The following is a 72089-nucleotide window of genomic DNA, read 5'->3' as shown; positions in this document are numbered from 1 at the left end:
GGGGTGGGGGTGTTGCATGTGTGTGTCCCTGTTTTTGCCTCCCCCTCCCCTGTGTCGTAGGTGCAGTACTCACCGCGGTCTTCAACGCCGGCGTTGGTGCTCTTGGTACAGGAGCAGGAAGACTATCGCAGGTAGGATTGGGAGTTCCGGGTCCATGGTGTCGTCGTTCCTCGTGGAGTGTGTAGAGGTGAGCGTTTTCCCTTCGAAATTCCTGTTTCCGCTGTGTTTTTATCTGCGGTGATTCCGCCCCAGAAAAGGTGCCGGATTGGCCTGTCATAATAGTGTGGGCGGTACATTGTCCTCTGCCTGTCTGTTGCCGGTGACCGCTGTGCTGTTTGTTTGTACTGCCGTGGCGGTCGGAGTGTTAAAGTGGCTGTCTTTGTTGGCGGTTCCCTCAACAGTCGTAAATCCAATTTTTTTACCGCCGGCCTGTTGGCGGTTTTACCGTCGCTTTAACACCGTCCGCCAGGGTTGTAATGACCATCACAATGATGTAGAACAAGTCTCAGTAATATCACACCAAGTCATAAAATGTGCCTTATACATAAATATGGTTTGTAGCCTGCCTCCACTAATTAGAACAATACTTAATGTTCCAGATACATATCTAGTCCTGTGTGGGTCTGAGCTTGAGGGCTTGTTGCCAATTGTACAGTCCAATAAAAGAGATGACACGTTTTGTTTCCAATAGGTTTTCTTCAACTTCTCAAGCCTTTAGGTGAGCACAAACTTCTGCCAAGCCGCCAACATTCCTCTACGTCTCATAGAACCCATGAAATTTCAGCATGTGCTTGCATAGAAATCTCCATACACAGGACTCTACACTCAAGGTGAAGAGCATAGAGCTCCAGCTAGCAGTGCTTTAAAAGGTTATGGTAATCTTTCCTAGGGTCATGAATTTGATTACCTAGGAGACTTACTGTTGTTTTTAATACCACTGAGGGGGTGCTGCACACCTGGCAACCCTCAACAACATTAAAAAACATGATTTACAGTGGCCCTGCCTATTTTAGGGGCACCACAAACATGAAAATATATTTTGTTAAAATGCCCTGGATCATTAAGGGGGACTCCTTGATAAAAGCAGCAAATAATAAATGAGTGGCTCCTGCCACTCATTCATTATTGTTTTTTAGTTTTGTGAAATATTTTGTGTGTCCTGATGCCCAACCAGGACATCCAGATCTTTTTTATTGTTTATATTTGTCAGGAGGGTATGCAGGAGGTGGGTATGCAGCACTCCTCCCTGAGCCTTTACAGGCCCCAGAGACGCCATCCCCCTGAGGCTGTTTGCTTTTTTAAGGGGAGGGGCATCTGGCACACCACCCCAAGCAATTAATTTGTTAAGGACCTTTTTTAAGGGGAGAAGTCAAGTGGGCCACCTCCCTGAACTTTTACACCCCATCTCCCAAGGCCAAATGTGGTTTCCCCGGTGCCCACCTAGGGCACCCACATAAAGCAATGTGAGGGAATGTGAGAGGAGTCCTGTGTGCAATTGGTGCTGGCAGTTTTGATAGTGGGGGTGTTGGCTGAGAAATCAACACACACAGGGCCTCATGGCGGGAACCGCAATATGGCCGCTCTGCGGTCGAAAGACCGCGGAGGCCATTCAGGCTTTCCCGCTGGGTTGGCGGGCGACAGCCAGAAGGCCGCCCGCCAGCCCAGCGGGAAACCCCCTTCCCACGAGGAAGCCGGCTCCGAATGGAGCCGGCGGAGTGGGAAGGTGCGACGGGTGCAGTTGCACCCGTCGCGAATTACAGTGTCTGCTAAGCAGACACTGAAATTCTTTGTGGGGCCCCCAGGGGCCCCACGACACCCCATACCGCCATCCTGCCAGGAACAGGATGGCGGTATGGGGTGTTGGAATCCCCATGGCGGCGCCATGGAGGATTCATGAGGGCAGCGGAAAACCGGCGGGAGACCGCCGGTTTTCCTGTTCTGACTGCGGCCAAACCGCTGCGGTCAGAATGCCCTGCGGGGCACCGCCAGCCTGTTGGCGGTGCTCCCGCATCACACTCCTACAAGTGTGATAATGCAGACTTTTAACATACAATAAAAGTAACTTGTTTTGGGTGGCATTTATTAGTCATTTGTTTGGTAGATTAAATTATTAAAGAACTCGTGCTGATCACAAAATTGCACAAACAGTGCCACCATGTGGTGGTCCATCATAAGTGCTGGTGTAGGGCACTGGATCAAGTTAAGCACTGAGGCTCAGGTTGGGAAAATGTAATTGCTGCTTAAAGAGTATTTGTAGTAAACAAGAAAGGAAGCTAATCTTCATGAGGAGTGTACTAAGAAAACTCAGGGTCAGAGCAAGAACATATGAGGAGTTGCACATCTAAGCCAGCGGTGCAGCACATACACTCAGCAGCATTCAGCGTTCCACCTCTTGTATTTTGAAACATCGGATCAGAAAATCCAGAAAAACAGAAACAGAAGAATTAGCCCCAAACTCTGCATTGGCTTGGTTTCAAGTAGCAAGTCTTATGTCCTGTACTGGGGGGGAAGCAAAAGAGGATGAGCAAGTAGCAGCATCAATGACCATTCAGAGGTTGTTCATGGAGTATATGGATGTCCCAAAAGAGGTCTATGTAGATCAAAACCCATTGGAATATTGGTATAGGAAGATACACCACTGGCCAGAGCTCAATAGGCTGGCAATAAAGTATATGGCTTGTCCGGAAACCAGTGTGTCTGCTGTGCGTGTGTTCAGTGCAGCTGGCACAGTTGACACAGTGAGAAGGGCCAGTTTCTCTCAACAAAATGTCAAGAGTTTGACTATGATCAAAATTAAACAACATTTCAGACAACACATTTATCCTGTTTCTGAAACTGCACAAGAGGAAGAGGATGACTGGTCAGAATCAAGTGTGTTAGCTGACCAACTTCTGGGGGAGCCACTTGAGTTTGAGGATGAACTTTACTTTCCTGACTGAGTATGCCATAATAGTACTTTTTGATTATCTATTGTCAAACTTTTTTCATTGCCAAAAAAAGATATAGATAGTGGAACATTATGTTTGTGTCTTTTAGGAAGCTGGCCTGGTGTGTAGTGGGTGCCTATGGTACTTATACTTTATACCAGGTCCAGTTATCCCTTATTAGTGTAGTTTAGGCAGTGTCTAGAAGCCAGGCTCTCTAGAGGTACCTGTGGATGAGCAGCCAGGGCTTATCTAGGAAACATGCAAAGCTCATGCAATACCACTGCAGTCACACAGTACTCACACACTTGAAAGAAAATACTCAATGTTACAAAAATAAAGGTACTTTATTTTGGTGACACAAATACCAAACATACCAATTTAAGGGCGAGGGTATAACTACTGGGGTCCTGGTTAGCAGGATCCCAGTATGCACAGTCAAACACACTGACAAACAGCCCAAAAGTGGGGGTAACCAAGTTAAAAAAGAGGCTACTTTCAAACACAACCCCCCCCCCCCAAACTAAGGACAATAAAGTTAACCTTGGCCATTTGAGACTTTATGGTCTGAGTGATGATAAGTGGAGAGTAGCTCTGCAGTAGAGTAGTTATTCCCTTTATCATCCACTATGTGGTTCCTTCTCTGTGGAGAGGTGAACCACCCTGTTTGGTTAATTTTACCTGAAGTAAAGTGAAACTGTGGACCCTGTGGTTCCCTATTTTTAAGATGTGGAACAAGTTTTAAAATGGGGCAGGATAACTGTCCCTGTGACCCTATGTTAGGAGAGGGTTGCTGTCCTAAGGGTTGTAATGCTAGACAGGGATGCTGTCTGAGCTGGGCTAGAGCAGGACAACAGGTTTGCCCCAAAGTCTCTAAAGGAGGACAGGGCTGCTGTCTTTCTCGGGATAGAGCAGGACAGGGTTGCCGTCCCTTGGGCTCTACAATAGGACAGGTTTGCTATCCTATGGTGTTAGAGGTAGTGCAATGGTGCTGCACTAAAGTTTCTCTGGGAGGGATGGATGGTTCTTCAAGTTTTCTAAGACAGGGCAGGGTTGCTGTTTTGTCTTAGGTTTCTCACAGAGAGGTACTTTTACCTCTGGGAGTTCAGCTGTGGTAGCTTTTGACTCCCTTGATACATACCCCACCCTAGGGGTGGTATTCCCCCTCAGAGGAATAATATCCTTAGTGGTAGGGTGGGCAGGGGACACTTTGACATCCTGCATGCCTGTGTTTTGAGGAGTGTCCTGGGCCATTATTTCAGGCTCCAGGGCTCCTTCCCCTTTTTGCTTTTTTATCTCTCTTGAGATTAAGGAAAACAATTCTTTGGGAATACCTGGCAAGGGTGTATGGGTTAGAAACTCTACTTCAGCCCAACCTGAGGCCTCTAGGTAATTTCTCAAGAGACAGTTTACAGGTAAGCTAGGTGAAACTACCACCTGCTTAGGGCCAGTAACTCCACCCCAACTAAGTTGTACTATAGCTAATGGGAGGGATTGAGTGGAGTTGTTCACATCAGTGACTTGGTACTTCTGACCAAGTAGGTGATTTACAGGTGACACTAAGTGAGTATGGTGATACTGGCACCTGTGTCCCTGTAGGCCTGGGCCTCAACACCATGTATTTGTATTTGCTGCTTGTACTTATCCATATTAAGGGACACGCAGCTAAGGTGGCAAGGCCATTGCCACCTGGTAAGACAGAAACTGTCTTGGGGGTTTCTACACCTACCCCAGTTTCTATCATGGACCCAAATGTGAACCCAACTACACCTTTGTTTTGACTATTTCCAGTAATACCATCAATATAACTACTACTACTACTACTACTAGGGACACTAGGAGTGGATGTGGAGTTAGTAGTGGTAGCAGGCTAAGGGGCTTTAGCAGGACAGGATGTGTCCCCTGCCCCATGTCCTTTATTTCTGCCAACATAGCACCAATGCTTTTTACTGTATGCAGAAGAAGAAGAAAAGGTTTTATTCCCACCCCCAGAGGAGTTTTGTGGACCTGATGAGGAGTCTTTACTTTTGTATTTGTCCTACCCTTGTCCTGAGGCTTACCACATTCTTTCTTCTTATCCTTGTCACCCCTTGTCATCTATATAAACTTTTATGCTCACCCTTGTTCTGACCCATTTGTCAGCCTTCTTTCCCAATTCTTGGGGAGAGGTCAGCTCTGAGTCTATCAACTACTGGTGCAACAAGTCCGACGCACAGTTATTCAAAATATGCTCTCCCAGTAACAGATTATACAAGCCCTCATTGCCAGACACTTTGCTGCCATTTAACCAGCCTTCCAAAGCTTTAACAGAACAGTCCACAAAGTCAACCCAATTCTGTGAGGCCTCATTTCTGGTCTACCTGAACTTAATTCTGTATTGTTCAGTGGTGAGACTAAAACCCTCTAAGAGTGCTGTTTTTAGAATATTGTAGTTTTCTGTCCCTTCTTCTCTGACAGTGAGAAGTCTATCTCTCCCCTTGTCAGAGAAGGACAACCAGAGAATAGCAGGCCACTGCCTTTGAGGGACCCTCTAAACATTACAGCCCTTTCAGGTGCAGAAAACCACTTGTAGATGTCACCCCCCACCTTGTATGAGGGAACAATTTTATGCAAGTTTCTGGAATCTATGGAGTCCTTCCGGACTCTATAATCCCTGAAACTGTTGCTGCTTCCACCATGGGGTGCTAACCCCAACCCCTGCCTCTCCCTCTCCACTGCCAAGGCCTCCCTATCTAGGGATTGCTGTTGCTGCTGCAGTCTCAGCCTGGCCTCCTCCAGTCTCAGTTTCCTGAGCTCTCTATCTATAGAGTCATCCCCTACAGTTGTGCAGTGTGACCCCTCAAACACTGAAGTGACATGAGAATGGGAAGAAGTGTTTCTTTCCCCAGTCTTAGTGACCCTAGCTACCTGTCCTCTGGGTCTAAAGGGAGCCCTACCTGAGTGACTTCCCCTCACACTACTAGCTACACTAGTTGGTCTGCTAGGAACAAGATCTTTTGAAAAACCCTCCCCCGAAACCTAGAAGACTATCCTCTACCTTAATAGGGTTAGAGTCTCCTTCCTCCTCCTCCTCTCGGCTACCAGCATGTTCTTGGTCATCCTGAAGGAGGTGGCTCAAAAGTAAACTCTTGTTAGGATTCTTCCCCATATCTAGTTTCCTCTCAGTACATACCCCCTTCAATCCCTTGAAGGTCATGCCCTCATAAGAAGGGTCCATGACCTCAGAGCTAGGTCCAGCTGCAGACATGGTGTGTGTGCGTTAGGGTGGTGAAGGGTGTACCTAACCTACCTAACCTCTAGTCTCTCAGAAAGACCTTTATAGACTAAGGGGGTTATTACAACTTTGGAGGAGGTGTTAATCCGTCCCAAAAGTGACGGTAAAGTGACGGATATACCACCTGCCGTATTACGAGTTCCATAGGATATAATGGACTCGTAATACGGCTGGTGGTATATCCGTCACTTTACCGTCACTTTTGGGACGGATTAACACCTCCTCCAAAGTTGTAATAACCCCCTAAATTCCAAAACTAGGTACTATGTATTGTCTTTAGGTATGGAGTATTTTTTCCTGCGGAAAGCATCAGGTGACAGAGTGATAAGGCAATTGCAAGTACTTATCCCACTGCTGCCACCAATGTAGGAGGCTGGCCTGGTGTGGTTGGTACCTATGGTACTTGAACCTTATACCAGGCCCAGTTATCCCTTATTAGTGTAGTGTAGGCAGTGTATAGAAACAAGGCTCTCTAGAAGTAGCTTTGGATGAGCAGCCAAGGCTTATCTAGAATACATGCAAAACTCATGCAATACTACTGTAGACACACAGTACTCACACACATGAGAGAAAATACTCAGTGCTACAAAAATAAAGGTACTTTATTTTGATGACACAAATACCAAAAGTACCACAGAGACGATACTCCCTTAGGAGGTAAGTAATACAGAAATTATGTAGACTACTATGCAGAAATAGGCATAAAAACAGTTAGAAAACAGTGCAATTAGTGAAAATCACAATAGTTAAGAATGGGCCTGGGGGAGCACAAACCATTCACTAAGAAAGTGGAATGCAAAAGTCGGTCCCCCACGTAGGCAAGTGTAGTGTGTAGAAGGGAGCTAGGAGTACTAGAAAATCCGAAAGTAAGTACCAGAACCCACCCCAATGACCAGGAAAGCAGGAGTAAATAACAGTAACTTTCCCAGAACACACACAGACACAAGAAGAAGAATTATGCAAACCAGAAAAGACTGCAAGACACCAACTTTGGATTCCTGGACAAGAAGACCTGTGGAAGAAGGGGACCAAGTCCAAGAAACACAGAAGAATCCAGGAAGAGCAGGAGCCCCTGCAAACCCGGATGAAGGTGCAAAAGGAGTAATGCACCCAAGAAGATAAAGTTGGGTTCCTGGAGGGTGCAAGTGATGTCCCATGCCGGATGGAGGATTGCAGTTGGGTTTGCATCATCCGGGTCTACAAACAAGCCTTGGCACGCGCAAAGCTAGCGGTTAGCGGAAAATGGCGCTGCCCGGGACCAGGAAGGACAGTAGTATTGCATCGCAGGATAGAGTGCTGAGAGTCAGAGCTACAAGATGCATGAAGGACTTGGAGGAAGGATGCCAACAAGCCTTGCAAGCTGCAAACGAAGTGGTGCACAGGAGTACTGTCTTGCGTGGGGAGGCAAGGTCTTATCTCCACCAAAGTTGGACAGCTGAAAGAGAGGGCCATCGGGACCACTTCATTCTACCACCTGTGATGCAGGATCCAAACATCTCAGCAGGAAAGAGGATCCACGCAGCCAGTGGTTATTGCAGTTGGTGCCTGCAGAAGCAGTGGAGATTCCTTCTTCCTTCTGATGCAGTGTGAAGATGAGCTGTCCTCAGAGGAAGCACGACTGGGAAACTTTTGCATTGGCATGCAGAAGCCAGAGATGCAATGTTGCAGGAGGCGTCTTGCTTCTTTGTTGCAGCTTGTAGGATCCTGAAGAGTCCAGGTGCAGTTTCTTCAGTGAGACCTCAAAGTAGAGAGTGCAGAGGACTTCTGCTGGAGTCTTGCAATCCGAATCTCAGGAACCACCCAGAGGAGAAACCCTAAATAACCTTGAAAGTGGGATTGTTCACCTAACCAGGTAAGCACCTATCAGGGGAGGGCTCTGATGTCACCTTCTGGATCTGGCCACTCAGATGCTCCCAGAGTTCCCTGCCAACCATGAATCCAGGATGGCAAAAAACATGGACCATCTGGAGGAGCTCTGAGCACCAGCCCTTGGGTGGTGAAGGGCAGGGGAGTGGTCACTCCCCTTTTCTTTGTCCAGTTTAGTGCCAGAGCATCGACTGGGGGTCCCTAAACTGGTGTAGACTGGATTATGCAAGGAGGGCATCAAATGTGCCCTTCAAAGCATTTCCAATGGCTTGGGGAGGCTATTCCTCCCCAGCCTGTAACACCTATTTCCAAAGGGAGATTGTGTAACACTGCGCTCCCAGATGAAATCCTTTGTTCTGCCCTCCTGGGCTCAAGCTTTTCACGGAGGGCAGAAACCTGTCTGTGAGGTGGCAGTAGCTGGGGCTGCCTGGAAAACATCAGAAGACTGATTTGGTAATACTGGTGGTCCTTTAAGGAGTCCCCGAAATGCAGGGAATCATACAACCAATGCTTGCAAAAGCCAAGGGGTATGATTCCAACATGTTTGATACCAAACATGCCCATGTTCGGAGTTACCATTATGTAGCTGGACTTAGGTAGTGAACCATGTCCAGTACACACGTAAAATGGCATCCCTGCACTCACCAAGTCTGGGAATATGGTCCTGGAGTTTGTGGGGTTACCTCTGCTATTGCAGAGGTGCACTCCATAAAGGCACTTTGCACCCTGCCCTCAGGGCTGGAAGGTCTATTATAGGGGTGACTTATAAGTGACCTGTGTTAGAAATGGGGTCTTTGGTTGACAGTCAGGTTACCCCCTGTTCAAGCAAGGACCCTCACTCTAGTCAGGGTAAAATAGATTCACCCTCAGCTAACCCCTGCTTACCCCCTTGGTAGCTTGGCAGAGCAGTAGGCTTAACTTCAGAGTGCTAGGTGTAAAGTATTTGTACCAACACACGCAGTAACTTCATGAAAACACTACAAAATGACACAACACCGGTTTAGAAAAATAAGAAATATTTATCCAAACAAAACAAGACCAAAACGAAAAAAATCCGACATACACAAGTCAAGTTATGAATTTTTAAAGATTAAACTCAAAAATAGCGCTTAGAAACAAAAATGCTTCGATGAGATGTTAACACGGCGTCGTGACGGAGTCGTTCCCAACAAGCTGACACCAGCGGCGCCGGACACGGAGTCGTGTAGACCCCCAAGTACAGTACCTTTGATGAAGAGTGAAAACAAGCCGATGCGCGAAGTCGGGAATCGCGGCGTCTGTGCGAAACGTTGAATCTGTGCACTTCGAGCGGCGTCGGTCACGATGTGGTGCGGCGACTTCCACGGAGTCACGGACTTCAGCGGGGCTGCTGCGGCGTCAGGCCTGCGAAGAGCGTCGTGTTCCAGCGAAGGTCATGGCGTCAGGTGCAGGTGGCGTTACCGGATTCAGCAGCGGCGTCGGTCCGAAGTCGTCCGAAGTCGATTTTCTTGGGTTTCCACCAGCTTTCCTTTCAAGGGCCCAGGGACTGGATAGGGCACCACTTGTCAGAGCAGGAGTCTCTCCAGAGACTCCAGGTGCTGGCAGAGAGAAGTCTTTGCTGTCCCTGAGACTTCAAACAACAGGAGGCAAGTTCTACATCAAGCCCTTGGAGATTTCTTCACAAGATGGAAGGCACACAAAGTCCAGTCTTTGCCCTCTTACTCTGGCAGAAGCAGCACTGCAGGAAAGCTCCACAAAGCACAGTCACAGGCAGGGCAGCACTTCTTCCTCAGCTATCAGCTCTTCTCCAGGCAGAGGTTCCTCTTGGTTCCAGAAGTGTTTCTCAAGTCTGTAGATGTGGGTGCCCTTCTTATACCCATTTTAGTCTTTGAAGTCACCTTTCTTCAAAGGGGACTCACACCTACTTGTGAAATCCTGCCTTGCCCAGGCAAGGCCTCAGACACACACCAGGGGGTTGGAGTCTGCATTGTCAGAGGCAGGCACAGTCCTTTCAGATGAGAGTGACCACTCCACCCCTCCCTCCTAGCAGAGATGGCTAATCAGGAAATGCAGGTTCCACCCCAGCTCCCTTTGTGTCACTGTCTAATGTGGGGTGAAAAACAACCCAACTGTCAAACTGACCCAGACAGGGAATCCACAAACAAGGCAGAGTCACCGAATGTTTAAGCAAGTAATGCTCACTTTCTAAAAGTGGCATTTTCAAACGCACAATCTTAAAATCAACTTTACTAAAAGATGTATTTTTAAATTGTGAGTTCAGGGACCCCAAACTCCACATATCCATCTACTCTCTAGGGGAATCTACGCTTTAATCATATTTAAAGGTAGCCCCCATATTATCCTATGAGAGAGACAGACCTTGCAACAGTGAAAAACGAAGTTGGCAGTATTTCAACGTCAGGACATGTAAACCACATTACTATATGTCCTACCTTATCCATACACTGCACCCTGCCCTTGGGGCTACCTAGGGCCTACCTTAGGGGTGCCTTACATGTAAGAAAAAGGAAGGTTTAGGCCTGGCAAGTGGGTACACTTGCCAAGTCGAATTTACAGTGTAAAAATACACACACAGACACTGCAGTGGCAGGTCTGAGACATGATTACAGGGTTACTTGTGTGGGTGGCACAAGCAGTGCTGCAGGCACACTAGTAACATTTGATTTACAGGCCCTGGGCACCTCTAGTGTACTTTACTAGGGACTTAACAGTAAAACAAATATGCCAATCATGGAGAACCAATTACGTACACATTTTAAACAGGAGCACTTGCACTTTAGCACTGGTTAGCAGTGGTAAAGTGCCCAGAGTAACCAAAACAGTAAAATCAGAGTCCAGCACACATCAACAACCTGGGGTACAGAGGCAAAAAGTTAAGGGAGACCACGCCCAGGATGAAAAGTCTAACACGTGTCCCCCCAGCTAAAAGTGGGGAGCAACTACCCAACCTCATGGGAGTTCTCATCACTAAGGCGGAAGAACCTGGACAGACCATCAGCATTGGCGTGCTCTGTACCAGGACGATGTTCCACCGTAAAGTCCATCCCCTGTAGGGAAATGGACCACCTCAACAGTTTTGGATTCTCACCCCTCATCTGCATTAACCATCTGAGGGGCCTGTGGTCGGTCTGAACTCGGAAGTGAGTCCCAAACAAATAGGGTCTTAGCTTCTTCAGTGCCCAGACCACAGCAAACGCTTTGCGTTCTATGGCACTCCACCTACGTTCCCTGGGTAGTAACCTCCTTCTAATGAAGGCTACGGGTTGATCTAGGCCCTCTTCATTAAGCTGTGAGAGTACTGCTCCAATACCATGCTCTGAGGTGTCTGTTTGCACAACAAACTCCTTGGAGTAGTCAGGTGCCTTCAGCACAGGTGCTGTGCACATGGCAGCCTTCAGGGCATCAAAAGCGCTCTGGCAAGCCTCTGTCCAGATCACTTTCTTGGGTTGCTTCTTAGAAGTCAACTCAGTTAAGGGGGTAACAATGGTACCATATCCCTTAACAAACCTCCTGTAATATCCTGTGAGACCTAAAAAGGCTCTCACTTCAGTCTGGGTCTTGGGAGGCTCCCAAGCCAGAATCGTGTCAATCTTAGGCTGTAGGGGTGCCACCTGGCCACACCCCACCTGGTGTCCTAAGTACACCACAGAACCCTGCCCTATTTGGCACTTGCTCACCTTAATAGTGAGGCCTGCCTTCTGCACGGCCTCTAACATTCTCCAGAGGTGTTGCAGGTGTTCCTCCCATGTGGAACTAAACACAGCAATGTCATCCAGGTAGGCGGAACTGAGCTCATACTGTCCTGCCAACACCTGGTTGACCAACCTCTGAAAGGTGGCAGGGGCATTCTTCGTCCCAAAGGGCATCACGTTGAAGTGGAAGTGCCCATCTGGGGTAGAGAATGCTGACCTCTCCTTTGCCCCCTCAGTTAAGGCAATCTGCCAGTACCCAGATGTTAAATCAAACGTACTAAGGGACTTGGCAGCTCCTAACCGATCAATGAGCTCATCAGCTCGGGGGATGGGGTGTGAGACAGTCTTGCTGACCGCATTGAGACCCCAGTAGTCCACACAGAACCTAAGTTCTGGAGTGGCACCAGGCGCAGCAGCCTTTGGGACCAATACCACTGGGCTGGCTCAAGGACTGCTGGAGTGCTCAATAACCCCTAGGGTTAACATTTTGGAGACTTCCTCCTTAATGCAAGCCCTGACCCTGTCAGTCACTCTGTAAACCTTATGTTTAACAGGTGTACTGTCCCCAGTGTCCACATCATGCGTGCACAGGTGTGTAACTCCTGGGTTCAGGGAAAACAGCGAGGCGAACTGTTCCAACACGTGGCGACAGTCCCTCTGCTGTTCCTCAGTCAGGGAGGGGGAGAGGATCACTCACTCCACAGACCCATCTTTCTCTCCTGCAGACAGGAGGTCAGGAAGAGGCTCACTCTCTTCCTCCACCCCGTCATCTGTCGCTAGGAGCATGGATAGCTCAGTTCGCTCAAAGTGTGGTTTGAGGCGGTTGACATGTAGGACCCGCAAAGGGTTCCTGGGGGATTGCAAGTCTACCAGATAGGTGACCTCGCTCTTTCTTTCCACCACCTCAAAAGGCCCAGTCCACTTATCTTGGAGAGCCCTAGGGTCCACTGGTGCCATGACCCACACTTTTTGTCCAGGCTGAAACTCAACCAGAGTGGCATTCTGGTCGTACCACCGTTTCATATCCTCCTGGCTTGCTTCCAGGTTCTCCTGAGCGAGACTCCTGAAGCGGGCAGTCTGGTTTCTTAGTGCCAGCATGTAGCTAAATACATCCTGGGGTGGTTTACTAGGAGCTTTCTCCAAAGCCTCCTTCACCAGACTGAGCGGTCCCCTCACAGGGTGGCCATAGATGAGCTCAAAGGGGCTAAAGCCAAGTCCCTTTTGAGGCACCTCCCTGTAAGCGAACAGAAGGCATGGCAAGAGGACGTCCCACTCACGCCTCAAGGGCTCTGACAGGCCCTGAATCATGCCTTTCAAAGTGCGGTTGAATCTCTCAACCAGACCATTACTTTGGGGTGGTAAGGTGTGGTGAACTTGTACGTTACCCCACACACCTTCCACAGAGACTTCATATAAGTGGATATGAAGTTTGTACCTCTATCAGATACCACTTCCTTGGGGAACCCCATGCGGGTAAAAACTCCCATCAAGGCACGACCCACCACGGGGGCAGTGACCGTCCTTAGAGGCATGGCTTCTGGGTACCGTGTGGCATGGTCCACCAAGACCAGGATAAACCTGTTGCCCATGGCTGTCTTGGGATCCAGAGGCCCCACAATGTCAATTCCCACCCTTTCAAAGGGAGTACTGACTACAGGTAAAGGTTGGAGGGGAGCTTTGCATTTCCCCCCACTCTTGCCACTTGCCTGACAAGTCTGACAAGACCTACAATAAGCAGCTGACTGCTTGTGCATCAAGGGCCAGTAAAAGTGGGAGACAAGCCTCTTATAGGTCTTGTCCTGCCCTAGATGTCCTGCCAAAGGCACATCAAGAGCCAAACCCAGTAGGAAGGCCCTCAAGCACTGGGGTACCACCAGCATACGAGCTGACCCAGGCTCAGGAACCTTAGGCTCACTATACAGGAGGCCATTCTCCTAATCTATTAGGTGAGTACCTGGCGCCTCGCCAGCCGCCTGGGCTGCAGCTTGCTGCCTCAGCCGCTCAAGAGTAGGGGACTCCTTCTGCGCTGTGCAGAATGCTTCCCTGGTGGGTCCCCCTTCCTGCTGCCACTGTGACAGCTCAGGGACCTCCCCCAGTTCAGCCACCTGCTCCCCTGTAGGTTCCGGGGCGTCACCCTCAGGCTCTGCCTCCTCCCGGACCGTGGGAACCTCGGGGGCCGGTTTCCCGCGCCCCCTGCCCTTCCTCTTCTTGGCGGTCCCCTGGGCCACTGTTTCAGGCTCCAGGGGCTCTTGACTACCCTGATTGGCTGCCATAGACCGGGTGGATACGCATACCCACCCACGCAGACCCAACATCTCCAAGTGAGACCTGTGTTCCACCTCCTTCCAAGGGGAATCCTCCAGGTCGTTACCTAGCAAACAATCAACAGGCATGGTTGGACTCACAGCTACTTTCCAGGAACCTGAGACCCCCCCCCATTCAAAGGGAACCTGCGCCACTCTGCAGAGGCGCTCAGAGTTGTCTACCGCAACTACTTGGTGAAGTACCTGGGGATCAATCTGCTCTTCAGACACCAGGTGACTCCTCACTGTAGTCACACTGGCTCCTGTGTCTCTCAGAGCCTCCACCCTCTGTCCATTGATGGTCACCCATTGCCTGTACTTCTTAGTGTTATCAGGCACTAGGTTTCTCTGGACCATCTCACTGTCCCCTAGTGAGACAAGGGTCATTTCTGCTGGTTCCCACCCACCTGAAACCAACTCCTCCCCAAGCGCTACACTGGCCAAACCCTGGGACGGTGCACCAGTGGGTCCCGGTGTACTTTTGGGGCATTTGGGGTCCCCCCTCACATGACCCACCTGGATACATGCATAGCACTTACGTGGGGGACCACCTGCCACTGGCTTACCTTTGGACAACCATGGCTTCTTTTCACTGGGGGGTTGGGAATCCTTACCCTGGGAATCAGTTTGGTGCCCTTTAGAGATCTTCCCCTGTTTGACCTTACCCCCACTTCTTCTGAGAGGGACCCTGCCCACCCTTGGCGTGGTCTCCCCCATACCTCTTTTGGACCCTGGTGCTCTCCCAGCGGTCCGCTTCCTGCGCAAGCTTCCTGGGGTCAGTCAGCTTGCTGTCAATGAGGTGCTGGCGCAGCTCTGGAAAACATAAACTGTACAAGTGCTCCCAAGCAATTAAATTGTAAAGCCCCTCATACATGTTTACCTTACTGCCCTTCACCCAACCATCCAGTGACCTACAAAAAGAATCAACACATTCCAACCATGTTTGGGATTCCTTTCTCTTGTAGGATCTAAACTTCTCCTTGTACTGCTCAGGGGTGAGACCATACCCGCTGAGTAAGGCCTCCTTCATGACAGGGTAGGTGAGACTCTGAGCATCCCCTAAGGCCGTCAGTGTGTCCCTAGCCTCTGCCTCAAAATGCTTCCACAGGGCTGCCCCCCAATGAGCTTCGGGGACCAGGTTTATGTGGAGAGCTGACTCATAACCCTTGAACCACAAGTAGATATCATCCTCCCTCTTATAATCCCTCACAAGGTCTTTTGGGATGTGTACCCTTCTCTCAGGCTGCACTGTAGGATTGCTGCCACCATCCCTACTGGACTGGCTCCTCTGATCTAACTCCTTTAAGTTAAGCTCATGTGCCAGCTGCATTTTCCTTTCCTCAAGGACTGCTCTTCTCTCATCTCTTTCTTTCTCCAGATTGAGCTTCTGCAGCTCCAATTGGTATGCCCTCTCTGCCTGTCTCTCCTGCAACTCCTCAGGTGTCAGACCCTTGGATGAGACACTGCTACCCGCCCTGGAGACCTTCTTCCTGGACATAACAGGCCCACCCACAATACCATTGTGTACTGAACACTCTTCCTCATCCTCCTCATCTCCCTCATCCTCTGTGTGCCCTTCAGTGCTCTTGGCTGTCACCCAGGCCCTCAGCGCCTTTTGCAGCTCCTCCTTCCTGGATGAGCTCTTAATGGGACAGTCAAAACTTTTACAGAACTGCTTCAACTGAGCTTTGGTATAACTCTCAAATTTCTCAAGGTCAAAGTCAGCTCCAACTGATGCATCTCCAAGTAGAGACATGATGAAAGGTAAAAAGAGTGCAAAGTTCCAAATGCAGAAACAAGATCCCAAATGAAGTTCAAAGTCAATCAAGGATCAGCGAAAAAAAACAAAGTGGATGTAGGGAAAAATCCACAAAAAGAGAAAAAGCAAAAATCTCAAGACAAGCAGTATGAGGTCACGTAGTGGTCTGAACTCAAACAGTAGTGTACACTTAATCACTGTATGTCAAGTACAAATACAAGTCCAAATCCCAACCGCTGATCACCAATGTTAGAAATGGGGTCTTTGGTTGACAGTCAGGTTACCCCCTGTTCAAGCAAGGACCCTCACTCTAGTCAGGGTAAAAGAGAATTACCCTCAGCTAACCCCTGCTTACCCCCTTGGTAGCTTGGCAGAGCAGTAGGCTTAACTTCAGAGTGCTAGGTGTAAAGTATTTGTACCAACACACACAGTAACTTCATGAAAACACTACAAAATGACACAACTCCAGTTTAGAAAAATAGGAAATATGTATCTAAACAAAACAAGACCAAGACGACAAAAATCCGACATACACAAGTCGAGTTATGAATTTTTAAAGATTAAACTCAAAAATAGCGCTTAGAAACAAAAATGCTTCGATGAGATGTTAACACGGCGTCGTGATGGAGTCGTTCGCAACAAGCTGACACCAGCGGCGCCGGACACGGAGTCGTGTAGACCCCCAAGTACAGTACCTTTGGTGAAGAGTGAAAACAAGCCGATGCGCGAAGTCAAGAATCGCGGCGTCTGTGCGAAACGTTGAATCCGTGCAGTTCGAGCGGCGTTGGTCACGACGTGGTACGGCGACTTCCACGGAGTCGCGGACTTCAGCGGGGCTGCAGGGCATCGGGCCTGCGAAGAGCGTCGTGTTCCAGCGAAGGTCACGGCGTCAGGTGCAGGCGGCGTTACCGGATTCAGCAGCGGCGTCGGTCCGAAGTCGTCCGAAGTCGATTTCCTTGGATTTCCACCAGCTTTACTTTCAAGGGCCCAGGGACTGGATAGGGCACCACGTGTCAGAGCAGGAGTCTCTCCAGAGACTCCAGGTGCTGGCAGAGAGAAGTCTTTGCTGTCCCTGAGACTTCAAACAACAGGAGGCAAGTTCTACATCAAGCCCTTGGAGATTTCGTCACAAGATGGAAGGTACACAAAGTCCAGTCTTTGCCCTCTTACTCTGGCAGAAGCAGCACTGCAGGAAAGCTCCACAAAGCACAGTCACAGGCAGGGCAGCACTTCTTCTTCAGCTATCAGCTCTTCTCCAGGCAGAGGTTCCTCTTGGTTACAGAAGTGTTTCTCAAGTCTGTAGATTTGGGTGCCCTTCTTATACCCATTTTAGTCTTTGAAGTCACCTTTCTTCAAAGGGGACTCACACCTACTTGTGAAATCCTGCCTTGCCCAGGCAAGGCCTCAGACACACTCCAGGGGGTTTGGAGTCTGCATTGTCAGAGGCAGGCACAGTCCTTTCAGATGAGAGTGACCACTCCACCCCTCCCTCCTAGCAGAGATGGCTAATCAGGAAATGCAGGTTACACCCCAGCTCCCTTTGTGTCACTGTCTAGTGTGGGGTGAAAAACAACCCAACTGTCAAACTGACCCAGACAGGGAATCCACAAACAAGGCAGAGTCACAGAATGGTTTAAGCAAGAAAATGCTCACTTTCTAAAAGTGGCATTTTCGAACGCACAATCTTAAAATCAACTTTACTAAAAGATGTATTTTTAAATTGTGAGTTCAGGGACCCCAAACTCCACATGTACATCTACTCTCTAGGGGAATCTACACTTTAATCATATTTAAAGGTAGCCCCCATATTATCCTATGAGAGAGACAGGCCTTGCAACAGTGAAAAACGAAGTTGGCAGTATTTCACTGTCAGGACATATAAACCACATTACTATATGTCCTACCTTATCCATACACTGCACCCTGCCCTTGGGGCTACCTAGGGCCTACCTTAGGGGTGCCTTACATGTAAGAAAAGGGAATGTTTAGGCCTGGCAAGTGGGTACACTTGCCAAGTCGAATTTACAGTGTAAAAATACACACACAGACACTGCAGTGGCAGGTCTGAGACATGATTACAGGGTTACTTGTGTGGGTGGCACAAGCAGTGCTGCAGGCCCACTAGTAACATTTGATTTACAGGCCCTGGGCACCTCTAGTGCACTTTACTAGGGACTTAACAGTAAAACAAATATGCCAATCATGGAGAACCAATTACGTACACATTTTAAACAGGAGCACTTGCACTTTAGCACTGGTTAGCAGTGGTAAAGTGCCCAGAGTAACAAAAACAGTAAAATCAGAGTCCAGCACACATCAACAACCTGGGGAACAGAGGCAAAAAGTTAAGGGAGACCACGCCAAGGATAAAAAGTCTAACAACCTGGTATAGTGAAAATAGCAGTTAAAGGGTCCTTGCACCTTTTCACGCAGGCTGCAGGGGCAATCCTGCAGAAGCCTTTGCATAGGCTCCCTATGGGTGGCAAAATATATGCTGCAGCCATTAGGGATCTCCTGGTACCGCAATGCCCTGGGTACTTAGGTACCATATATTAGGGACTTATAAGGGGGCACCAGTATGCCAATTGCAGGTGAAATACCATGTTAACAGAAACCTACAACTAAACTTAAGGGAGAGAGAATAACTAGTGGGGCCCTGGTTAACAGGATCCCAGTATACACAGTCAAACACACTGACTAACAGGCCAAAAGTGAGGGTAACCAATCTAGAAAAGAGGCTACTTTCCTACATGTCTGATTTATCCTGTCCAACCTTTTTAGTCAAATGTATGGCCAGTTTGGAGTTTGACCTGTGTGTGCAGTGAAGAAGCCTCCCAATTCCCTTCAGGACATTGGAGACAATGCCTGCCTCCCTCCCTCCCATGCCTATCATTTTTTTTTGCATCACTTAGCAGGGCTGCCCCAGAAGAGTGACAATTTACAAGATTGCCAAGCTCCAATGTGTTGCTTGCATTTAAGAGGAGACACAATTGTATACCTACCACTGTGCTTGAATTGGAAGAGGTAACTATTGCACCAATGAGCGATGATATATTATTGAGTGATTGCATGATGTGTTTCATAGACATTTTGTGGCCTCCAGTACCATAGTGTCAATCAGGCTTACCTCAACAAATGCTTGTGTGGAAAATGTAGCATATTGCAATGTTCTACTCCTGCTTGCTAACTGAAAAAAGTCCCAAATGGAGTAATTTCTTAGTGTGCCAGTGCCAATGCCTGAAGAAGAACTGGAGGCAGGTGGAAGTGTTGTCGATTGCCTCTCAGCAATGAGGTAGGGGTTGGTGCAGGTCTCAGCAAGGGCTTTACAATTATGGGAGATGGTGCTGGAAGTGGCACCTGTGCCACATCCCTTAGAGCAGGTTGCATAGGAGGGGTAATGTAGGTCTACTCCGTGCCAGCTTCCATAACAATGACTGACTCATCATCATTGTCCTCCTCATCCTGTTCCATAATTCTAAGGCTTTCAGCAACTTTTCTTTACCTTTGCCACTCCTGGTGTCTCTCACCCTCTGCCAGGGTTCAATGCATGTCCAGGTCTGCATCATCAGGAGTGGTGCTTGGAAAATATGGTGGAGTATCCTTTCTTTTTGTTGCTGGAGATCTGGGAGCCAATGAATTTTAAAGAAGAGGTTCTTGTTAAGCAGGAAACTGAACTTCCTGTTCTGTTTCAAATTCAGGAAGATGTACTATGACTGCTGCTGCTGTCCACTTTGCTCTATTTCCTGAAATGATTGGGTGCTACTTTGAGAAAGAGACAAATCCAATTCAACATCGCTGCTCATTAGCGTCATGTTTGCAGTGGCTGCCTCGCTGACAGACTTAGGGTGTCATTATGAACACCGCAGTGTTTACCGCCATGTTCATGCTGGCGGTCATTTCACTGACCGCCAGCCCCCTTGACACCCCGCCGGCTGCATAAACAACATTCTGCTGGGCCGGGACATGCCGCTGTGCAGCGGGTGCAGCAGTACCTGTCGTGCAGACCACTGCCCGTAAATTGGGCAGTAACATGCGCAACGGGCACTACACGGGAGCCCCTGCACTTCCCATGCCAAGTGCATGGACATTGCAGGGGCCCTCAGGGGGGCCCCAGAGTACCCCTTCCGCCTGCCTTTGCCTGGCAGCGGAACCCGCCAGGGAAAGGCTGGAGGAAAAGGGGTCATTATCCGAGCAGCGCTGCCCTGTCGGATGATGATTTCCTCCACCGTCAGACTGCCTGTCGGCGGTAGCCTGGTGGTGGAGGTGGCCCTCCCTCTGCTCATTATATGGCGGTTCAGACCGCCGTGCTGGTGGCGGTCTTTGCCGTCGCCGCCAGCACGGTGGTCTGAACCGCCAGGGTTCATAATGAGCCCCTTAGTCTTGGGCTTAGGTTGGGGTGTTGTCATTGATGTGGTAGTGCTGCTCCCAGGTTCCTACCTGAAGGTTGGTACAGCAGACACACGTCTTCGGTAAAAGGATGTAGTTGTCACACCAGTAGCGTAATGCTGCTTCTCCTCACTTGCCACTTACTTGGCAGCACCTTTCTTTGGGGCCATCTTAAAGCTGTCAGTAGCACTGAGCTGCACAAGCAGAAGAGATTGATGGACTGACATCACGTGTTATGTGGTCACAGGTTTTGCACAGGCTTTCTGTTTAGCAGCACTGTGGAAGATGTCTCTTTTTTTGTGCACCTAAAAGCAAACAAGCACTAAAAACATTTAGTGAAATGTGGCATTGTTGCACTTTGCATTAGTACAGACAAAGACAATATGGTTTAGTGTGTTTGGTTACTTGAGTTATTATCCGAAATAATTAACAACAATATATTCAACCATTCTAAAGTCAACCTACGCCACCATAACATAAAATTTCATTACCAATTAGGATAACACAGCATACAGATATAGCTCTATGCTTTATGTGCATCTAATCTAAAGGAGACACCAGTCAGGGAGGTGCATGGGTAAATGGAATAATCCTTAAAAATGAAGGATAGTGTCTTCCTATGGCAGGCAAGTTTGTCCAGGGGGAAATTGAATAATCATTAAAAAATGAATGATGCTGGTGTGTGTTCAGTGCATCTACTATGGCAAGCAGGAGGTCCAGCGGGAAATGGAATAAAAAACCTAAAAAAATGATTGTTGTGCAGGTGTGCACCTATAGTAGTCAGGGAGTGGATGGATCATGGATGGAGGCAAAATGCAAAAAAAGAAAACAAAATCACAGAAGAAATAAAAAGTACAAAAATACAAATTAAATAAACAATTAAAAAATAAAATCAAAAATTTAAATAAAACATAAGCTATAAATAAAAAATAAAAATTTAAATTTAAAATAACTAAATAAAACAACAAAAATGAATTGCTGATGTTTGATCTATGAAAGTATGATAAACCTGTTGGGAGGGAAGGAGGTGCAGGTGAAAGATGCAGAAATTGCATGTAACATAGAATACTGTTCATCATAATCATATTCGTAATCAACACACACTACAATGATCCTCATGCATATTATTAAACTGATATCACATGCAAATCTTTGGCAAAAGCAGCAGCACACTGGTTGGCTGCACAAAATGGCTGCCAGCCAAGTGGTCAAACAGAAAGCAAGGAGGTATGGAGAACAAAGAACATGTGCAAGCATATGGCAAACACACACTGTCTGACAGCACAAAATGGCCACCAGCCACCTGGTCAAAGAACAACAGTGAGCAAGGAGGCATGGAGAACAAATAACACATGGAAGCCTATGGCAAAAGCACACTGGTTGAGTACACAACATGACCTCCAGCCACATGGTCAAACCAACAACAGCAAGCAAGGATGCATGGACAGCAAAGAACATATGCAAGCCTATGGCACAATCAGTAGCACACTGGCTGCCTGCAAAAAATAGCCACCAGCCACATGGTCAAACAACAGCAAGCAAGGAGGCATGGGGAACAAAGAACACATTCAGGCCTATGGACACAGACCTCACAAAATGGCCCCTGGCAACATGGCATGGAGAACAGAGACAAATGGAGGCCTATGGCAAACACATTCACACACACACTGGTCAGACAAAGGAGGCATGGCAACACTGAAGAAAACGTTACCATTAATTCAGCAATGCCAAACATAAAAATTAACTAAGGCTGGAGGGTGTGAGAACTCTCCCCAGGCCTGGGTGTGGTGAGCAGTAAGTAGAGTGGAGATCACATGGCTTGATGCTTTCTCTGCCCTTTCTCCTTAATATGAATGCTGCCTGACGATTCTGCACTCAGGATTTTCTGTCCTTGGCAAATGACTGGTAAACACCTGCTGGATCTGTGTGGAAGGGGAGAAGTATGCTTTGCATGTAGTGGGCCAATGGTCGCAGGTGGACTCAACTTGAAGAGACGCTGCCTGACACTATTTAATCTGTTCGGGGGAAACAGCTTGGGTCCCCTGGGGAGCAAGGAGATGCCATTGGAGTACTCAGGTAAAATATGTGTCAGGCTATGGTTGTCTTCTATATTTTATGTTAAATTTATGTGTCAGTGTTTTGGTTTAAAAGTCCAGGGGACCCTTTTTGGGAGCATCAGTTCAGGGACTGAGACTCCTTTGGCATTTACCCATCCCTGCGTCAAGGTACTACAGCACCCATAACTTCCACTGCCCGGAGGTGCTGCAACAAGCGAGGAGGAGGGGGCGGGGCCAGGAAGGCATCATGCTCAAAGTGTGCTCTGGCCTCCTGCAGTGTGGGATGCACTTTCTGTGCACAGGCAAAGCCCAGACCAAGGGTGGGTCCATCTGTGCCCATCAGAGCCTGAAAGAGGCAAGTAGGACTACGTCTCTTGGCTCGGATTTCTTTCAATCCCAGTGACTCATTTTGAAACACCTCAATTATCAGCACTAGAGATTCAGTAGGTTTTCAGTCTTCATTTATTTTACTTTAAAAGATGGACAAGTGCAAGGGAAGCCACTTAAAAGTAAGTATTAAAAAGCGAGAAGTTGGCTCCAAATCTATTACCAGCTATTTATCATCAGTTATGGGTGTTACAGAGACAGAGATTGGCTGCGTGGAAGCACGTATGGACTCCACTTTAAGGAAATCTGGCTTCTTTGGAGGCAATATACCTCACTGATCCCACACAGAGAGAGATATTCTGCCAGAAACCTCTAGATAGCTTTTCTCCAGTGGATTCTCCATCTACCTCTAATAGATCTATTGTTGCAATTCCCCCATGCAACCCCTGCATTGCTCAAGACCCACAAACATAGATTTTGCTTGAAGCAATAGCTCACACTGATAGCCCACCCCAACAAAACTAGATGGGAGCCGGCCAACACAAATAATGCCAGCCCTACTTACCCAATATCCAAGCCAACTCATTTAGCAAGCCAAGGCTCAAGCAGCAATAAGAGTGGAGGGAAAACATCTATAAAAAGATAAGCGTCAATGAAACTGATTTCAAAAACTTCTGATTGTGCAAAGAGACAAGGTCAGCTGGTTGGCTACTTTAAGAACCTAACTCAGTTCTGTTCCTCAGTTCTGTCAAAGATAGCTGTTTTGGAAGAGAAGTTAGATACCCTTAATTTAGCCCACAGGAAGTTAATGGCAAAATTGCCTCACTGGAGAGACATGAAAAGTTCTTAGGTCACCTGTCTGAACAATGGGCCCAAGCACAAGTAGCTAATTCTGCCAATTTAATCCTTCCAGTTCAACTGAGAGAGGAAACTGCAAGCTCGTGAACACCCCCGCATTAGCCCATTGCCAACTAATTTGCAGTTCCAAAAGAAATTGATGGCCTTTGAGTCAAGGGATTAATATAAAAGGGGCACTCAAAATATTCATGGGAATAGCCAGAATGAGGCACAGAATGTTCTACCACACATCCTCCCACGGTGCATGCCATATATAATTGTTATGGAGAATGTATCCAAAGAAGCAACCCTGCATTTTGGATCTTAATCCTTACTGAATAGAGTGACATATTGGCTGAAAAAGCATTTGGAATGGATGACTGAGTTATCAAAAGAAACTGTTCCTGTAAGGAGAGTTTCCTGGGTTGGCCTGCTGGTTAAGTCTTCAGAAGGTGACTGCATAGTAATACATTTCAGGAGACCAGACATAGTGCAATTCTTTGTTACTCTGCCTTTCCCAATCAGTTGCTCATCCAGAGGGTATTAGAGCACAACCTCTTTGTTTCTTCTACGGCCCAAGAATTCCTCATCTGTGCAGCACCATTAATAGGGCCCAACAGAATGCCCCATAAATGATAAGAGAATAACCCACCACCAACAGAGTAGCATTCCCTTTCTTATAGCTTTGAGGCCCTGTCTTTACTAGAACAACTAGACCAACTACCTCAAACAGCTGGAGGTGCAGAGGACATATTGAACCCACCACTTCCTTCATGCCCCAGTGTTGATTAAATAATTATAATAAAGTAGCTCAGGAAAAGACTTGGGGAATAATTTCACTGAATTAGGCAAGGTCAGTGGAGCAGTATTCAATCATTTGTTGTAAAGAGACTTGAATTTTGGATCCACCCCCCCATATGTGGTTATATTACTTACCATGTTCCAGCTACTCCCTCAGAGTCAGGGCTGGCAAAAGGGGGTTTGACTACCTTTATTTCTGTGGCCCTGGCTGGTATTATAGTGCAGAACGTTGTTGATACTTCATATTTTCATATGCTTTCAGTGCACTTGCAGAAGTCCTTCGATTTGTTATTGATTATTTACTATTATAATATATTTGATACAGCTGTAACTAAGGTGGTGGATGATCTGGAGGAATCATTACACAAGGTTCAAAATGATTATAAGAATGAGCTTTTAATTATTTGGGAGATTTTAATATTCAAATATGCAATCCTGAAGTTATGGTGTCTTCTCTTGTGGCATTATTATTAGTTTTTTATGTTGTCAAACATGATCACACAATAATTGCATATATAACACAGTAGGCGAGGGATCACCTCCCACTTAGCATAAACAGAAAAGAAAAGAAAAAAAGGACACCAAGAGAAAAAAGTAATCTGTGTACCAACAGTACCAATATACCAACAGTTTAAATGAACCCAGCCTAACTTAATCATAGACCGCCCAAGCTATTGTGCCAGCAATTCAGAGAGAGTTGTTCAAAATGAGTGAGTTTGTATCATCGTATGGCTCCCAATTAAACCTGGCCCAGATGCGAACAAATTTTTTAATTGAGCAGATCCCCCTTGACTTGACCAGTATGAGTTCCTGCTCATAGATCTGCTTCAGAGGAGCCCACCACTCAACAACCTTGGGAGGTGATACAGAAATCCATGCTCTGGCGATGCAAAGCCTTGCCGTCACTGTGATAATAGATAATATTAGTTTTAGTCCCAAGTCTGATTCCAATTTGTAGCCTAACATGATTTCCTTAAATGTGAGGTGTACGTCATAGCTAATAAATAGCCCAGAGAGCCGCCACCTGCCCAGAAACCCCCAATTTAGGGCAGGTAGCAAACATATGTAAGACATTTGCAGCAACCATGCCACATTTGAGACACTCAGGGGCATATTTGAAAGCCCCTAGTGCCATTCTAATGACACAGTAGCCTCATTTTGTTTGACACTAATGTGGCATTAGAAGGGCAAAAATGCTGCACCCCATACAAAAAGTGGCACAATGCATGCATTGCGCCACTTTGTAACCCTTTGCGCTACATTATGCCTGCACCAAGCATAATGTATGCAAAGGTGGCAAAGGGGATTTCTTTGTATCATTTTTTTTGGAACTTTTAAAGCCTGCTCAGAGCAGGCATTAAAAGGAGGCTTCCATATGCTACAATGGGCCTCTGGGTGCTTTGCAGGATTAGTGTGACACTAATCTGGTAAAGTGCTGGACTGGCATAAAAAATTCTGACGCCATTCCCCTAACTACCACCATAATGCACTGTATTTTAAATACAGCGCCCACATGGTGGTGTTTGATGGGTGCTAAGGGATGCAAGAAAAGTAGAGCTGTGTTGTGTGCAGTGCCACTTTTCTTAAATATGTCCCTTGGTCTTATCCTGGCTAATATTCTCAGCCCACCTTATTATTCTATCTGGTGTATAGTACAGCATACATAAAGTATTCAATTGTTGTACTTTCAGATTAGTGGAGTGAACCGAGTCCTCTAGTGTTCCTAGAGCTGTCAAAATTTCTGAGGGGATTATTTTCTCAGAGAGGTCCTTGCTCCATTTGTCAGTGAGTAAAGAACTGTCATTGGCCTTATGCTGACAAAGATTTTGATATACAGTATTTATTAAAGACTTCATGGATACACTATTTGACCAGAGAAGTAAGTCAGAGCTCCAAGGTAAAGCTGCTGCTATACCTTACCAGGAAATAATCTCTAATCTGCAAGTACTTAAAGAAGAATTGGTGAGGGAGGTCAAAAGAGTTTGTGACCCTTCAAATGTACGAAAGTCATTCAGATCCTAGAGGTGTCCTAAGCACAAAACTCCATGGCTACCCCAACCTTTACGGGTTTAACCTAACAATTTGTTCCTCGTGTGATGTGAGTTATACACCGAAGTATGAAGTCAAGGGGGTGACCCCAGATATCAAAATCTCTGACTGGAAATTAAGAAGAACCTGGGTTTTAGCTAAGTTCAATTTGTGGCCAGAGAATGCGCCACATTTATTAGCTTTATCTTTAATACATTCAAAGACAGTTAAGGGATTTGAAGAGTAAATTGCCAAGTTGCCCGAGTAGGCTGTGACTTTGAGTTCACATTCCTGAGAGATGACAGGCTGAATGTGGTCATTATAATATAAAGAAGGCAAGCATTGCTCTGTGTACAACACAAACAATAAAGAGGAAAGTGGGCACCCTTGCCTGCCATCACAGTAAATCCCAAAAGGAGTAGATAATACCCCTGCATAAAAAAGCTGAGCACAGGTTTTTTAAAAAAAAGCCTGCATCCATTTACAGAAATGCTCACTTAGACCAAAAGCAACCATCGTGACCCAAAGGCTTTCCCACACAACGCAGTTGAACACCTTCTCTGCGTCCAAAAGTATCATTCTCGTATTGACACCAGTTTTCTTAGCAGTAGCGAAAGCTGCAACTGTGGTATGGACATGAACGGTAGTGTTGCACCCCAGGATAAATCTAAGCTGATAATACAACACTAAACCAGACATAAGAGGAGCAAGCTGAGCTGCTAAGATCTTTGCAAACATTTAACCATCAGCATTAATAAGTGACTAGGGCATTTACAACCCATGATCTTCTTGTGGCTTGCCTTTCTTCAAAAAGATAACGATCTGTGTCATATTCCCGGAGGAGGGGACTTCCCCACTGACCCCGATATACTGAATGGCTTTAATGAAGAGCGGTATAAAAAAATTCATAAAAATCTTGTAAAATTCTAACGGTATGGCATCACCACCAGCTACTTTACCAGAGAGTAGTACAGATATAGCTTCATCAATCTCACTGACAGGAATATCTTCCTGGAGAGTGGAAACAGGCATCTCACTAGAAATATAAATATTACAACCCTGAAGATAAAGCTAAAACCCTGCCTCATCAAATGTACAGCATGGACCATATAGCCCCCGATAAAAAGCTGAAAATTGTTATGCAGTTGACTGTGGGTGGATATATATACAGAACCATTGTCACCTTTAATGAAGTGAATATGGCACCTAGATTGCCTATCTGCAATTTAGTGTGCCAATACTTGCTCAACTTTCTCGCCATATTCATATTGAAGAAAGTCGTACCTGCTATATCTAGCCGTGGCCCTCTCCTTCAATTCACTCCCTACCTTGCTTAATTTTAAATCAGAGAAAGATATAGCTTCTGTTGATCAGAACCCCTTTTTACAATTTCACTAGTGTGCAGCTGTTCTAGTTGTTTGGCTGACTGACAAAGTATCTGTAAGTTAATTGACAAATCACTATTTTCACAAAAGATAAACTGCTGGAGAATCCCCCTAACAAAAAGCCTTGTTAGAGTCCCAAACAACAAATGGGGGGGGAGGGGCCATATTGATTTGCACAAACTTCTTCGGTTCTTCAGTGATAGTCAAAACATACTCTGAATCCATGAGTGGGAGACGAGGAAAAGAGAACTGATGTCTTTGACTTCTTATCACCTGTAACTGACAAAATAACAATATATGATTATTATTCGAGGTAACTCTAGGGCACACTTCCATACTTGCATTCTAGAGTAAGCTATAGCTAATAAACATCAGAACAATCCTAGAATAATGTTTATGAGGGACTGAGTAATACGTATATCCTGGCACCGATGGGTGCAGAGCCCTCCATGCATTTCTAAGACAGTGTAGACAGGCCATTTCTATAATAGAAACCCTGATTGTAACCATTTGTGGGAGAGCCCTGTGGTTAGTTGAGTCCATACTATAATTCATTACACAGTTGAAATACCCCATAACCAGAAGCTCACCTGACCGCTACAATAACTCAAGGGTCAACCCGTTTATGACATCTGGCTCATCTACATTAGGCCCATAGATCATACAAAATACATATTTTATGGCATACAGCATGAAATGTGCAATTACCCATCAGCCCCTATGGTCAACAGCAGTTTTTAATATCTTGTAATCTAATAATTTGTTCCCTAACATGGCTACACCCTGGATAGAGACAGATTGGGATGTGCAAGAAATTATATTACATCCAAGTTGTTTAAGTTGTGATCTGTCCTTGTATGCTAAGTGCGTCTCAAACAGAAAGTGAGGCTTATACATTTGAATTTCCTCTTTGATTAGTTGGCGTTTACTAGGAAAATTTAAACCACACACATTCCAAAAGATACACTTAATTGTACCCATTATACAACTCTCAAAGTTTTTGACCTAAATAGAAAGCCATCTTGGATCCATAGAGGCCCCCTCACCATGCCAGAAAAAAGAAAACATACTGAAACAATACAGTACAATTTTATCATTTGACAATGTTTGTCCCCCAAAAAACCCACCCACCAGCAACCAACCCATCCCCCTGGCACTGGCTAAGAGAATCAACCCTATCCCAAAGCTGTTGATGACCCTGACAGTCCAGAGAGCCTATCCCTCCAAGACCCCGTCCCCACCTCTCACCAACCACACCATCCATAGTAAAAAAGAAAGAGTAAAAAAGCATGCAAGGAGAAGGAGAAACAGGGGGTAAGAAAGTCAGACACTAAAGAGAAAATATCAGATAACAAACTCATAGAGAAAATCAGCATATCCCTATCCCCATAAAATAAAGATAGCTATCAGCTTAATAATAACAAAAAAGATAAATATACTACAAAATTGTTATCTTCATGATAGACAGAGTCTATGCAGCATCTTGCTCTGTAAACCAGAATTGCCTTTGACCATTCTTAATAATTTTAAACTGGGCCACTTCTTGCAAAAAGACCTGAGCACCCGCAGTCTTTAGTGGATCTATAAATTGGTACCATTTCTAGGGCCTATCCACTGTAGATTTACAGAGATCCAAGAGAGCTGAAATTCATGTACAGTCGACAATCACAGGTGCTGTGGGGCCGCTTTATTATCTCAGAAGAAGGTTTCCAATGAAGATAAGAATAAGGCAAAGATGTCCAGAATTATTGCTGGTGCTCAGAGCACTTGTTTATTAGGATGGTTGATGGGAAGCTGATGTGCCCTCTGTATTTGCGAATCCAAACCCCATTAAGACAACTCTGGGAAAGCTTCTCGGAATAGCTGCATGATAAATTGGCAGGGAACATCCCCTTCTTTCCCTTCCAGTATGTCAAATATGGGTAGATTTTCCTGTATCTGTCGATTTTCTAAATCCTCAAGTTTTAATTGCAATAAGTCCAGGTGGCATCTATGACCCTCTATGAACATTCTAGCTCAGCCTGCAGTGACTATAAAATAGTGAGAATCAATGGTTTCTGCTGGTTGACTACCGGAGACAAATCAGATAAGGCAGCCAAAGAAGAACTGCCAGGGAGAGCGTCACAAGTAAAGTCAGGGCTAGACTCAGATGGATCAGGGTTCTTTGGACTACTAGAGGTAGAGAGGGGTAGCCTGACCAGCTGTTGCTTTCCCACTTGAATAGGAGACTGATGAGGCAGTAGATGGGCATGATATTAAAGCTTTCACTTCCCCCTTTGACATCACCCAGTCCTATAATAGGCTGCCTCTAGACAAATTACTCACTATCTGGCTCCTTCACTGTGAAGGGGTCCACTTTACACCCTGCCCTCTCTTGGACACATGTTAAGGCTTCTTCATGTGGCCTCAGCCAATTTTAAGTGGGAATTTACATTGTTTGATAGAGATAGCAGCACCTGGTTGTGTCTTCATACTGATCTCATTTTTTTATAGTTGATGTTGGACTCCCCTTACTGCTTTCTTGAGAGGTATTGACATAGTTTGAAACAGGTGCCTGATCGAGAGCGGTGTCTGTGGCTACTACAAATAAACAGTTCGAGAGTTGAGTCGGCTGAGCATTTTCTATTTCTACTGAGGCAAAAACTGCACAGCTGCTTTCCTGCCCTTCAGAGCTCATGCCCATTTCATTGCTAACTCCAGTGTCTCCTCCAAACACTGCATCTATCAAACAATTAATCCCTCCAACACTTACGATTTCCACAGCCTCAGAAGCAAGGGAGGAGTGACAACTATGTATTGGAGATACAGTCCCCTCATGAACTCTGGATACAATGTTGCCCATGCCGAAGTTCTTAAAAGATCTGTGCTGCCTGCTGGAGCTGCAGCTGCAATCACTAATATGCCAACCAACAGGAGTTTGCCGCCTGGGGTAAATGCACCCATTGTATGTGCTTGCAGGATAGAAGCAGCGGAGCCAGACCAAAGATGTTTGAGAATCGGGCACCTAATTAAAGATTCATACACACTGGCCAATTGCTGCTGTGATGCTTCTTTCAGCGCCTTCCTTTCTGGATTCAGCCTTACGTTTGGTCAGGTTACTAGCCCCCAGCCACTACAGTAAGCGTTTGTCCTCAACTGTGCCATTCCACTGTAGTTCATAAGTCAGCAGCTGCTTATGCTGCCTCTGAATGTCCCGGGTCTGCTAAGGAACGTGGTTACTAACAAGCAGCGGCTCACTCACTTTAATACTTGCCACATGTGCCCCTAAAGTAGATGCATCCAAATGTAAGAAGAGTGCATATCGTCAATACTCACACAAGATCAGGGCAGACTGTGGCACTTAGCAGTGTGGCCAACATTAGACGAGGGCACGAGAATAGCATGGAGAGTAGCTCTCCGCAGTGAGATCAACCCACCATCTTCCCTAGCCTCATTAATGATGTTACACGCTTCAGACATACCCTGTATGGTTATACCTCAAATGGAGTTGTTGTTGCTAATTCCCTGTTATTTGTTCAAGATCATGCTAGTATAGACCTTAGGCAAACTCCAACATTCGTGGGGTCAGGCTCACATTCTGTGATTGACTATAGATTCATTTTGAAGGAACTGCTCTCAGATTTTAAAGGCTGCAAAGTTCTGACAAGATGTATAAGTGATCATAATTCCCTAACAATGGTTTTAAAACTGGACCTGGGCAAGAATGCTCATGATGGTGCCCTGAAGTATAGGGTCAAATTTAGTAAAAATAAGGGCCCGAACATCAAGTGGGAAAAGATTGACAAAACTAATTTAATCAAATATCCATTAATAAATAACCAAACCCAAATCGCTATGGTCTTGCAGGATGATGCCAACCCCACAGGTGTTATACAGGACTTTTCCTCCTTAAATGGCTACATGGAAGCAAGATTATAAAAAGCTATTGCAAAGTCCAGCATAGTCCCCGATGGTTTAATAGTGCTTGCACGCAGGCCCATAAATCCCTTAAAAAGCCTCCCAGGACACAGCCGCAAGACCAGATAGGGGTAAGGATGGCCAGGAAAGCCTAAAAATAAGAGATTGTTGCTGGAAAGGGTGAAATAAGGGAAAAAGCCTGGGAAGACCTTAAAAACGGCAAGTGCCCTAATAGACTTTCAAGTCGTCTGGCAGGTTGGCCATTCTAATCTACGAGGAGATGAAACGCCAGAAGAAGAGACTGTTATATCAGCCAAAGAGGGGTTGATTATTTTTCTAAAACCTCTGGCCCTGCTGATCAACCTGCCAGTATGGCAGGAGGAGCTGATCTCCCCTATGATGTGAATACTGCTATAGCCCTTTGTAGGTCGATTGAGGTTTCAAATGTTATCTCAGCTATAGAAAGTAGCACCTCAGACAAAGATCCAGTCCCAGATAGAATTCCGTCCAACTTATACAAATCCCTTCTGCAATTCTGGGGCCCATAGATCACTAATGGTATAAGATCTGCAATCATAGGGCCTTTATTTAAGACATGGCAGGAGGCTATTATTGTCCCAATTTATTAAAAAGAGAGATGAGAACAGCCCTACCTTTATCATCCAATTTCCCTGTTAGATAGCACAGTGAAGATCCTAGGCAGGATAATTTTGGCAAAACTGGAAAACTAGGCAGCGGAGACTCAGGGACCTTTGGATGTCCAGTTTGGGGTTGGTCCCAGTCTAGGAACAATTGAGCAGATATTTAATTTATCCCTTACTGTGCATAATTATACAAAGGCCAAAAAAGGCTGTGTCCATCTGCCATCATGGACTTCACATGTGCCTTTGATACATTGGTTTGATCTAAACTATGGTCTATTATGCCACAATTAGGGGTTAACAATGCAGTCACAACACTGCTCTGTAGACTCCATGCACACACCACAGCCAAAATTTGATACTGTAAGAAAAGGGATTTAACAGAAGAGTGTCCCTGTGTAGCTGGGGTAAGACAAGGTTGGGTTTTGGTCCCTTTTCTTTTTTTAATTACATATCAATGGCCTTGAGACTATCTATGCATCACAGAAAAAGACTTTCCAAAACATAATTTGTATCAAGTCTCTATGCTACTGTATGCAGATGATGTGGTCTTCATAATGACAACAGCCAAAGGCCTTCAAATTTTGTTGGACACTTTTAACAGTTTTATGAACAATCTGGGTCTTAGGACAAACCATGCCAAGGGCCTGATTTAGATTTTGCCAGACAGGGTTACTCTATTTTGCCAGACAGGGTTACTCTGTAACAAAAGTGACGGATATCCCGTCCCCCATATTATGATTCCATCATATGCTATGTAATACGGCAGCTGAAATAACCGTCACGTCTGTGACAGAGTAACCAGTTCTCCAAGATCAAAATCAGGCCCAACATTTTTTATGATGATATGTGTTCCAAAACTAGCTAAAACTCAGAAATTCACATTTGGTGGTACAGAGATCATTAAAGTCCCCCATTTTATGTATTTAGGTGTGTCTGTGGATTTGGATTTTATCCGGGCATTTTTACTGAACACTAGAGTTTTTAAATTCCAATGGTCTATTGATGCTGTTTTTAGATTTTCTAAAAAGTTGGGGCATAAACCTGTGAAAGAATTACTCTTGTGTTTTCAGGAGTAAGTGCTTATCCATTGCCTCCTTTGTTGCTGGTGTTTGGGGTTATGCCAACAGCAGTTCTCTTCCAACATTCGAAAATACATTTTTGAGAAGGCTGCTGGCAATGACGCAGTCCACCCTCAAGTCTTTTTGTTACGAAGAAGCTCATAAATGACAGCCTTTTTTTTACTGTGGCTCAGAGTTTGGAAGACCACAGAGGCCCATTTCTGTAAAACACTTCAGCCTGACTGCCTGGTCCTGGATATGACCTAGATATCATATGGTTTAAGTATTTATAAGATACCTTAACAAATTTGGGCATCCTAGAATATTTTTCCAATCTGGGAGGCCTTACTATTAGCTCATTGTGCAGAGTGAAAGAGCATTTCTGTAAAGATATCCAATCTGTCCGTATAGCGATCAGGCATGTTGGGGTTGTAAAGGTTTTGCAACAATTTCATTTTGCAAATTCACACCCTGCATTGTACCTACGGATAATTCCAAATGAGATGCATACATTTTTGCTGATCAGATTTCATCATAACCCCATAAATTTGTGTTGGCTTTTCCTACTCAGGACACATGATTCTCTTCACTGTCTTTTTGCTCCCACAATAGCTCTGCAATTCAGTGCACTACAATACAGAGGAGACGTTTCCTCCTCCCAATTTTAATATAATCTTAGATCCGATCCCATGAGATGGCTGTTGCTTATCTACACAGTTTGGGAAGCATAGATGTTATTTACTCTGTGATGAACTTAATTTTAAGTGCATTACGGATCCACAGCAAGTACTGAGAATAGTGGTTTTATCAATTGTACCGTTTTATGATCTTTAATGCTATTTGTAAAATTCTGTATTGTACTGTAATGGATGCAAACTTTTATGACACAGAAGATAATAAATAAAGTACACACATCCTCCTATTGCATCATAAATTACCAACATATACACTTTTTGCGGTAGAAAATACAAACAATAGCCAACATTTGTAATTTAATCCAATGCCATCCCTGCTCTAAATGATGTTTCAAATAAAAAAACTTACACCACAAAAACTGTTATTTTATGTACTGATGACTAGTATTGGGCATACTGGCTGGATTGCACATTGACAGTCTATGCTACATATTAAAATAAATAAATATTGCAAATATAACAAACATTGGGAATAGGTACTGAACTGTGCAGTATTTCCTTTATAAAAGATGAAAAATGAAATTAAAAAAATAACTAGGACCCTACTAAACTCCAGGCCACCCAGGACAATGAAATTTAAAAAGCAAATAAAAGTACAAAGAAATACTAGTGCATGCCCTATCAAACAGAACACTTACAGAATAGTATTTGGACTTACTTGTGTGATATCGCAAAAACAAAGTCCTTAAATCTAAATGTACATATTCAGCAGACAAAGAGAGTAATCCTTTGACCTCAAAATCCAAATGAAAAGTGACCAGGAAATGCCCAAGGCACTGGGAGGAGCTGGCTGGACAGTAACAGGAAGTTGGAGTCTCTAGGGCACTTCCTTTCTGTTGTACTAAAAACACAACTTGAAAGATCCATTGGAGTAGAAAATTGACTCAATAACGTATTTTCAAGTAGATTTAGCTGCTTCTCAAGTAGACCTGCGGCCACTCATGCTCATGAGCAGCACTATAATGGCACAGTCACAGCACTTGGAGGACTGCTAATTGCCAGTTACGTGCTGGAGAATAATCCAGTGAGTGCCTGTGTCATTTGTTTGGACTTATATATATATATTAATAATAATGTGTGTGTATATATATATATATATATATATATATATATATATATATATATATACACAAACAACACGGTCCTCCTTATGGCACGCTATTTCATGCTGGTGCAGTTCAGAGGAATGGACCTTTCCTCTTTAAATTTAAAAACATAACAGTTGAAAAAGTTGAAACAACTGCAAAACTGCACTCCAGGAGAATAATTTGATCTTTTCTTTATTTGCAGTCAAGGGTCACCAACCACCACCACCGACGTGTTTCGACCCAATGGTCTTGTTCACAGTATCTCAATATTTCCTCAATGTCTTTTATTTATAGTCTCTTCACTACTACCCATTCTAATGCATTCTGGGAAATGTAGTGTAATAAAAACAAAAGTTACAAATAAAAGATACCATCTACCTCATTTGCTGTAAAAATAATAATAATACACCAATCTCAAGGAATTCCTCCTTGTGCAAGAAGCAAGTGCAAACAAGCCAACTTGTGAAGTGAGAGGGATGTCTTGGGAGTGACTCACTCACTATTATCAACCATCAATTTTACTCATTGTGTATTAATTTATCTAGAGATAAATCTAAATCTCATTCTCTAATATTAGCATAAGTGTCTCAGTTATTATGTCCATTAATGTTCCATAGTGAGTCAAACATGACTTTGCCTAATATCACTTACTGATCACATAATTGCAACTTTCCTTACAAGTGATAATGGAGTTCCTCATCCCCATTAAGACCCCTCGGACTCTTCGTTCTTAATTGTATTATGTAACGCGATTCTAGATGCCTTAGTTTCAACTCCCTGTTACCACCTCTTTCATTACTGTGAACTTTCGCAATTCCAAAAAATTTCATATCTGTCCGACTGGCTCCATCGTGGGTCATTAAATGTTTTGCCATGGCATAGGTCTGGTCCTTATTTTGAACAGCTCTAATATGTTCCAGGGTCCGTTTCCTGAGAGCGCAGATAGTACTGCCCACATATCATAGTCCGCAGATACATTGGATTATGTACACCACATAATTTGAGTTGCAAGTGATCCTTTTATTGATCCTCACCTTTTTTCCACCAAAATCCACAAACTCCTTCATATTTATACCTATGCGACAGGCTTTACATTTGTCACAACATATAAAGCCAGTTGTTTGCACTTCAAGCCAATTCGGTTGTTTTTCCATTTGAACATGGCTATTAACCAATAGATCTTGTAACAAAGGAACTTTTTTATGAGTTATCATTAGTCTTTTATCCACCATTTTGCCCACATCTGGGTCCTTCCTTATAACGTCCCAATATTTGTTCAAAATGTTTGAAATCAAATGACTTTCTTTGCTATACATCATGATGAATCGAATTTTTGGGTCCTCCTGTGCAATATTTCTCCTAGGTTTGTTCAATAGCTCTTCTCTTGTCTGAGCTCTTGTCTTCAATTCTCCAGACTTTATATCTTTAGTTCTATATTTCCGCTGAAGAAACCTATTCCTAGCTTCAATGAATTTTTGTTCCATCTCTTGTTTAGTTGAACAATGTTGTTTCATTCTGATGAATTCCCCATAAGGTATACTCCTTTTAAGTGCTAATGGATGGAAGCTATCTCCATGCAATATACTGTTGGTAGATGCTTCTTTTCAAAATAATGTCGTCTCAATTTGATTGTTCTCTATGTATACTTTCACGTCCAAAAATTGGACGCATTTGTCACTTATATTGTACGTAAATTGTAGGCCCATATCATTTTGATTAAGTTTTTCAAAATATTGCATGAATTCTTCCTCTGTGCCATTCCAAATGATAAAAAGATTGTCTATGTATCTTAATCATATCATAGCCTTTTCCGCTAGTTCTTCATTGTCTTCTCCCCACACTATGGGGGTCATTACAACCCTGGCGGTCAAAGACCGCCAGGGCTGTTTTGACAGAAGCACCGCCAACAGGCTGGCAGTGCTTCCCATGGTATTACAACTGCGGCGGAAGTGCCTCGGTCGCACCGCCGGGACTGGCGGTTTACCGCCACTTCAGTCCGGGTGGTTTTCATCCGCCAGGGCAGTGCTGCCCAGGAGATTACGAGTCCCCCTACCGCCAGCCTTTACCTGGCGGTTTGAACCGCCAGGAAAACGCTGGCGGTACGGGGAGTCGCGGGGGCCCTGGCATGGGCAGTGCAGTGGCCCCCTGACACGGCCCGTGCAGCTTTTCACTGTCTGCTATATTTATGTAAATAAATACATGACACTTTCTAACTATGTGGAACATTACATATCACAAACTTAAAAGAAACACATTGATGTGCATGCAGAGCAAAATAACCTGGGGGGTAATGTTCACTAGTGGTAATAAGGATATTTTGGGTTTTACCTAACATCTAGCATTTTTTGAGGTAAAAATAAGACACGACAAGTAGTAAAAATTATTCCGTCGTTTAGCACTTTTCTAGTTGGAGATTTTTTACTACCAGCTTTTTGCTGCTGGTTATACTGCAGGGTCGATTCTGGTTGCTGTGCTGTCGTTTTTGTCATTTGAACCACACTGTGAAATAGTATTCCTTCCACAAGCTAACCAAGTAATGAATGCAATCAGTAATATCTGCTAATGCCAGGATTTCAAGCGGGGATACGTTCCATGGAAGGCAAACGACATTTAATTGCAATAACATATTGGACTTGCGGATTATCTCACAAAATCCAGCAATTTCAGTTTTGGGGTTGTGGAGTAATGCCTATTTTAAATGAAAATCATACATTTTACAGTATACAACAAAACAAACTGAAATGGGAGTGTTTAGGTTTGTTCCGATCTATTATAATGATAGTTTCCATAACACTTTTAATTAGAAGACAAGTACTGATACAGGAATGAGTTTGGTTTGCTACTTGCGTGTGCACTTTGATAAAAAGCTTTTGGAATATTTGCACAGATCTCTTCCAAATTTTAACGGCTGTTCGGAACATGTGAAGAAATGTGGTATTACTGAGATACCCATAGATAGATGCAGGACCCAAAATGAGGAGGTAACAAAACACCTGATTAAAAAGACACCTCATCTTTTTTTTACAAGGTGCAGTACTACCTATCTACGTCATACGGGTCTCGTATTGACGAGCCCCAACGAGTATCATTGTTGTAGATACATTCTGAAATACTTGAAACGCTATAAAGCAACCATGGGCCAGATGTAGCAAAATGACATTTTGCGATTTGCAAATTGCGAGTACTAGCGACTCGCAATTTGCAAGTCGCAAAATGTCATGCAGAAAGGTGTCTCAGACACCTTCTGCGAGTCGGTATGGGGTCGCAAAGACCCACCTCATTAATATTAATGAGGTGGGTCGCATTTTGCGACCCCATACCGACTATGGGCACTCGCTAACATGGAGGCCTGCTGTAGTCAGCAGACCTCCATGTTAGTGACTGCTTTTAAATAAAGCATTTTTTTTTTTTTAAAGTGTAGCCCGTTTTCCTTAAAGGAAAACGAGCTGCACTTAAAAAAAAATCCGAAACCTTTTGTTTCGTTTTTTTTTCAGGGCAGGTAGTGGTCCATTGGACCACTACCTGCCCTGAAAAAATGTTTTGGGGTCCATTCACAAAGGGGAAGGGGTCCCATGGGGACCCCTTCCCGTTTGCGAATGGGTTACCATCCACTTCAAGTGGATGGTAACTGCGACTCCATTTGCGACCGCATAAGCGGTCACAAATGGAATTGCATACCATTGCGAATCGCAAATAGGAAGGGAACACCCCTTCCTATTTGCGATTCGGAAATGCATTTTGCGAGTCGGTCCCGACTCGCAAAATGCATTTCTGCATAGGAAACACGCATTTGCGAGTCGCAAACGGCAAATTTTGCCGTTTGCGACTCGCAAAGTGCTTCCTACATCTGGCCCCATATCTTTTTATTTACATGTATGTTAAAAACATTGAGACGCTGAAACCCGTTCCTTTCACACTCACCTGCGCTCCAGCGAAAGTGTTAATAGGGTCAAGTTGCAAAATGCCCCTACTTTGCAGTCAGAGAAAGGAAAAGCAAACACAGTAAAAGAGTGATCAGGAGTTGACCAGAAGAAGCTGTCTGACATTTGACAGGGTGTCATTTTTTACCACTTGACATGGCACATTGGGCGATCCCGAATGGCCTGATGTAACATTCTTCGCAATCCATCATTCTACCATATGATCTGAGCTGAGTGATCGTACAGCAGAATAATTGGTATAGTACTTTGATTTACACAGGTGCTGCTTCTCCAGTTGCCTTAAGTACTACATATATTTCCACTTGCATGATTTTATGAACTGCATATGTATATCAATTTGGGTTAACCTTTCAGTTCTTTTACAGACTATATGAGGTCTCATGACATTTTGTGAAAGAGGTCAAATAATCGAGAGTGAGATTAACGGGAGCAAAAAAAAGTCCAAACTCCTCTCTGTACTTATCTTCACTCGATGGAGAGTGATGAAGAACATGTAGGGGCCATATGGCATGGCATATCTTCTCCCTTAATAGAAGAAGCTACCCAAAATGGAGGCATAGTTAAAGACTGTAGCTTGTTTCACAGAAAAATATTATAAACTCAATTGGGGGATTTTGTAAATAAGAGAACAAGTTGGTCACTTACAATGTGCATATGAAAACAGCCAGAAGTGCCAATATGAGGTGGTAAAAAGGGTATTCATAGTAATTATTGTAGCCTATGGATAAATTGCCAACCATAAATTTGGAGAAATGGGTTCTGTTCTCCATTTGACATTTCACTAAACACTTCAGTCCTGCTTAGCAAACAGCTTCGTGCTAGAAGGGGTGATGGGTTACTTACTAGGTGCTCTTGAGTTATTCATTAATTCTTGAATTCAGCAGTGCAGTAGAAGTACTTCAAATGTTAAGTCAGTACACCTTTGTGTTTGTGGCCAAGTCCAGCCATCTCTCTGTATCTGGAAGTTCAAAATGTTGACTGCAGTGTTAAACAACTTCTCAATATATGTAATGTATTGGACTTAGCCCTTTTTGCAGGGCCACCCCAACACTATTTGCCTTCATCCCTCCTGTTTTTAAACCCGTTTTTGTTAGCCTTTATGACTCTGCTAACCATTGCTGAAGAATGTGTAATCATGCCTTTAAACATGGTAAAATTGTCTTGCACCCAATTGGCACATCTAACTTACTTATATGACCCTAGTAAAGTGGTTCTGCATGTACCAAGGGCATATAAATTAAATTCTACTAGTTTGCCTCCAGCGCGTATTGTGACACTCACTTAAGTAGCCCTTTTAACTATGTCTCCATTCTGACATTGCAGCCTGTAGCCAGTTTTAAACAGCCTATTTGACTTGCCAAAGTAAAGCTTATGCCAGGCCTAACACTCCATTTTTAATAGATCTGTCTCCCTTAGGATAGGCTCTAAAAGCCCTATCGGGCAGGGTGCACTGTATTTAAAATGCTGGACATATACTTTTACGTTTTACTTCTCTTGGTAGTGAAAAACTCACAAATGTGTTTTTTTACTACTGTGAGGCCCACCTTCTTTATAAGATAACATTGAGCTACCTTATCACATTGAATTGCTCATTTTTAGTTGGAGTAAGTAGAAATGTCATGTTTGGTGTATCGAGAAATTGTAATTTAAAAGCATTTTTAATGGTAAACTTCAGATTTTAAGTCTCTGTTCTGCAAATACCACTTTTAGAAAGTTGACAGTTTCTTCTCCTAACCATTTGGTGCCTACATTCTGTTTCCTGATTCTCATGACTAGGTGTGGTTCGCAGTTGGCCTTTGTGCATTCCTCTCGAACAGCCACACAATATAAGGACTGGGTGTTGGCAGAGTGGGTGGCAGAGCTGTGCACAGCCCTACTTGTCCTTCAAAGTCATTGCATCAACTCACATACAAAGAACTTCACACTAGCCTATTGTGAATGCAGACAGACTGGGACCACCGCAAGGAGGAAGGAAATTCCAGGTAAAAATCACAGCTCTCAGACCCACTCTTCAGTTCACTTATTGGCTTGGGGAAGGACTCCCAGAGGGCTGCCCTGCGCCTGTGGCATGCTTTGTAATTTAGAGGACTGCCCTCCTACACCAAGAGGACTGCCCTACTTCCTGAAGCCTGCCTGTGCCAGCAGGGGACTGCCCTGCTGATTGAGACCTGCTTTCCTGCTTGAACCCAAGACTTCCAGAGTAACTACACAAGCTCTTTGGCTGGCCTCCTGATCAGAGCATCAGCGACATAAGAGGCTCCCACCATCTTAAACCCATACCTGGACCCAGCCTGAGTCAGTCCTGACCCAACAGTCCTGGACCTTTAGGAGAGGTGCTAAAGGTGCCCAGATAGCCAAAATCCAAATCTTGAGACTAGAATAATGTTCTATGTTCTGACAGAAAGTGTTGTGAGAACCAAGAGGGGATGGGGACCTACCTGCTCATCAATCTGCTCAGGGTGCAATGCTAGTTGGCCTGACTTCGCAGTAGCCACCACTGCATTCTTCTCTGCAGTAGCAAATCCTATTCAGTGGCTCTTCGTAGAAGGGTTATCCAGCATCGTGCTTAGTCCTGTTAGTCGACTACAGTCTACAGCTTAGTCCCCCTAGAGATTTTTGACATATGAAAAAGAGACTAAGGGCCTGACTTAGAGTTCAGAGGAGGAGGTTACTCCATCACAAACGTGACAGATAGCCTCCCTGCCATGTTACAGTTCTATTATAGCCTATGGAACTTGTAATTCGGTGGACATTTGCATTTGTGACACAGTAACCCCTCGGCCAAACTGTAAATCAGGCCCTAAGTCAGAACATGGAAATCTAGACAGCAACTTTGTACAGCAGCTTGTTGATTAGCTAGTTTAACCATGTTTTTTAGACCTGTTACTTTAGCAACTAGGCCTGCCATTTGTGCACTTTAACCCAGTTACATTTTATTCAGCATCATTTTATTATTTTAGCACAGGCCACATTTGTGGTGCTGTTTTATGTTCTTTATCTAGTTGTTCTTATACCTACAAAAGAAGTGCATTTCTGGCAAGACACTCTTTTCACTTTGTGCTTTCCTCAAGGCTGCAGCCAGATAGAGTTGCCGGTAAAGTGGTATGGTGTGTCTCCAGCATTCACAGAAACATACACATCCTTATGTGGGGACATTTTCTCAGAACATCAGCTGTTTTAATATAAAAACACTTCTCTTTCCCATACACTGATTGCTGATTGCCTTCGCTACAGCTGTTTACTTAGACTACCGGATCAGTGGCCTATATGGGGATGGTGTCTTTCTAGATAACAGGCTTCCTTGCTCAGGTATGGGAGATGATGTCTTCCTAGGGGGGAAACCTGAAGCACGGATTAGCTGTGCTCTAACATAGCTTAGGTAGGAACCACATATATTACGCATAGTGACAGTATGGTAGGATTTTTTCTGTGTTTCAATCTTTTTATAACCATTATGCTTCTAGCGTGTTTTGTCATCCTAATTATTGCAATTAATTCCATTTTATCTAAGATGCAGTAAATTAATCAAACTATTCTCTGCCTTTGTTTGTCTTTGGATATATGAGACTAATGCAACTGAGAGAAAAGGATGAGATTTGATCAGCCATGATTCCCCTGAGGAGTCATTTCTGTCATGCGCCCGGTTGCCACAATCATCCCTGCTCTTGGGCAGAGATGAGATACTGCTAGTTAGCTGGAAAACCTGGTTTAGGCTGACAGTTGTCAGATGGTGTGGGATTGGACTCAGTTCCCCACAATTCAGGTGATTCTGCTGCTCAAGTCCAGTAGCTTTATTAGGATAATGAGAGCCTACGTGATAAGGGGGCCAATGTTTGGTCAGGCACTCATTTCTGGATCCTTCTCAGTATCTCTGTCCCACTATGTGCTAAAGGCATCTTAATACTATTTACGGAGACGTCCATGGTATTGAGGATTTCCTCATCACCTAAGTACACAGTACCTATCCAATTCTGTAGGTTGTTCAAGCTTGAACCAGAAAAGGATCAATCCCCATTTGATGTCCTTATCTCTGAACAGGTATATTCACGATGGTGAATCCAAAACAAGAAGGAATTGCAGTAAACATGTGACAACCCCCTCACTGTTCATTTGCTAGCAAATGGCCTTACAGCCCAAGGGGGTCCTGTAATATTTGTAGTCGAGGCTCATCCAGCCTACAGAACAGAAATATTTTATTCTTGGGTCACGTTTCCAGCAGTTGATGGAAACAATAATACATTTCATCACTACACACCTGCTAACATGCCTGCACAGTACAGAGCTTATGCATTCTTATAGATACCTCTGTCATCTCAAGACCATAATACCTGGCTTGATGATGCCCTGCCACATACAATAATACACGTTAATTTAGGTTCTCTGAGCAATGGTGGCCACACATGGCCTTTATTGGCTACATATACACCACATCCTTATGCAGCAACCTGGGCGGTAGCTGAGGTAAACCACTTATACACTGAGCTTACAGCAATATACAGATCGTTAGTACAGTTTGTAATGCAGACATTAAGTAGTAACCCAGTACGTGCTGCCCCAGCGCAACCACTTGTAGTCCCGCCAGGCATTAATCCTGTGACTGTACATTTGATCATGGGTAAGGTATCCACCTAATAGGAAGAGATTACATTTTGGTTAGGTCACGAAATAAATGCGGTGGAATCAGTTTTTCCCCATACGGGACCTGAGGAGAAACATAGAATTCTCACTATGTGCTTGCCATTTGGGATGGTTCCCACAATAGATAACTGCAATACTTGGGGCATTGTATTTGCCATGCTATATACTACAGCACACGGTACACCAACACTTGCCAATCTTCCGGAAGTGTTAACACAAATTCAAGATGAATACGGGGCTTCCACAGCCTTGGACTTGGGGATGCAATTAATGGGTAATTTTAAAGAGGAAGCAGTTCCACTAGCAGTGCATATGCAGCCTGGGATGTTCCTGTACAGGATCAAGAACGTGAGCTGCCAAAGATTATCACTAAGACCTACACTAGTTTTGGTCGAGATTGTCTGGGGGCCAGACCTATTAAACCACAATTACAGGGTAAATCTAATAAAGATTCTACTGAGCAAACACCTGAGGGTTCTAAAAAACACTGGGATAAACAAAAACAAACACCTAAAAAAGAAAGGGAGAATCTCCACATTCGGAGACCCCTCAAAATCGCTATAATCTCAGAAATAGAGATAATATAAAAACGCTTGACAGATATCAATATACTGATACATGCCAATCTTGTTGCTTTCAGGACTCACTGGAAAAATGTAGTGGGAGAGGTGGGCTGTCAAAGCAGTGAACTGAGTAAGTGAATCTTAGAAAGGACTCACAACACTCGCCTGAAGATACAGTTCAGAAAGAAGTGAAACTTCCCTAACAAAATCCTCAATTCAAAAAGAAAAAAGTGTCAGTGATTGCTATACGACGTGCCACTGAGGAAGAGAGCTTTACTTAAGAACAGGAAGTGGGTACTGGCACTGCTAGACAATGTGGCAGAGATCACAATAGTTCACCGGAATCTTCAAGAGCATCTGGAGGTGAAAGCAACTGATGACTTCTTACAAGTTGAGAATGCGGACATGCGTGTCTCCACACCCGATATGGTGTATAAAGTAACATTACATTTAGAAGGAGACATTGAGCACAAAATAGACGCCATCTTTTGGGATCGCGTTGGTACTATTTATGATATTTTTCTTGCCAAAAAGGATTGCACCAGAATTTGTCTGTAATCTCCTTTATGAGGAAGAGGTAATTGAAGCCTCTTTCTTGCCACTTGTTCCCAGACAGCTCAGGGAGGATTATGCCATTAATTGGACTAAGGCGCAGGCACCCGCATTTTATTGCATCCACGTAGGACAGGCCTCTCGGGATATCTGGTCGAACATCGACCGGTGCAAAGTCAAAGGTTGAAGCCGACAGCAATGGAGCCCTGCTGAATTTTGTAAATATAAGTGTATCAGCATTTAGATGGACCCATTGTTGACTTATCTGTTCAAATAGGTTGAAATCTATTTATATCAACATATCTCAATTGTGTTGAAATATGGTCAACATGGGATGTATTTTGAAATTAACATAACTATGTTAATTAAATGAGTTTTATTTGTACTTGCCACATATTAGTTGTATTATCTGTTTATTCTTTGTTTCTTTCTGTACTTGGAAAAAAATGTTTTTGAAATTTTTGATAGTGTTTGTTAATCTTTGAATCCATTATAATAGACAGTTAAGTATGTGTACACTTGTGTGCTCCACAAGTTGTTCTTTGTGTGGTTATATAAACTAGTGTAGGTGTATTCCTATCCCAGTATACGTATTTGGCAACAGATACGTTTAGCAGTGTATGAGCACCATTATTATATTCACTAAATAGTACAGGAATGTGCGGCTTTTATAGGGCTATTGTTGCCAGAACTGTTTTTTCTACAGCAAGCAGGAGGCCTCGGTCTAAAGTTAACCTTCAGACTTAGGGGTATATTTAAGAGCCCCTAGTCCCACCGGAGCGTCACTTTTCGAGACGCTCCATTGGCGCTATGCCCTGTGCCATATTTACATGGTGGTGTTAAACCACGTTTTGTGGCTTAACGCCAACTTGTAAATAAGGCCCCTTCACACGCAGCACTTTGCATGGAGGGAGCAAACATTGGGTGTTGCTGTGGGCATGCCGCAGCAACACCCATTGCCTTTTGACGCTGATTCAAATTTACAAGTTTTCGTAAACCTAAGGCAGTGCCAAATTCTCACACCACCCCAGGGGTGGCGTTAGAGTGGCACAACAAATAGAAATGCTCCAATTTTCCCTATTTTTTTGCTCTTTCAATGTGTGCTACATTTTGCAGCACACACAGAAAGAGCAAATCGCCATTTAAGATTGTTTTTATGCAGGAAGGTGTTCCTTACTGCACAAAAACAATCACTCCTTTAAAGCAGCCATTCTTGCACTACGGTGCAAGGGTGGCTGCGTTGGCACACAGCAGCAAATTTAGAGCCGGCGCAGGGGGGAAAAACAGGGGTGTGCTAAATTCTAGTACATACAGCGCATCCCTCCATTTTGAAAATTATGGTGTACGACATTGCAAAATTTGGCATAGCGATGCACATCGTCATTTTCCATTAAATCAGGATGAGTTATTCACTGGGGTGAAGTAGCAGATTGGATCTGAACTCCCTGGAGCCCTCTTTGGATACGCATTGCACTAGACCTCAGTGAAGAATTCTACCTTCAGACTTTTTCAGGATGGAAATCTTCATCAGGGCCAATCTTGAAATTGGATCTGGCGGTCCTGGAGCCCTACACGGATATGCTGTGCTGGAAGCCTTGGTCAACTTTTTACATTTGGACTTTGTCATTTTTTGGAGCATTCTTTCTCTAACATCAGACGACCCTCCACAGCAAGCTGATTTTGAGTCGACGTTGTCAGATTGTGTTTCCAGGAGCCACCAGTAAAATCCTGGACGCTTGGGGCTCAAGAGTTTTTCAGTGGGATGAACCTGCAAGTCAGCCGGGATGCAGTTGACGGACGCCAACTTGACTCACAACATCGGGTGGGTCTCTTTATAGAAAAGTTCTCCAATCTTCTCCAATCTTCTGGATCTTCTTCCAGAAGGTCTTTGAAGATTCCTTTAGGAGTCCACTACTCAACCCAAGGCTCCAGAAGCTCTGAGTTTCTCCTTGAGGGCTAGGACTCCAACTCCCAGAATGCACCTGGCTCAAACTCAAAAATGACCACTGGACAGTGGTCAGCTGGTCAGTTTCTTCAGGCTTTGATTCAGGGGACTCTGGTCAACTATTTACTGCCTGTAGCAAACAGGGAGTCCCTTAGTGAAGTAGTAGAAGACAAAGTCCTTTTGTGAATAATTCCAAGGTTGCAGCTGGTGCAGTCCTTCAGAGTGCAGTGTCCAGGTGCAGGTCAGGGGTCCAGCAAGGCAGTCCTTCTTCTTCTTGTCTTGTACCTTGGAGGGATCTGAGCAGTGGGCAGAGCTCTACCATACTTATCCTTGCTCCTGGGGAGGGAAGTGGGGGGGCTCTTGACCAATAAAATGCATGCTACCACCCTCTTGGATGACTACTTCCTGGGAAGTGTGGCAATAATCAATCTCAGGGAGCATTATTCCTCAAAATTCCAAAATAGCAGAAATTAAATCTTGGAGGTTAGGTCTGGCTGAGCCCGCCCATTGGTGTAGCTAAGTTCCCTTAACACACCTCTCTTCAACCTGCTCCTAAACTAATCAGGGGGCACCTGGCTATCTGGATTTGCAGGAAATGGGGAGGTCAAATGCAGCCCTAAATGTCCTTCCCTTCTTTGAAATCCAGTTTGGCTGCTCTCCCCTATCTGGTTTCATCATCTGCTGAGGCAGATATCCTGCCCAGGACACTTCCTTTGTCCTCAGCCCAGGCCACTTCATACCTCTTCAGGGCAGCCTGGCCAGGCTACCAGAGGCTGGCCAATTAGAGAAGGACACTACAGGGCTGAAGTTGGCAACTTTCAGGTAGAGTTCTGAAACTCTTTCCCAGAGTTAGTTCTATTAAATTCAACAATGGCAAGTTCATGGATTTATTAGAACAGTTAGCTTGATACCGAACCTGAAATATTTAGCTCATTTGGAGACTTTATTAATTAAAAATAAAGCCTCCCCACGTTAGCCTATGGAGCCCATTCACTACAGTGAGGAAAAACGAACTTGGCTATTTTTCCATCACCAGGGCTTATAAAAACGATATAATATATTTAGTCCCTGCATATAGTTACATAGTACCCAGCACTAGGGCCAATTAGGGCACACCTCAGGGGTGACATATATGTACAAATAAGGTAGTTTAAGACTTTGGAAGTACTTTTAATTCCAAAGTCGAATTTGAGATTAACTTTACTTTAAAAGCAGAAAACAAGGCAGGCCTGCTTTTAAAATGACACTGGGCACCACAGCAATAAACCTGGGTCTGGTTAGCAGTTCCCAGAGCACAGCTGCCAAGAGTCATTAACCATCAGTATCTGTCCAAAAGTTTTGGGGGTGACCAGGCAAAAAGGAATAGTTTCCTACATGTGTGCTCTGTAAATGCTTAACCTGGTCCAAACACTCTTGAGTCTGAGCCCACTTCTGACTCCATGATCTAATTTCCTAAGTTTAGTTTTATAATATTGCTTCGACCATTGCACAAAAAGAAATTGATATTCTTATATTTTATTATCATATGGTTTGTTTGGTCTATACTGTTATTGTGGTAGTCTGATCTCAGTCTTCCTACAGTTATGATATATGATGATGACCCACTAACACTCTATTTGCTTTCAATCGAGGTGACAGTGATGGATAACCCTTTGATTATTTCTGTAGTTGGAGTTCACATAGGTGGGAGTGGCACTTTCTATCAAGTTCTGTCTTCCCTGTGCAGTAAGAAGAAGACTCCCTTGCTTCATCTATTCAGGTAGGAGAAGAACTATGGATTGAAGTAAACTTGTTTAGTTAGTATTTAGCTCCTACTGAAGAAGATGTTGTCTGTGTGTACTGGGTTTTCACAGGCAAAATAGGCAAGGGCAAGCATTCCCTAGTGGTCAATAACAGTTTCAGAGGGCAATAGAGCAAGGGTCTACGTAAATGACATACACTTTTTTTAGCAGATTGAAAATTACAGGCTACACTAAAAGACAGCAGTGCAAACTAAAAGTCTAAAATGCCAAAATAAAGATTTGAGACAAAAATGAAGTAATTCTTTTTTTTTAAAAGAGCTTAAAAAAGGGCGCTGCCTATATGAGTCCATCCGCTGCAGGAGGTGAAATGCCCTGGTGGAGTGGGAGGATGCAGTAGCAGGTGTAGTCAGGGACCCTTGACTGCTGGCCGCGACGCACGTGATGTACTGGCCGGAGCGATGTCCGGGAATGCTGGGGCTGGCATGCTGTTCTGCTGGGTCCTGGGTCCCAGGCAGCTGTTTCAGCTTTTTTCTCCTTCAGGATGACAGGTGCTGGTACTGAGCCCGAATGTTCCCAAGCCTCTGCTGCCTCAGACGGGCCACTATCTCCTGCCTAGTTGGTTGTGGTTGTTGGGCAGGAGTAGCTATATTGAGAAAAAAAGAATAGCAAATGACAAATTGTAAAGAACGGTCTGAACAAACACTTTCACAAATGATAGCTAATGGGTGGCACAGTATCACTACTTTGCTGGTCCCCTAGGGACGATGGAGTTTGATATGATTATTATTTATGATTAGGAGAGTCACAGGGCCAAAATTGTATTTGTTTACCTACACATGCCTCACAAAAAGAAGCATTAACTGTCTGGAAGAAAATAATTAAGGCAGAATAATTTCAGATTAAAACATTGGTGATTTCATTCTTTTACTTTTAAAGGCTTTTCTTGTAACTAATTAGACACATTTAGTGAAAATAAAAAAAAATTGCCTCTCATTATGATGAGTAAGACATTATGCACTATGAGTTCAAGTTTCTGTTTCAAATTATTGGGCATATGCTAGCCAGCTTCAAGTACATTGCTACTGCCTGCAGCTTAGGCAGCTGTAGCTGACAATTATCTGTCTTCAAATCCAATGGACCTGCTCTTTCCCATATGCCTTTCACTTAGTTTACATTCTATCCTGACTCCAAAGAGGCAGTTGAATAAATAAGATACTTCACACATGTTGTGTATAAAATGCAAACATATTTTATTCTGTCTGCTGTAAGTAGATGGAGGGGGGAACTATGCACTGAACTACAGGGAAAGGAATGGGCTATGGATTATATCTGTCATGTTCATCACAGACTATCCTTTAAGCAAAACTTGAAATCAAATCGGGTACTTACTAGTCCCACTTTACTCACTGGCCTCGCCCACTGTAACAAATTCTTTTCAACAAATTGATTTGCTGGGCAGTAAGGAAAGTAAAGAAACATGACTTACTCTACTGCAGAGTAAGGCAGATAGATTAGGCAGGTAGGTAGACCTTTCGCTATAGAAGAATAAAGGGGTGTCACAGATCTATTTTTAAAAGGAGAGCTCTCTTCTTTATTCATCCAAGCAATTATTCAATTGTCCTTTCATTCTTCTCCTATATACACCCATAGCCAACATGATTTAAACTTTACATTCTCTCATCCAGTCTTCCACCCAAATTCACAATACTTTATCCATCCATTCAGTACCCACAATATTCACCCTTTCTTTCAATAATCCTTTCACCCATCCATCCATTTACCCAATACCAATACTCACCCACACTTCCTTTTTCACCCACCCAAGTATCCTTTCCTTTCACTCTTTTCACCGATCCTTTCTTTTAACCTTCTGTTCTTTCCTGTTTCCATCAAGCCATAGTTTTTAGCATACATTTTGTGTGCTTTTGCTGAGTTGCAGATAGAAGAGGCCATAATTAACCCAACCACCAATGTAGCTATAATGCAGGAGGTTCATAAATCCGATCACGAAAACGCCCTTGTAACTAATGAGTATGAGTAATTCTCAATAAGCAAGCAATGTGAATTACCAGTGCCTGTCCCTGACACTGCATTTCCCCCTGCTCCATCTGCTCCTGCACTGGTGGTTGGTGTGGCTATTAAAAAAAAGTATACAGTTTTTAGATGCCAGATCCCATTCTTAATTTTTTTAAATAAAAAACAAAACGCAACCACAGTCGTTACAGTTTGGTTAGCACTGCAGTATCTTCTGTCAATAATATCACTCTGGGCAATTTGTTGGAATGTTAGACAAGCCAGGTAGACAAGCCAACCAAAAGCTTTGCTTAATAGAGGGATAGAGCTATAGCCTAGGATTGACGATGACTCGGAATCATTGAAGAGCATAAAAGGGATGGAATTCAAAATTGTCAATGAAACCTCCCCCAAAAAAAAGATCATGCAGGGATAACAGGAATTAAACAAAACTTGGATAGGGGAGTTAGAAAAAAAAGGAGACAGTATACAAAAGTAAAAAAGGCAAAAATAAAAGTAGCCCACCCCCCCCACCCCCCGGGCTATAAAGCATTTTTAAAATTTACGGTTGAAGTTGTGGCAGATCTGATGATATTCCATAATTTGTTTTAAAAATTAAGCACAGGCTCCCTCGCTTCATCTTTTTTGATCCGCCGGAGGGGACTAGTCCTGGAGGAATTGTTTATTTGTAACTGGGGGCCTCCAACCCCCTGTGTTGTTGTCATTGCACTCCTTCTAAATCTAGATTGTGTCACTGAGACCATCATGGCTTCTCCTCATAGTCTTACGCATGCATTATTTAATTGTCACTTCAATGTTTTACTATTGCAACCATCCTTGCTTGGCCCAGTCACCTGTGTAGTGTCTGCTGTCAGCTTTCGCAATGCTTGCATTCTAACTGTCACATGCCATGCTCTGGATAATCAAGTATAACTTGCTAGTTCACATAGCTATTAGTCATCTCAACAATGATGCAGTCAGTGTGTGGCTTTCTGTATGTCACAAATCCACACATATCCCCTAGGCAAATACTCAGGGGCGTATTGACAAGCCCCTAGCACCAGCAGAGCATCTCTTTTTGTGATGCTCCAGTGGCACTGTGCCCTTTCACTTACTTACAAGGTGGCATAAAGCCTTTTTGTATGGTCTTAACCGTATATGGTATAAATGGGTCCCCCCAACGCAGATTTCTGTGGCAGAGGAGCATACAATGGGTGTTGCTGTGGGCATACCCACTCAACATACATAGCTTTTAGTGCTGCCTCAGATTTACAATGGAATGTAGACCTGAGGCAGTGCCAAACAATGACGACACCCCAGGGGTGGGGTTGCCATGGCACAACAGGGAGAAAGGCTATTATTTCTTCTCGTTTTTGCTTATTGTTTGTGTGCTGAGCATTGTATGCTCCATTGTGCAGCACACAAAGCAGGAGCAAGGAGCTATTACTGAATGTTTATGTGCATGAAGGGACAACTTCCTGCACATAACAACCATTCCCTGCAATGCAAGCACCATTACAATATGGTGCAAGTGTACCTACATTGGCACTAGGCAGGTGAATCAGCACCAGCACTAGTGAAAATGCATGGGTGCACAGTATCCTATTACATATGGCACTAACCTGTGTTTTCGAAATTATGCAGCTCAGCTCAGCTACATTGCTTGTGGCACAGTGCTGTGCCACTTTGTTGTAAATAGTACCCTCCGTGTATAGGCTTCACACAATGCATAACGGTCACACAGGTGGTGCCTTATTCACAGATTCAACACAATTGATGTTTTGAGTGAATTTATTTACATGTGCAATAATGATATCTGTAGTACTGTACAGTACACAGGAGACTGACCCCATGAGAGGTCCCAAGCCATTGGATGTCCAGACAGAGTCCAAGTTGGGAAGTGGCATGTCATGAGACATGTGTAGGAGGGGAGTGTCTCAGTGAGGAGGTGATCACATTGCCATTAGGTAGGATTGGCCACAATGACAGTCCACATGTGATTGGTCAACAGTGGGAGAGAGAAGAGGTGACATTGATAGTTATTGCAACACTGGCATGAACTTACGCACAGAGCAAAAGAGAAACTGTCCATGTGCAACACACTGGAGCTACCGAGTGGTGTTGCGGGTGAATGATGTTCCTTCCACATCTTCGTTCTCTGATGTGTTCTGTGCCTCCCATGCCAGCGGTGGTGCCGGTGGTGAAGTGGAGTGAGGCATATACACATCAGGGGCTGCAGATGCGGATTCAAAGATCTCAGCAGTTGTCATGTGTGGAAAGATAAAAGACATCCCGGCAGCAAGGAGGTACTGCTGGTTTCGAAACACAGCACCAATGTCACAGTCGTAGGAAGCCAGTTTGTCCCTGAGGGAGGCCAGCATCCACTGCCTGGACTCCAAGACAGTTTGGATAGCCCCTAGTCTGTTGTCAATCATGCTGGTGCCACTTTCGGAGGGCATTTTTTTGAGCCTCAGTACACCAGTAATGTCGACCAGGGACTGCTGGAGTCCACAAAGCAGAGAGTGGGTGCCTCTAATGGCAACAGTGTTGTCCTTATTTAGTCTGAGGTACCTATAGACTCCCACTAGGCTGCCCACCATGGTCTCCCTCTTCACCCTCACATGCTGTGCCAGCTCCAGCTGGACTCCTACTGCTGTAGTTTGGAAGATGATGTCTGAGTCCTGGCAGTCCCAGGCTCTGGGTGAGCTGGCTGGTGGTATGTGTTCTCTTTTGGGTGGTTCATTTGGAGACTCCACAATGGTGTGTGTTCTCCCTGTGACTCGATATGTGTTATGGATGGCAACCAGGATCTGCTGGAGAGTGTTAGAATTGATGCTTTGCAACTGGTCATCACCATTATCAGAGAAGTCCAGAACAGGCAGCTGCTCTGAGTTATGGCATCATCCTCTTCAATGCAATGGAGATATGTTGATGTTCATCTGTACTAGCTGTTCACAAGAGTCATCAGGTTGTTAATCATGGTGCCTTATTTACAAGGTGCAGATCCGAACATCAGGTCCCTCATTTATGGGCCCCTAGAGGCACATTGTGCAACCAGGGTGTCATTTTTTGGAACACCCTGTTGGCATAATATGCCAGTCTACATTTACAAGTCCAGTCTAAGCAATCTTGCATGGCTTTTCTTGGGCTTCTTCATATGGACTCCTTTCATGCATTACACTGCATGGCAATTGCATGCATTGGGGTGTTCCTATGCAACTCCCATGGAAACATACAGAATCTGTTGCATTGCTAGATCTATAAGTTTGGGAGAACTGTCCACATGCATCCTCCTTGTCACCTCTTGTCATGTGTGCTGTATCCTGCACCACCTATAGTAAGATGAAACCACCTCTTGTGTATGGGATTGTAAAGGAAGGTGTCCCTTCCTGCACAACAACACTCATCCCTGCAAAACAGCCCTCCTTACTGTGCTGTTGGGGTCTCTCCTGTCCTGAATTCTCAATTTTTTCACCTTATGGCTTCTGGTTGGCGTTTTCGCAGGCTTTTAAGTCCAAAAGTGCCGCTAGCACCCCCAAAATCCAAAAAGTGCTGCTAACCAGGCTGGCGCCGCTTTTGCGGCACTTGCATAATTTTTTTTGCAACGTCGCAATGTCTAACAAATTTTTTTTACGCTAGCCTTTTCTTACCGCCATGGTGCGGCGTTTTGTAAATATGGCACATTCATGGTGGTAAGAAATGACGTTAGCCAACATTAACATTTTGATGCACACTTGCACTAGCGCAGTTGTGCATCATTTCTTGTAAGTATGCCCTTATGTGTTTTGCCCTGGGGAAGTGGAGGTCCCTGGGGCTCGGGGGGGGGGTCCATGAGGCTCCCCCTTAAAACAGTAAAAGAGTTTCAAGGATGTGGTGGTCCCCAGGGCTTGGAGGTGGGTCTGGGTGGATCCCCCTAATTGTTAAAATGTAGCCCTGGGGAGGTGGTGGTCCCTGGGGCCCAGAGGAATCCATGGATCCCCCATTTATTTATTTGTATTTGCCCCAGGGAAGTGGTGGCCCCTGGGGCTCGAGTGGGGACCCCCAACAATTTTTATTGGGCAGCCCTGGGGGGATGGTGGTCCCCGGGGCCCAGGAAAGCCTGGGCAGCCCCCCTAAGTATATATATTTAATGTTGCCCCCCTTAAGCTTCAAACTCTTTTGGCCCTTCATGGTGGTGGGTATGGACTGGAGCTTAAAGGGGGCTGACTGCAGGGCCTGGCTGGGAAACCCCTGCTGTGTGCGGTAGAAGGCCAGGTGTGGCACAGGGTTGGGTGGTTATAGGGGTTTGCTGCAGCAACAGTAAATTTGAACTTAACTATAACAATTTTTAAGTTCATTTCTATGTTTTTTAAAATTCTATTCTCTAATTATAACGTCCCAGTAGCCTTTGTTTTTTTCAGTAAATGTATATGTTTTTTTAACATTAAGTAACTGTAATTACTTTATGTTAATACAGCCACCAGCACTGCCAGGCCCTGTGGCCAACCCCCTATAATCACCCAACCCTGCACCATGCATGGCTTTCCATCATATGTTATGGGGATTGTCCTCAGGGCCTGGTGCTTCTTTGTTTGGTGGAGATGTGATCATATTACTGTACATCAAGAAAGTGTCTCCAAAATCAGTGGGAAACATACTCTGAGGGTCCTTTTAGTGAACCGTCGATCATCCTGGGAAAATTGAGACTTTCCACACCACTAATGTATATGGAGAGGCATCAAAAGGGTGGGGCTTCTAGGCCATTTTGCATACTTGTAATTTTTAAAAGGGAGAACAAAATCTCAGGTCTGAGCAGCAGATGACAAGAAAAAACCCACTGGTCACAGTCACCACCTAATACATTGTATTAAAAAAAAGCAAGGACGCAACCAATTTCATCAAGGATTACAGATAACTTTTCAAGGTGGAGATGCAGAGAACCAGTAGCGGGCCATGGGGGAGTGGCAGTCTTCATGCTATTATTGACTCCAGGAGGGTGTCTGCGTGACTCCCCTACTTTCTTTTGCATGAGTCTGCCCTAGGTAAATGGTGGTCATCGGGGTCATGGTCCGTACCGACCACCTCCTTAATGTCAATTTTAGCCCCAGGACGTGGTCCCCAGGGCTTGTGAAAGCACTAGAAGGGGGGCATGTCTGGCCCCCTTCTTTTTTTGAAAAAGCCCCGAATAGGTGGTGGTCCCTGGGGCCCAAGGGGTTTATGTGCCCCCCATATATATTTTTTTAATGCAGCCCTGTGGAGGTGGTAGTCCCTAGGGCTTATCAAAGCCCTTGGAGTGGGTTCCTTGCGCCCCCCCCTCCATTTTTATATTAAATATGCCTGCCCCCGGGACCTGGCCCATCTGAGGGCTACATTAAAAACAAGCACAGGAGACTGAAGCAGAGTTTCAAAATTGCTGGCAATCAGATCTCAGAATGAGATCTCTGGGATACGCAGAACCTCCACGTCCCAAGTTTTCTGCACAAATTAGTTGTCATTCCGTCTAGTGGCTTGGGCTGTAGCGGTGTCTAAAATCTCTATAGGAAACTGCATGGGGAAAACGTTTTTTGGGACCCTGCTTTTTCTCGGACCCTGCTTGACGAATTCCACCAAAACTTCAAAAAACACAGCTGAACTGAGTGGCCCATTCATCTTGAAATTTTTTTGAAGATTTGTCAAACTGCGACAAAGGTATTGGCAAAACAAAAAAAAAGCTTTTTCCTAGAAATTAAGTCATAGCTATAATTACCTACTGGTGAGTGACAGTAGATTATATATATATATATATATATATATATATATATATATATATATATATATATATTTATAATATAATACCTACTGCCGGTCCCCAGTAGGTAGTTAGAGTTAGGACCATTTGTTCCATAGACAGAGGGGCATATTTATACTACGTTTGCGCCGAAATTGCGTCGTTTTTTTTTACGCAATTTCGACGCAAAACTAACTCCATATTTATACTTTGGCGTTAGACACGTCTAGCGCCAAAGTTCATGGAGTTAGCGTCATTTTTTTGCGTGAACACCTTCCTTGCGTTAATGATATGCAAGGTAGGCGTTCCCGCCTTAAAAAATGACTGCGATGCATATGCGTCGTATTTATACTCCCGGGCAAAAATGACGCCCGGGAGTGGGCGGGTCTAAAAAACCCGCATTTGCGCCGGATTTTAGCGCCTGGGTCAGGGCAGGCGTTAAGGGACCTGTGGGCTCAGAATGAGCCCAGAGGTGCCCTCCTAAGCCCCCACGGACACCCCCTGCCACCCTTGCCCACCCCAGGAGGACACCCAAGGATGGAGGGACCCACCCCAGGGACATTAAGGTAAGTCCAGGTAAGTATTATTTTTTTTTTTTTTGTGTGGCATAGGGGGGCCTGATTTGTGCCCCCCTACATGCCACTATGCCCAATGACCATGCCCAGGGGACAGAGGTCCCCTGGGCATGGCCATTGGGCAAGGGGGCATGACTCCTGTCTTTGCTAAGACAGGAGTCATTTCTATGGGGGATGGGCGTCATAAAAAAAATGGCGCAAATCGGGTTGTGGCAAATTTTTTGCCTCAGCCTGACTTGCACCATTTCTGGACGCCCATATGCCATTTTCCCCCTACGGCGGCGCTGCCTGGTGTACGTCGTTTTTTTTAACGCACACCAGACAGCGCCGGCGGCTAACGGCGGCTAACGTCATTCAATAAAATTACGGCGCCCGCATGGCGCTTCAGAATGGCGTTAGCCGGCGCTAATTTTTTTGGCGCAAAACTGCGTTGGCGCAGTTTTGCATCAAAAAGTATAAATATGGGCCAGAGTGTTTTTGTTTTGCCAATAACTTTGGTGCCTCTTAACAATTCTTCATGAAATTTTCAAAGCATACTTTGATTGGTTCAATTGCTGTGTGGCCCTGAGGACCACCACACCGCAGGGTCGGCTTGGTGGGAACTTTGACAGCTCCCACCAAGTCAGAGCAAAAACCTCACTTTTAGCAAGTGAGAGCTGTCATACAGCTCCCACTTGCATAAAGTTAATTTTTCATCGGTTTCCCTGTACACAAATGTAAACATCTCTCCTGCAAGCAGGGAGCTGCTACATAGAGAAGCTCCCTGCTTGCAGGAGCAATGCTGGCTCCCGCAAGATGTGGGGAGCTAGCTAGGACCATGGGGGCCTGAATTCAAAGAGTCAGACTAGCAAGATGTTCAGAAGAATGTTATAGTTATGTTTGGATGCAAAGCAGAATCGAATCACTTCTTGCCTAATGGTCAAGGTCTTGTGCTGTCATTCAGTAGGTTGAAGGTTCAAATCCTAGTATCGCTTGGCAATGTGTCTGTTTACTTTCTAGTGTTTTCACTGTTAAACATTCCTAGTGATGGGACATTGAAGTCTTTTTCCTCTCAGAATCTGTGGGTTGAATGTCGTAGCTAAATCTAGACCCTGCATAGGAATGAATCACCTCTGGCCTGGTGGTTAAGGTCTCACACAAGCGCACTAAAAGTTCAGGGTTCTGGTCTAGGTGAGACTGTAGTCATTTCCTCCTTTAGTTTTTTTCAACTATACATTTTTAAGTTACATACTAAAAGGTGATCTCACTCTTTTTAATTGAGAATTTTTTTTGTCCAGAAATATCTAATTCGAGTATAACATTCACCAAAGCCTAAATTGCTCTCTTTCTTTCTCTCGCTGTCTCTCGCTGTCTCACTCTTTCACTTTCTCCTCTCTCTCTCTGTCTCTCAGGGTTAGGTGATTAGAGGGTTGGCTGCAGGGACTGGTCGCAGGACACCACCAAAGGCCATGTACAGCCAGGCTTGGTGGCCAACGGCCATCGCACAGGGCCGAAGGCCGTGCGCAGCGGTGGTTGGATTAATGTATAGTAATGAAAATAACTTTGCGTTAAAAAAAACTGTTATTCACTGAAAAAAAAGGTTACGAGGACATTATAGTTAGGAAAAAGAATTAAAAAACATAGAAATTCACTTAAGAAACTATAGATTACAAGAACGTTATTTTTAGGCTATCTCAAGTAACTATAACTTGTGTCCCAAAGTAACTATAACTCCTTGCCATGCACTTGCAGTTACATTTTTGATAAAAAAACTGTGCATGGTGGGAGCGTGGGTTATAGTTACCTTAGGGCATGAGTTATAGTTACTTGAGATAACTATAATTACAGTAAATTTCTATGGCTTTGTATGTTTAAAATGTATATATGTATATATATATATATATATATATATATATATATATATATATATTATATTATATTATATTATATTATATTATATTATATTATATTATATGGAAAGATTACTTTTTTGCCTGTCCAACCCACAATTTTTAGACTGATACTGCCGACCACCACCAAGATCAGCACCAGTTGTACGTGCTCTGAACGCTAAAAACATGTTGAATTGGCTAATCCCTGACTGGCATATTTAACTTACTTCCCAAGTATATGGCACTGTGGGCCTAGAAGTGAAATGTTTCTAGTAGACTCCAGAACTTATTCTACCTCTGAAGTGACAATCCAAAGGATGTCTTCAGGCTTCCCTCCCAGCCTGAGTTTGCAATTTGAAAACCGCAAATTTGCCCTACAAAGTAAACACTTTCTTTTAAATACTTATAATTCACCCTAAGTTACACCCTGAACAACCATAGATCAGGGTGCATCATACTTAAAAAGTAGGGCATATGCCTTTAAGTTTTATAAGTCCTTGAAGTGTAAAACCTCCAAAGACTCTTTTCACTGTGGCAATGCTGGCTGTCCCATAGAGAAAACAGAGAACCACTGGGTTACATTATAACATCTTGTAATGCATAACTTCAGTTTGTGATTAGCTAGATCAATGATTCAAAGACTCAAATTAATAGGAAAGTATAATCAAACCTGTTGATGAAGATGGATTTTAAATTACTATTTTATAAATGCCACTTTTCGTAAGTTGGAATTTTCTTGCCTAAGGCCTCTAATAGCCCTTTCAGAGAAAATCCCCAATTGTCACCTGGGAGCCTACGGAGAGGTGTGAATTGCTCTCAGGGAAAGGAACAAAACAGGAGGTGAGATGTCCTCCCTACAGAATGGCCTGGGGGAAGTGCCCAGCAACTGTACAAGCTTCAAAGGAGCAGCCCATGTCGCAGGAAGATGTAAGTCACAATTAGGCCTGCCCTGCCCTGCCACCAAGGAGGCTGATTGGCATAAATCAGAGTGAGGGGAGCCCTGACCCAGAACTGGCTTTGCAAGGGGAGTTCTTCATTTCCCTAGACACACATCAGGGTTGTGTCCAGAGCTTTCACCAAAAGAAGAAAGTTTCTGCCATGTTGGATTTTGGTAAAACAGGGCACTATGGGGTTGTTCAGTGTCAAAGCCTCAGGAGTTGATGTAAAGTGGGTATTGTTCTACCTATGAGCATATTCCATATTGGTTAGGGAGTCAACCCACCCACAAGTACCAGGCACAAAAGTTGTACTCCTGTATACCTTCTTGAGAACACATCTGTACATGTGGAAGACAGAGGAAGAACTGCACCTGGTGAACCCCGGACTTCAGAAGGAGAACTGGGCGTACTGTACACTGTGGAGAGAAAACCTGAGGCTGGATCTGCTCCTACTTTTAGCCAGGACTGAAGAGTGGTCTCCAAGGGCTACTTAGCTATCCTCCAGTTAAACACCAGGCAGACAAAACCTGCAAGAAGCCCAAGACTCTGCTGAGCCCAGGTGACCAGTTCTAACTGGAATTGCCCTGGACCCTGTTGTTGGCTTTTGGGAGATTGAATCTTAAGCTCCCAAGTGGTGCCTAAAAAGGTTTGTGACCCTTGGCTGGTGAAGATTGGACTGTCTCCCCATCAACAACTGCAAAGCTGGACACTTAGAAACTTTTTCCAAATGTTTCCCTAGATGAACTAAAAGCTAACAGTGGGCCACCGCCATGCCACAGATGCCAAAGTTGCATAGATATTAGAATTCAACTTGCTGGTTTGCCCCACTGAAAGAAGTTTGATTTCCAGTAAAGTATCTAAGTTTCTAACATAGAGGGAGTCTACCAAGGTTAATGTTGAAAAGTAGCCAACCACTGATGAGACCTCCCAAAGCACTGATTCCAGTCTTTTGCCCCCTCTGAAATTTCCCTCTAACAGTGCTGCAAGCCTCAACCTTCCAGCGAAGACTCCATCTACACTTCGGAAAATAAACCCATCTTTGGATGAAACTGGCAACTTGACCCACTGATGGCTCTGTCAATGAGAATTTTTCCCTAGAAGGAGAATCAGTAGCACATTTATCAATATTTCAGGCAGTGCAGCAAGTCTCCTTGCTGTGCTGTGTGAAAGGGCAAGGGCAAGAATGTTCCACATTTAACAAAATGCTGTGCATTCCTGTTCTTTCCTTTTACTGGAACTCTTTTGGCTGCCTAGCGCCAATGCAAGCACTCTAGTGCTGTGGTGCAATGGAGCCTTCCTGCAAAAAAACAATCCTCTGAGGCATTTTCATCTTCCTAGGTGTGCTGCAGACCTCAGCACACAGAAATATAGGAAAAGAAGGAAGGAGAAATAAAGATATATCTACTCTTCATGCCTCACCTGATGAGGCGTACAATTTTGATCCATTCCCAAGCAGTGATGGTAATTCTGAGAATGCACCAAAATCTATGGATGGTTGCTTAGGAACACTCACCCATGGAATGCCTCCCTGGGGCAGAGAAACGAAATGCAGCTAGTTCTGCTGCATTATTTTACTCTACATTAATCAAGCTGTGCAGGGCCACTCAAGGTAGCCTTATGTGGCTTGATAAGTCTAACTTAGTAGTTATGTTGCCCTTGCACCCTTTTTTGTGGTACAAGGGCTATGCAACTACTTGATAAATATGCCCCTTAGTCAGATGGTAAACATTGCATAGATCGAACTTTGTCCCTGTATCCGACCCACACTTTTCACTTTGACCCGATCTAGCACAACAGGATTCCCATGTTTGACTCTTTGCACTTTTTGGCACTAGAAACATCTACATCTTTGAAAAATCATATCTCTTGTTCCCTGGACCTGATTTTATTGTTTTGGTAGCTCTGATCATTAAAAGTTTTCTATTTTTATAAATTGGAGTAGCATTTTTATTATATTGTGTTTTCTAATTCATACCTTCTTTGGTATTGATAAATAATGTACACATTTCTCATAAGTTTAGTTTGTCTGCTCTGTGCGACAGCTACGAAAGATTGAGGTCAGGGTTATAGTGCCATTTATACTTGAAGAGAACTACCATCCACTTCAACTAGTAATTCACTGTGTAGATATAGTTAAGAAGAGTGGTTGTTGTTTTTCCCATACGTTCAGTGCTGTTTGAAGTATCAGCATGAAACTTTCCAAACAAATCATCAATTTCAGCTTCTTCCTGGAAAAATTTATTTTGTTCCTCCAAGTGGGTGCCAAAAATAGGGGGGTCCAAAATGTCAATTCCCATGGTAATTCCTGTGGAAAAATACAGAAAAAAGGTGTAACTGAATTCAACAAAAATTGACAAAATGTAAGGACTTTACTCTGAAAGCATGCTTTTTGTCATCTGATGTAAATCTGTCCATTGATTTTCAAGAAATTCACATTTAAAGAGGAGCTCGGAGTGGTAATGAAGGATTCAGAACCTGATTTAGAGTTTGGCGGAAGGGTTACTCTGTCACAACATTTTTACTTTGGCGACGGGATATCTGTCACCGATGTGATGGAGTTACCGCTCCACCAAACTCTAAATCATGCCCTTAGTTAGGTGTATGTGGATGATTGATTCTGTGGGAGCCTCACAGGACCTGCAGTACCAAAAATTAAAAATAATATGGCCCTCTGGTTGACCAAAAGAGTTTTTGCTAAAATGTTGGCTATTCACAAAGGCACTTTGCAGTAACTAGTTCTCCTGTAGTGCTTGTGTACATAATCTTACGTGCTTTTGTGAATTGGCCCCAAATATCTAAAGTGGAAATGGCTTATACAATTAATGCAAATAGAAAGATCTGTGCCCTCTTTGCACTTTTACTAATAGGACGTTTCTGGGTCTATTTTCAAATGCATTTGAGAGCACATGAAAGAGCACTCCTGTAGTACTATGTCTAATCCTCATAAATGCTTTTGCAAACCAGCACAGGTGTATCTTTCCCTCATTTTGAAGTAGCGTGGGGTTACTCAACATGGAGAGCAGGAGTCTTTGTTTGTAAACCCTACAGAAGGTCCTCAGTTGAATCATTGGCCCACCAATGAGCCCAACAGAATGTCACATGCTCTGTACATTCAGAACATCCCCATGACCGGTTTGCACACATTTATATTTTGGTAATAGGAGCATATGCATAAGCAAATCAGTTCTCACATGTGCATGGGGGCATGCCTGCATATTAAAGGAACATCATCTTTCAAAAGCCTATGCACCAGTGTTGATGGCATTTAGCATTAAAGGAGTACTGAACTCCACAAACTTCCCAGGGCATAACGACTACGAGGACATTTGCACATAGACTGTATTAAATATTTTAGCATATTGATTCTTGGAGATTTTATTTAAACTTATGCAAGAGAAAATGTGAATGTAAAAGAGCACAACTAATATAAATATAGATGCTGAAAGGGGAGCAGAAATTTATAAATCAGCTAGAGATATAAAGCATACATCGTGAAAGTCCCAAACAGCAATCCTACACAGCACAATGCACTATTTATTCAATATCGTCCTTGCACACACACTGTATCATGATACTTGAAAATGTGTATTACCGAGAAAATGTAAATGATTTATCGGGCAATGCGGCCACTCATAAATACATGTGCTGGATATCTGAAGACATTTGCAAAAGGCCCCTGCTGTGTACGGTAATTCTCATAAAAAATCCCTATCAATTAACTATTATTTTGAGGGAGCTACCCTCTTTTGGACTTATAGTTTACCTTCCAAGTATACAACATCTTCTGTAGAGTATAATGTAACTGAAAATCCTGCTCACCTGGGCACAAAAAGCTGTCTTCCGTATTGATTTCTAATACTACACCAATAAAACCCGCTCTGTCTCATCTTCCATGGAGCACCAAAAATGTTGATAGTCAGTGTTAGAAATGGGGTCTTTGGTTGACAGTCAGGTTACCCCCTGTTCAAGAAAGGACCCTCACTCTAGTCAGGGTAAAGGAGAATCACCCTCAGCTAACCCCTGCTTACCCCCTTGGTAGCTTGGCAGAGCAGTAGGCTTAACTTCAGAGCGCTAGGTGTAAAGTATTTGTACCAACACACACAGTAACTTCATGAAAACACTACAAAATGACACAACACTGGTTAAGACAAATAGGAAATATTTATCTAAACAAAACAAGACCAAAACGACAAAAATCCGACATACACAAGTCAAGTTATTAATTTTTAAAGATTAAACTCAAAAATAGCGCTTAGAAACAAAAATGCTTCGATGAGATGTTAACACGGCGTCGTGACGGAGTCGTTCCCAACAAGCCGACACCAGCGGCGCCGGACAGAGAGTCGTGTAGACCCCCAAGTACAGTACCTTTGGTGAAGAGTGAAAACAAGCCGATGCGCGAAGTCGGGAATCGCGGCGTCTGTGTGAAACGTTGAATCCGTGCACTTCGAGTGGCGTCGGTCACGACGTGGTGCGGCGACTTCCACGGAGTCATGGACTTCAGCGGGGCTGCTCTGTGTCGGGGCTGCGAAGAGCGTCGCGTTCCAGCGAAGGTCACGGCGTCAGGTGCAGGCGGCGTTACCGGATTCAGCAGCGGAGTCGGTCCGAAGTCATCCGAAGTCGATTTCCTTGGATTCCACCAGCTTTCCTTTCAAGGGCCCAGGGACTGGATAGGGCACCACTTGTCGGGCAGGAGTCTCTCCAGAGACTCCATGTGCTGGCAGAGAGAAGTCTTTGCTGTCCCTGAGACTTCAAACAACAGGAGGCAAGCTCTAGATCAAGCCCTTGGAGATTTCTTCTCAAGATGGAAGGCACACAAAGTCCAGTCTTTGCCCTCTTACTCTGGCAGAAGCAGCACTGCAGGAAATCTCCACAAAGCACAGTCACAGGCAGGGCAGCACTTCTTCCTCAGCTATCAGCTCTTCTCTAGGCAGAGGTTCCTCTTGGTTCCAGAAGTGTTTCTAAAGTCTGTAGATTTGGGTGCCCTTCTTATACCCATTTTAGTCTTTGAAGTCACCTTTTTTCAAAGGGGACTCACATCTACTTGTGAAATCCTGCCTTGCCCAGGCACGGCCTCAGACACACACCAGGGGGTTGGAGCCAGCATTGTCAGAGGCAGACACAGTCCTTTCAGATGAGAGTGACCACTCCACCCCTCCCTCCTAGCAGAGATAGCTAATCAGGAAATGCAGGTTACACCCCAGCCCCCTTTGTGTCACTGTCTAGTGCGAGGTGAAAAACAACCCAACTGTCAAACTGACCCAGACAGGGAATCCACAAACAAGGCAGAGTCACCAAATGGTTTAAGCAAGAAAATGCTCACTTTCTAAAAGTGGCATTTTCAAACGCACAATCTTAAAATCAACTTTAGTAAAAGATGTATTTTTAAATTGTGAGTTCAGGGACCCCAAACTCCACATGTCCATCTACTCTCTAGGGGAATTTACACTTTAGTTATATTTAAAGGTAGGCCCCATATTATCCTATGAGAGAGACAGGCCTTGCAACAGTGAAAAACGAAGTTGGCAGTATTTCACTGTCAGGACATATAAACCACATTACTATATGTCCTACCTTATCCATACACTGCACCCTGCCCTTGGGGTTACCTAGGGCCTACCTTAGGGGTACCTTACATGTAAGAAAAGGGAAGGTTTAGGCCTGGCAAGTGGGTACACTTGCCAAGTCGAATTTACAGTTAAAACTGCAAACCCAGACACTGCAGTGGCAGGTCTGAGACGCGAGTACAGAGCTACTTATGTGGGTGGCACAACTAGTGCTGCAGGCCCACTAGTAGCATTTGATTTACAGGCCCTGGCACCTCTAGTGCACCTTACTTGGGTCTTACTAGTAAATCAAATATGCCAATCATGGATAAACCAATCAACCATACAATTTACACAGAGAGCATATGCACTTTAGCACTGGTTAGCAGTGGTAAAGTGCTCAGAGTTCAAAAACCAACAGCAACAGGTCAGAAAAAATAGGAGGCAGGAGGCAAAAAGATTGGGGATGACCCTGCATAAGCAAAAAAGTCCAACAGTCAGGTTAACATGCATACTAGTCAGTATGTCATAAAGTATACATACTCAGAATAGAATTATGAAAATACACTTAGTCCCTGTGCAATGTGACACGTTCCCTCTTCTACTGCTTCATACTTCCTGGGATGTCACTGCCATTTGAGCTGTGGCAACAGCACCATCAGCGTCTTCAACACCCATTAAAGCTGCACAACATTCAGTCCTGTCAGCCTAAACACTATTGTAAATAATCAGTTCTATACACTGCAATGTTCTGTGTCTGATGAATGAGACGATGGTTACAATGGGTGCCGTAGACACATTTCAAAGGTGTCAGTAGAGCCTTATTGAAACTCATCAACATTTATTTGGATTTCCACTGGATGGTCTCACAATTGGTTCTGATAATCTGTGTAGACACACTGTTAATGTATAAGTGAAACATCTGCACTGGAGCAACTCCTAATGTTTAATGGAGCATATATGGTGTTGGTTGCAAATGGAGGATTGAGGCTACATGAAGCCAGCAGAACATCAGTCATGAAGGGAGCACCAATGCTCCACAACAAGAGTCAATCTGGAGAAGGTCATAATGCAGCAATGGTGAGAACTGCCACAGTTTGGTCGTTAGGAAGAGATAGGTAGAAAGGTAGATATAAAGCATCCACGTTGTTCAAGATTGTTGTTGCTTTTGTAATCCATGGTTATGTTTTTAATTGTCAGTCCCTGTCATGACAAGTACAGTAATGTTAGCTACCGATACCTTTACTTTGATACCATGCACATAAATAGGAAAGACTACTTTGAAATGCAATTGACTGTCTTGTATCTTTATTTTGAATTCACTTTTCATTCACGTCAGACTTGATTTGCTTGATTTGACTGGTCCAAGACTTGGTGCTACTCTGGGATTTGCTTCACCTGCTTGATTGCCACATGTTAGAGCTGGTATTGCGATCCTTGTAGAAGTGATCTCCAACATCGGAGAGATGACATCCACATCAACATGTCCTTAGTTCATGCAGTGCATTGTTCCTTCTGCATGCTATACATGCCCCCTGCCAAAGTACCTCAATTCAATGTGTGACAGGCGAGGTAATGTGTTAGGCACATGACCTTTTTGTTGGAAAGTGGAGTATTATGTGATGTGGGGGATAGTCCTCACCATGTAATACTTTTGCAATACTTCAAAGATGGTGGCCCTTGTATTCACACTAGTAAATCATTAGTCAAGTCTTGGTAATGTGGCAAAGAGCAGTCAAGCTTTACTTAGAGGAACATGTGTTAGGCATTTAAGAGCACCAATGTGGACAATAAGTAATTGACAGGACTCAAAAGAAATCCAACACCAAATATTTTTTATAAAAATAGACCTTTTTGTTTATCTTAATTTAGACACCAAAATGAACAGAATTGCATTAGTATTAGTGGAGTTATGAATTTTAGAAGCACAATTAAATCACAGCAAAAATTAGATTTAAACGTTCTATTGAAGTCTATAGAGAAAAATCACAGGTTGCAAAACATTACTTAGAGAACGTGTTACGTGGAACCCTTGAAGTGTGAAGGCTTTGCAGCTCCTGAGACTAGGCCACAGCAGTCAGTTCACTTCTACCTAGTCTGTGGGGTCCAGGTGCAGAGTTGTCCTGGCTATCTGTGGTGCTGACCAGGACTCGCGGTGGTGTTGAGTTTACCGCTTACACAACAGTGCTGAAAGGGGGAGGCAAAATCTCAGCTAGGGCTGAGTTGCCGTTGTCGGATGCAGGCTGCACGATGTGCCCTGCAGTTGCAGTGTCAAGTGTGGGGGTAAGTTACCGGACTTGCAACCAACAAGACTTGGCAGCAGTAAAGTTGTAGATATGTTTTGGGAACTACATGGCATCCAGGGGATCGACATTTGGGGCTGAAACGTCTAGGAAGGAAAGACTATAACTCCCAGAAGACACTGAACCACCTGGTTTTGTCAATCCCATGACCGGCCCAATGGCCAGTGAATCTTCAGATACTGCAAGCATTTTAACTGTAGTTAGTGCAACTAGTCCAAGGGAGACTGAGGGTGCTTCTGGCTTTCACAGGGGTCTCTCTGGTCGGGAGTGTTGAGTTTCAGTCAAGGACAAGTTCACGCAGTTCCCAGTCTGTTGCCTCACGGACAAGGTATCCCTCTTTTGCTTTGTTGCAATGGGCAAAGTCTGGCTTTTAGTGATGCAGGGCTCCTATTGGTCCTTCTTTGTAGTTTGTCGATGAGATCGGAGGTTCTGGTGTCAGGGGTGTAACTGAAATCCTGGATTTAGGGATGTTAGGGGTATGGAGACTTGTGGCAAATGGGCAATTAACTCTTACAGCTAATTCCCACTGAAGTGACCACATTTGGCGATGTAGGTATCCTCTTGCTACCCAGAACCATCTATTATGCCACTTCTAAGGTGGCAGAAATCAAAGTTTAGTGCACAGACCTGGCTGTGCACCCTACAGGTGTATTCAGCCTGCTAAGGGTATGCACTGTCCTGCATATCTAATTTCCTACCTCATCAAGAGCAAATGTGCCTGGGGTAAGGGGGAGGGCTGTTGTCTCTGCTGGGGGACAGCACAGATGGCTATCAAGGTTGGTGAAGGCTTTGACGCTCACAGCCCTCTAGGCTCTATTCACTAGCCTGCTGAGGGGGCAGGAAGTGTGACCTCCTTCGTGCCTCAGCCTTTGTATCTGACTCCTGGGAGTGTTCACACTACATAACAGGAGGTGGGAAATCTTTCTTTGCAGCAGCAGGCACAAGAACATTGTGGGCTGACTGTCCAAAGCACAAAGAAGGGTGGTAAACAGCTCAGTAACCTCTAGTGTGTCACCTAGGAGCATGCCAGCTGACCCTCAACACCAGATTTGTGTTGGAGGAGAGAAATCACATTGTTTGACACCAAACTTGACATATTCAGGCAGTACAATAATGGAGCTAGCAGCCAGGTTATGTCCCATGTTATCCTCTGGACTAGCCTGCACTTATAGTGTACTTTAATGGAAGAGACACTATAGAGATATATAAGTTTGTGCTTACTTGCCTGCACTTTGCATATAATTGACCCTGCCTCCTGGGCTGCAGAGGCCTTTCTTAGGTGTGTCTGACTGATATGTAAGGCAGTGCATGGAACTGGGCCATTCATGGTGAGGGCACAGTTGAACTCGAGCAGTTTGCACAGCTCTGGAAGTCTGCAATGGCAGACCTGCCATCAGCAATTAGTGTGGTTCACTCAGGGTGGCACAAACTTGTGCTGCAGCTTCGAGTCCTTTTACTACATATGTACACATCAGTAATGGTGCAAAGAGTTGGGGGTGACTATACATAAAGGAGTACTTTCCTACACTTTTGCATACACTTTATCAGACAGGACATGGGTACCGCTATATGTAGCCACCTCAAAATATCAGCATTGAATTTGGTGATACCATTTGCGCACCACAATTATGTCACATGACACTGTGTGTACCATCCACACATGTGGCTTTCCATGTTTCAGGATTGTGATTGACCAGATTTTTGATTTTCTTAAATCGAAATGGCTATTTTTCTGTATTTTGCACCCCGTTACCTCCAGTAATATGGAGTAATGTGTTCATTTTGCCAAGAAACAATCTGCTAGTGTTTTTTTGTAAATAATATGAGTAATTCACTATTCGTATTTGTAGTTTGAGATTTGCTATATTCTGTCACATATTTGTTAATAGTTGTTTACCCAATTTGCTGTGTTACTATAGCAATCTCGATTCCTTATTTTACATGCCTTCCTACATCGCAAACGGTACTTTTGCAGTCCCAAATCGTTTTTTTCTTTATATTCCTCATTTTTTCATTGTAACAAGGCGAATACATACATTGAATGATGTGCAACTCACAGAATAAAAATTAAAAGAAAAACTGTTTGGCCATAAGCAGGTGACTGGAAATACAATACTTTCCAAATCACTGCTCCACCCCCCTAACAAAACCTGATTTAGCAGAGAATGTGCTCATAAATGTATTTTTAGATCTCCTGCATAGCACATATTCACAAGTAAACATTTTCAAAAGTTTAAATAAGGGTAAATTTTGCAATTTTAGCATAACGCCTTGACAGTGTAACAGCTGCTGCATGTCCAGACACCCCAGATATTTATACACCAAAATAATTTTTCCTCTAAGGCAGATTTCGGCTGACTTGTGTCAGCAATCGAGCTCTAAACAAATCCCTGTGGCTACAGTCACACTGCCACCTGCCTCAGTTTTCGATCGTGCTTCTGAACTACTCTGCAATCATTTTATTATGCAGCCAATTTCCGTACAGCCACGTTGTGTGAAGCCACCCATCTCTGTCATCCCCCACTATCGTTCCACTTTGCATTTAAAGCTAAAGGTCAACAAGGGAAAATAGGCTTTTCTCACTGCTGAAATAGCAACAGAAAAATAGTTTATTCCTAATATTCCATTCTACCTTTGTAAATGTTCTCGGTTTGTATAGTGCAATTGTCACTGAAATGTCAATAGCGAAAACAACTCAAAAACGTCTAGGACATACAGTATATGGCTGCAAAAAAAGAGTGAAGGTCAGAGAATGAAACACCATGAGCGGTAATGCCAGTGGAAGCAACCCCAACTACCGTGTAGCTGGTCAAGTTTGTGATTTAATTAATCTGACTAATGAGCGATCACAAAACGTAATCTATTCGGCTTTCCCTAGGTTTATTAGCTGGCTGTTTGTACATCTTACCAGCCACAATTACTTAACATGCAGCAGCATAAAGTTTTGAAGTTTTAAATAAACATTGTTTAAAAAAAGGAACAGTGGCCACTCATCAAGGTCAAGGAACTTGGGGATCACAATTCTAGTTAGCGCAAGGTTTACAGGCAGGAACAATTGCCCAAATTGTACAACTATTTGCAATGGGCAACAACGATACCTGTTCCAGCTTGTCGGGTCAAATAGGCAAAGATAACTGCATTCCACAATGTTAACCCCTTTTATCGTGAACACCAATATGTCACAATATTCTCATAATCAGACCTGGTTTCCGCTACTATTGACACCACGAAACACTGCAGGAGAAGTGGAAAATATAAGACTATTTTAAAATGGATTACGTGTCAGAATATATTTCCCGCTGCAGATCTTGCCACCTCTACGATCAAGATAAAGTCTACTTAAGTTCGTTCACTCAACAGCTGAGCAGTGACTGCTTAAAGTTACAAAGCTGCTAAATTAGTACTAACAGATAAAGTGCAAGTCTGCGCTCAGTAGAAAAGGGAGTTCAATAATAAACTCAATATGTGAGTTAGTAATAGTTTGAATAGTCCAAAAAGCAACATTTAAAAATATAGGTTTACTAATGAAAAAATTATAGTAGCACCAGTTAGCGCATGTTGGTGGTGCAACAGTACTCCATGATGCAAATCACTTCTACAATTTGATTTTCCCGAATTAGGAATGGGTGCCCTGGTACAGTTGTGTGTTTCAAATGTATCGGATTAATTTAGGTTTAGGGGCTCATTTAGGCAAGTGTGTAGCTTAGTCAGAGGGATTAGGGTCGTTTTGAATATCGATTTTTCCATCTAAAATAGCAGTGGGCTGCCTGGCACAGGAGTGAGATGACCAAGGCTCAAGATGGACTATTTTCATGAGGAACAGGGTCAGTACTGATTTACATTTGGTGGATCTTTGTCTAGAGTGGCACAGTGGGAGACAATCAGTGGTTCGGAATGCCCTCCTGAGTGATTGCCACTGGTTAGACTATTTGCAAGCATTCGTCCCATCACCTCCTTGGTGTTTGAAAGCCTGTGGTATGCCTGAAAACCTGAGACTGGTGTGGTTTTCCAACCCTACTACTGCCGCATTTTGTGAATTCCAAAATGTATTAAATTTGCACCCATTCAAGGAGTACTTCTGTGTGTGCAGATTTGCTACCTTTTTGGTAAACCAGGCACTATATATGTTTCCACACCAAATTAACAAGTTAAAATCTCTTAGTGAAATAAGAATGATGAGAAGAACTGACACAGGCATAGCAGACCCTACTAGATACTGTAGAACCAACTACCAAGCCAAAACTGTATTTTGGGGGTGTTCCACCCCAAACACCCCCCAGTTTTTCATCTCTACCCAGCCACCTTGGTCTGGTAGTTCCCGCTAGGAACTCATGATCATTGTCACCTACAACACAATAGCCTTGAGTACCTGCCTGCGAATCACATATTTGAAAGGTGTTTTCACTGCATAAACTCTTCTTCTCTACTATGAGAAGCCTTGATGGTAGTGTTGTCAAGTAAGTGCATGTAGGCTTTTCCAGCTTTTGTCTTTTACAAAGGGTCTGGCTTGGCATTGAGAGTCCGTGCACAAGCCAAGCCATGATAACGTTATGCAACAAACATAATGTAGAAATATAGTACAGTCTCTTCAAAATTCAAAAATGTCTATTTCTTTAACATGCAGAAATGTTTCACCTTTGTGCATCAGATTATATCACTGCATAGATGGACATTTATTGAGTTTCTAACCGTGAA

Source organism: Pleurodeles waltl, chromosome 4_2 (assembly GCF_031143425.1).
Source record: "Pleurodeles waltl isolate 20211129_DDA chromosome 4_2, aPleWal1.hap1.20221129, whole genome shotgun sequence".
NCBI lineage: Eukaryota > Metazoa > Chordata > Amphibia > Caudata > Salamandridae > Pleurodeles > Pleurodeles waltl.
Note: the sequence above shows the minus strand (reverse complement) of the source record.